The sequence below is a fragment of the Quercus lobata genome, chromosome 5 (genome assembly GCF_001633185.2).
Source record: "Quercus lobata isolate SW786 chromosome 5, ValleyOak3.0 Primary Assembly, whole genome shotgun sequence".
Lineage (NCBI taxonomy): Eukaryota > Viridiplantae > Streptophyta > Magnoliopsida > Fagales > Fagaceae > Quercus > Quercus lobata.
In genome coordinates, this window is record NC_044908.1 from 46,622,912 (window position 1) to 46,695,000 (window position 72,089).

At 38.4% G+C, this 72,089-nt stretch overlaps 3 protein-coding genes across 3 annotated transcripts; all 3 read left to right on the top strand.

Moving 5' to 3' along the window:
- Nucleotides 1-17,972: 17,972 nt before the first annotated feature.
- LOC115991551 (exocyst complex component SEC6-like) lies at nt 17,973-46,388 on the top strand. Its single transcript, XM_031115330.1, has 25 exons — nt 17,973-18,168; nt 20,341-20,379; nt 20,547-20,635; nt 20,773-20,863; nt 21,429-21,518; nt 21,626-21,705; nt 22,868-22,960; nt 24,556-24,582; nt 26,187-26,294; nt 26,493-26,631; nt 26,711-26,755; nt 27,601-27,656; nt 28,955-29,063; nt 29,695-29,835; nt 29,996-30,175; nt 35,287-35,370; nt 35,499-35,585; nt 38,927-38,971; nt 39,638-39,716; nt 43,029-43,098; nt 44,211-44,298; nt 44,408-44,497; nt 44,674-44,790; nt 45,457-45,519; nt 46,019-46,388. Exons 1-25 carry the CDS (start codon nt 18,040-18,042, stop codon nt 46,148-46,150), a joined length of 2,271 nt encoding a protein of 756 aa, XP_030971190.1. The 5' UTR covers nt 17,973-18,039; the 3' UTR covers nt 46,151-46,388.
- A 22,137-nt stretch (nt 46,389-68,525) lies between these two features.
- LOC115990572 lies at nt 68,526-69,095 on the top strand. Its single transcript, XM_031114390.1, has one exon. The coding sequence runs from the start codon at nt 68,526-68,528 to the stop codon at nt 69,093-69,095; it is 570 nt and encodes a 189-aa protein (XP_030970250.1).
- A 473-nt stretch (nt 69,096-69,568) lies between these two features.
- Nucleotides 69,569-70,018, top strand: LOC115990573. Its single transcript, XM_031114391.1, has one exon. The coding sequence runs from the start codon at nt 69,569-69,571 to the stop codon at nt 70,016-70,018; it is 450 nt and encodes a 149-aa protein (XP_030970251.1).
- The last annotated feature ends 2,071 nt before the right edge of the window (nt 70,019-72,089 follow it).

The window sequence follows — 72,089 nt, forward strand, 5'->3', positions numbered from 1 at the left end:
TGTGGGGAGAACTAGAGCATCAGTTAGCACAACGGTCAAGCATGGCAGAACTAGGTCCACACCAGGAGAATCCTCACGAGGCTGACTCCCAACAGACACAACCCGCCGAGTCCCAGAGGCAAAATAACCCCGTCAATCCAGGCCACAGGGGAAATCGCGAGGGAAGTGTGCATATTATCCGGACAAGCCAGAGTCACACTCAGATAGGTAGTCACGTGTCCCAGAAGCGAAATAGTCACCAGGCCATGCAGCGAGAGATAGATGATCTGAAAAGGAAGCTACGACGAGCACAGCGAAGGCGATCTCCTTCAGACTCAGACAAGTCCTCTAATGCGGAGGATGTGAGTTACCGACGGAGGTCAAGGACCCCCCCAAGTGAAACCTTTACCTACGAAAAGGAACCACGCCCTGTGCGGAAGTATGAGAGCGCATCTAGTAAGGGTTCGGGAAACGACGCCATGAAGAAGGCGTTGGATCAGGTTTCAAGGTCCCCCTTCACGTATAGAATTGAAGGGGCTGAGCTACCTCGACGGTTCAACCAACCAGCATTCGTCATTTATAGCGGTCGATCAGACCCGGTAGAGCATGTGAGTCAATTTAACCAAAAGATGGCGATCTACTCGCAAAATGAGGCCCTTATATGCAAAATCTTCCCGTCCAGCTTGGGATCAATGGCGATGAGGTGGTTCAACGGCCTGAAGACAAATTCCATAAGCTCTTACAAGCAGCTCACTCGAGATTTCTGCTCTCGCTTTATCACCAACACCAGAGTCCCCAGGCCCCTCGGTTCGCTATTGTCCTTGTCCATGCACGAGGGAGAGACTCTGAAAGCATACTCCGATAGATACTGGGAAGTATATAATGACCTGGATGATAACCACGATGCTGTCGCTATCAGCACATTCAAAAGCGGCCTCCCCACCGACCATGGCTTAAGGAAGTCCCTCACTGGTAAACCAGTTGCCAACGTTGATCAGTTGAGGGATAGGATAGACAAGTACAAAAGAGTGGAGGAAGATCAGCTGCAAGGGAGAGGGAAGGAGAAGGTTATCCACCCCAAAGCAAATGATTTCAGGTCGGAACGGCACAATCATGGTCAGTCGAGGAGAGATTTTGCGCGACAGGCTGGGCAGAGTAACTCGCAAACAGTGAATGCCATATTCAGAGAGCCCGTACAACAGGTACTGGAGAAAGTAAGAGATGAACTCTATTTCAGGTGGCCGGGAAAGATGGCTGGAGAACCTTCCAAACGCAACCAAAACCTATACTGCCACTATCATCAAGACCATGGGCACACTACTGAGGACTGCAGGAATCTGTGGAATCATCTGGATCAATTGGTCCGAGAGGGAAAGTTACGTCACCTGCTGCACCCGTCGAGTGGCTACACCGGCCAAGCAGCACAAGAGCCGCGAAAGGACGTAACCTTAAGACCACCCACCGGGACAATACATGTCATCTTCGCTGCACCAGGAAGAACGGGACCACCCATCCCCAGGGTGTTAGCTGTTGATCGGCTCCCCTCCGGGAGCAGGCAGAGGGAACACAAAAGGTCAAAAAAGGGAAGCTCTTTGATACTGGGGTTCTCGGATGAGGATAAGAGAGGAACTATTCAACCCCACGATGATGCCTTGGTGGTCACTCTGAGGATTGGGGGCTTTGACGTGAAAAGGGTGTTGGTGGATTCGGGAAGTGCAGTAGAGATAATGTACCCTGATCTATACAAGGGGCTGAACCTGAAGCCAGAAGATTTGGCAGTTTATGACTCCCCCCTTCTTAGCTTCGAGGGGAGAATGGTTACGCCAAAAGGGCAAATCCGACTACCCATACAGACTGGGGCGGAGGTGGTGGAAGTGAATTTTATCGTCGTCGACGTTTACTCACCCTACACCGCGATAGTCGCCAGGCCATGGATCCACGCCCTGGAAGCAGTAACCTCCATACTCCATCAGAAGGTGAAATACCCATCCAAAGGACAAGTGGAAGAGATCCGAGGAGATCAGGCCGTGTCCAGGCAGTGTATGGTGGCCGCCGTCTTACATCGGCCCCATGCCGAGTCCTCGGCCTCTGAAAGTTTATAGCAATCAGCCGCCTCGGCAGAGCAGGACGACGGACTGGCCGAGGAGATAGGGTGTGAAAGTTTAGATAAAATCGCTGTCAACGACGACCCGGAGAAGTTCTTTCTGGTCGGCTCGGAGTTGCCCTCTCAGGAAAAGGAGGAACTGGTCGGATTTCTTAGAGAAAATGTCGACGTGTTCGCATGGGAAGCCTACGACGCCCCGGGCGTCGATCCCAGCCTTATTTGTCACCACCTGAACGTCAACCCCTCTTCCACTCCGAAGAAGCAGCCACCCGACGCCCTTCAAAGGAACATGCTAGTGCCGTAAAAGACGAAGTGGCAAAGCTAAAAAGAGCGAGGGCTATCAAAGAGGTCTTTTACCCAGAGTGGCTGGCAAACACGGTGGTGGTAAAGAAGAAGACAGGGAAATGGAGGGTCTGCGTAGACTTCACGGACCTGAACAAGACATGCCCAAAGGACCCATTCCCTCTACCCCGAATTGATTGATTGGTGGATGCAACCGTGGGGCACCCTCGGATGAGCTTCCTGGACGCCTTCCAAGGCTATCATCAGATACCCCTTGCGCTAGAGGACCAAGAGAAAACGGCTTTCATGATGCCCATCGGAAACTATCATTACAAGGTGATGCCGTTTGGCCTAAAGAACGCAGGCTCAACCTACCAAAGAATGATGACTCGGATGTTTGAACCACAACTGGGCAAGATCATTGAGGTTTATATAGATGATATGGTCGTCAAGAGTAGAAAGGCGTCCGAGCACGTGAAGGACCTCGAAACAATCTTCACCGTATTAAGGGAGCACTGGTTGCGGCTGAATGCCTCCAAATGTTCATTCGGGGTAGGGTCTGGGAAATTCCTAGGGTATATGGTCACCCACAGGGGAATAGAAGTAAGTCCCGATCAAATCAAAGCCATTAACAGCCTACAGGCTCCTCGGAATCCGAAGGAAGTACAAAAACTCACTGGTATGATTGCGGCGTTGAACTGGTTCATATCGAGATCAACGGATCGATGTCGGCCTTTCTACCTCCTGATAAACAAGTGGAAAGAGTTTGCATGGTCGGAGGATTGCGTTCAGGCTTTCTAGCAACTTAAAGACTACCTGTCCCGACCACCCATCATGTCCAGCCCTGAGGCGGATGAGGTGCTGTTTGCCTACATTGCCGTAGCTCCCCACGCTGTAAGCCTGGTACTGATACGGGATGATAATGGGGTGCAGCGACCGGTGTACTATGTGAGCAAATCACTACATGAGGCCGAGGTGCGATACCTACCTTTAGAAAAGGCAATCCTGGCAATAGTGCATGCAACCCGAAAACTTCCTCATTACTTTCAGGCGCACACAGTCATCGTTCTGACTCAGCTTCCCCTCCGAGCAGTGCTTCGAAGCGCTGACTATACAGGAAGGATCGCCATGTGGAGTGCGCTCTTGGGAGCCTTTGATATAAAATATATGCCCAAATCCTCCATCAAAGGGCAGGTCCTCGCGGACTTGGTAGCGGAGTTTGCTGAGCCCTCCATAGAAACAATAACCGAGAAGAAGGACATGGATGGGAAGTCGGTTGGTGCAATCTCAACAGGAAGGAACACGCATTGGAAGGTCTACGTAGATGGCGCAGCCAACCAGAGAGGGTCAGGAGTTGGGATAGTTTTAATATCCCCGGATGGTGCTGCCATTGAAAAATCATTAAGGCTCGGATTCTCGGCTACGAACAATGAAGCCGAATACGAAGCCTTACTACAAGGGATGACGATGGTTCAAAGGTTGGGCGGAAAAATGATAGAAGCGTTCTCAGACTCCAGACTGGTAGTCGGACAGGTGATGGGTGAGCTGGAAGCCCGAGATACTAGGATGCAAGAGTATCTGGGACAAGTCAGGCGGCTGCAGACGAATTTTGAGTCCTTCAATGTGACACACATTTCCAGGAGTGGCAACACCCATGCGGACTCGCTGGCCACTCTCGCCACGTCCTCGGCACATAATCTGCCGCGAGTAATCCTGGTTGAAGATCTAGCTAAGGCAAGTCCCATCAGTAGAGGCCCTGCCAGAGTCCACAAGATCAGAAAGAGTCACAGCTGGATGGATCCCATAAAGAACTTCCTGCAAAACGACGTCTTGCCGGAAGAGAAATTGGAAGCCGAGAAAATACGAAGGAATGCTCCTCGGTTTTGGCTGTCAGAGGACCACAAACTATATCGGCGCTCCTATTCTGGACCGTACCTACTCTGCGTACACCCAGAAAAATCCGAATCTCTGCTTGAGGAGTTACACGAGGGGATTTGTGGAAGTCATACCGGAGGGAGATCGCTGGCACACAGGGCACTTACCCAGGGGTACTGGTGGCCGAACATGCAGAGAGAGGCCCAAGAATACGCCAAGAAGTGCGATCAGTGCCAAAGATTCGCCCCGAATATCCACCAACCCGGAGGAGTTCTCAACCCCCTCTCGAGTCCATGGCCGTTCGCACAATGGGGCCTTGATCTAGTTGGACCCTTCCCCAAGGCCGCAGGGAACAAGCGATACATAATAGTCGGAACGGACTACTTCACTAAATGGGTGGAGGCTGAACCATTGGCCAACATTAGGGACGTGGACGCCCAAAAATTCATCTGGAAGAACATCATCACCCGCTTCGGGACCCCACGTACACTCATTTCCGACAATGGTCTGCAGTTCGACAGTAAAAACTTTAGGGAGTATTGCCGCGAGTTTGGAATCATCAACCGATATTCCACCCCCGCCTACCCTCAGGGAAATGGACAGGTCGAAGCCGTGAACAAGGTCATAGTGCACGGACTGAAGAAGAGGTTGGACGAGGCGAAGGGGAGATGGGTAGAAGAACTCCCCCATGTCTTATGGACTTATCGGACGACGCCGCGACGATCGACCGGTGAGACCCCCTTCTCGATGACTTACGGGGCTGAGGCCGTGCTCCCGATTGAGAACAACTTTCCCACACTGAGGTCTAGATCGTTTACCCCAAGCGATAACGACGAGTTATTGGAACGGAGTCTGGACCTAGCCGAAGAAAGAAGGGAAAAAGCGATGATTCATGTGGCCTATTATCACCAGAAGCTGAGACAAGGGTATGATGCTAACGTCAAACCACGGCCTCTGGGGCCAGGTGATCTCGTAATGAGGAAGATTCTTGGCAGCGCAAAGAACCCCTCTTGGGGCAAGCTGGGACCCAATTGGGAAGGACCATACCGTGTCACATCCGTGGCCGGAATAGGCGCCTACTACCTAGAAGATTTAGATAAAAAAGCTGTACCTCGACCATGGAATGTAAATAACCTCAGAAGATATTATTATTAATGAGAATGGCTTAGCATACGTTTTCTTTCATGATTATCCGCTGCTTGCTGGGCTACTGACAACCATTCATAGTTTTAAACAGAACCTAAGTCCTGGATGGCTCCTCGGACCACAGACTTGGGGGAAATTATTACTAATATAAGTTTTAAACAGAACCTAGTCCTGCATGGCTCCACGGACCACAGACTAAGGGGAAATTAATACTTAAGGCAACTATTCATAGTTTTAAACAGAACCCAAGTCCTATATGGCTCCTCGGACCACAGACTTGGGGGAAATTATTACTAATATAAGTTTTAAACAGAACCTAGTCCTGCATGGCTCCACGGACCACAGACTAAGGGGAAATTAATACTTAAGGCAACTATTCATAGTTTTAAACAGAACCCAAGTCCTGCATGGCTCCTCGGACCACAGACTTGGGGGAAATTATTACTATATAAGTTTTAAACAGAACCTAGTCCTGCATGGCTCCACGGACCACAGACTAAGGGGAAATTAATACTTAAGGCAACTATTCATAGTTTTAAACAGAACCCAAGTCCTGCATGGCTCCTCGGACCACAGACTTGGGGAAATTATTACTCATATAAGTTTTAAACAGAACCTAGTCCTGCATGGCTCCACGGACCACAGACTAAGGGGAAATTAATACTTAAGGCAACTATTCATAGTTTTAAACAGAACCCAAGTCCTGCATGGCTCCTCGGACCACAGACTTGGGGGAAATTATTACTAATATAAGTTTTAAACAGAACCTAGTCCTGCATGGCTCCACGGACCACAGACTAAGGGGAAATTAATACTTAAGGCAACTATTCATAGTTTTAAACAGAACCCAAGTCCTGCATGGCTCCTCGGACCACAGACTTGGGGGAAATTATTACTCATATAAGTTTTAAACAGAACCTAGTCCTGCATGGCTCCACGGACCACAGACTAAGGGGAAATTAATACTTAAGGCAACTATTCATAGTTTTAAACAGAACCCAAGTCCTGCATGGCTCCTCGGACCACAGACTTGGGGGAAATTATTACTCATATAAGTTTTAAACAGAACCTAGTCCTGCATGGCTCCACGGACCACAGACTAAGGGGAAATTAATACTTAAGGCAACTATTCATAGTTTTAAACAGAACCCAAGTCCTGCATGGCTCCTCGGGCCACAGGGGGGAAATTATTACTAATATAAGTTTTAAACAGAACCTAGTCCTGCATGGCTCCACGGACCACAGACTAAGGGGAAATTAATACTTAAAGACAACTATTCATAGCTTTAAACAGAACCTAAGTCCTGCATGGCTCCTCGGGCCACAGACTTGGGGGAAATTATTGCTTATGGTAGATTGGGAGATCATTGCTTAAAGGAGACCATTTTTATACGTGCGCGCAGTCTGGCACCATCGCAACCCTCAGATGCGCAGCCCAAAAACCCCTTTTATCTTAACCGTTTATCTGTATCTACATAGTTGCAAATGTTTAAAGAAGAGCGCTACTGACGTGCGTCTATAGTAAGCAAAACGAGCATTTTATATTAATATTCCGAATACATTAGAAGGAGAGGTCCTTACAAAAAAGCGGGAGAATAGGACGACTCTCGGTCAAAAAGTAAAGAGTACAAAGATCAAAAGCCTAGAAGGCTAAGCCTCAGCAGGAGGATCTTCTTTCTGCTCGGGCTGAGGAGGCGGAACCTCGATGGTAGAGTCTACGACGGGATCATTCGCCATATCGGGCACAAGGACAGCATCAGGCGTCGCCAGATCCTGCTCAGAGGCTACTTGGACACCATCAGGATGCGCTCGGATCTCTTTAGGGTAGAAAATGCTCTCGGGCAGTCTCAGCGCCGAGTCAGCAGGAACTCCCGCCGCGTCAAGGGCACGAGACCATGAGATATCGCAATACTCCCGGCATACCTCGGGGATCTCCTCGGATAGCCTGGCCTCCGTCTCTTCGGCCCCGAGCTGGCGTGCAGCACTCTTCTCAGCCTCTGTGGCCTCTCGGATCAGTTGGGCCTCCTCTTTGACCCGTCGCAGCTCATCCTCGACCCTTTGCAGAGCGGTCTTAAGATCCTGCACCGCCTGTTTCTCGGTGGCAAGGTTAAGCTGGGTCGAGAACAGCTCCTTGCGCTGGTCCTCCGCCTGGGCCTCAGCACTCTTCAAACCAGCTTCTGCAGACTTGCGCCGGTTCTCCGACTCTTTAAACTTGTCCATGAGTTCAGCGTAATCATGCTGGAGGGACCCCAAGGTTTTCTCCACCTCCGCTCGCGCCTGGTTCTCGACCTCAGCCCGACTACTGTTACCACAGCAAAATTCCTCAACCACGAATACCTGCTGGGTAATCTACAAACGAAACAAGATTGCTGTAATCTAAGGTCAAATAAAGTAATAAAACAGTAAAAGGATTACTTACCATCGCGAGATCCCTTTTAAGGGATAGGAAGATCTCGGGTTGAGAGAACCGCCTATAAGCCTCTATATCCCGAGGAAGGAGTAGGGGCTGCTCTAAGGCCTCGGCCACGTAGCCCGCCCGGCCTCGATTGTAATCTCGGATCGAAGCATTGTAGGGAATGGCCACCCCATCTAGCTCCAATCTGGGGCCCCATACACGCGGGGTAGCACGTACATCTGCAAGAGTCTCCTCGTCTCGACTCTCCGAGGAGTTGCCCCTTCTGCTCCTTGGCGCGCGAGTGGTTTTTTGCTACTTGGTCGGTTGAGCAACCACCTCGCCCTCCTCAGGAGTGTCGGCCGACCTTTTCTTCTTTAGGTCCGGATTGACCTTAAGGCCAAGGTCTGAGGTGTCCGTAGGAGCCACAGGAGGGAGGGTCTTGCCCTGTGGTGGAGTTGGCGCCTTCGAGGACTGTCCCTTCGGCAACCGGCCTTTCCCTCGGGAGGCCATCAGCTCCTTTAGAGTTTTTCCTTTTTCTGCCATGGGCTCTATCTCCTCGTCCGAAGTATCGTCCGAGCAGAGAATGATGGAAGGAACACCAGCTGCAGAATGTCGATCCCGCTCTCCTTCGGGATCAGAGAATTCCACCAGGGGGGTCTGTTGAACTTCCTCCTCAAAATAAAACTCGTCTATTTCTGCCTCAAGGGAAAGACGAGATGATTCAGCTTCCTCTTCGACCTGAGCGGCAGCACCAGGCTCGTTTGGCGGAGGTAGCTACTCTGCCAAGTAGGGATCTCTAACACCGGGCAACACAACTGGTGGCAGATCGTGTTCAGCTAAGAACCCGTCCCTGGACACGTCAATCCGAGCCAACCTCGGACTACCAGCCCTTATGGCGTGACCGATAGCCTGGAAAGAGCTGCTCAGGGGTTGATAGCCCAGAACCAGGTGGGCAGCACGCAACTGCCCGTCCTCGGAAACGTAGATCTCCGACCTAAGAAGGTAGTTCAGCGCTGGCACGTTCACAAAGTTTAGCCGAGGGGCGACGTGAATTTTATCTGCAAACAATCAAGGAAAAGGGGATTAGTCCACGAAATCTTCCAATTATAAAGAAAGCAAAAAGTGTAACCCCTCAATGCTAAATCCTATCCCAAAAGGGACCGATCCTAGAGACGCCGCACCTGGGTTTCCTGCCCGAGTTGGACAATGAATACCGTCGAACCACTCCCCAGAAGCAATAAGGAAATCATTCTTCACTGTCTTATTGGATATTGGGAGACAAGAGATCAACCTAACGTCCTCGTTCCGGGATTTAAGATAATACCCCTCATCCCTGAGGCGATGACATTCATAGAGATAAGCCACATCGTGCCAAGTAAGGCCTAGATTCATCCGCTCGTTTAAGACATCTACACAGCCTAGTATCTTGAACATATTTGGGGCACACTGGTACGGCGTCAACCTATGGTTGAACAAGTACTCCCTTGTAATCCTACGCATGGGAAGTGTCATCCCTCCCTCTATGAAGGCAATCATGGGGATAACGACTTCTCCCGCACGCCTATCTGTCAATATTCCTTCAAGAGGACAGTACCGCAGTCCAACCCCCGGGGGAATGTGATATTTAGCCCTAAAGGCCTTCATAGCGGCGGGGGTGTTAACTAATTTCTCAAATCTACCCATCTGGACTGAACCGAGGAACAAAAGTAAAGACTCAGAGAAAGAAAGTAGAGTCCGAGGAGGAAATTGAAACAGCAAGATGAACGAAATGTACTGGTACTTTCACAAAGCGTTCAATGAGGCGCCTGGGAATCTCTCGTGGACGAAACGCTTCACAAAAACGGCTACGATGGCGTAACGGTCGCTAGTGTCCGTGTATCTCTGGGGTTCGATGGAGTTCTCTGAAAGCCTCTAAAGGTTTGTGAAATGCAGATAAAAGAAGAAACTGGCCCCCTATGACGTCTTATATAGCCAGGAGGAGAGAGAAAAGATCGCTCCTGCCTAAAAATACGGAAGAAAACGATAGCCGTTCGATCTACGCCACACCGTTGGATGAGGGAACATAACGCCTCCAGAAGTTAATGGCCGCGCCTCGTAAATTGCAGCGCATCAGAAGTAACGGTCCGCACGCGCGCCACACGCTCTCCTTATTTCCACCCTCTCCCAAAATAACAAAACCCCGTCTTTTCCTCCTCGGAGGGAGATAAAAACCGGAGTTTTGAGGGGCTAATGTGGGGCCCGGCCCAGAAATAATGGGCTATTCCAAACTCAGGCCCGTTCGAGGAGCTTCTTATCTGAAGAGAAACCACGTATGAAGCATTACTCAAACCCATAAACGCCAGGGAAACATGTCCGAGGAGTAGACGAGGAACTCTCCCCAGCCACTTCAGTTCATCCTCCCAACATATAAAATGAATAAAATCTAAAATATCCCAGGGAGAGCTACCACCACATTAATTGCGCCCCAACCACCCACTTGGCCGCATTAATGAGGGAATGACCCCTGAACAGTACTGCCTTGGCCTCTGCAACTCACATGGGGAGAGATGAAGGCGTCTGATGGGACAGCCACTCAAGTAGGTGCTTAGATAGTCAACAAGTGTAGGGTTGAGATAAGAGAAGGGAACTATATAATGTAGTGGAGTCCCTTAGAGAAGGGGACGAAAATTTCTGTATGAGAAACTAAAGAAACAAACTTATACGTGAGAGATCCATTCTGGTGTTTTTTATTTTTTTGTAACAATGCTTTCCATGTATCAGACCGAACAGACTCACTGAGACCAAGTTCTTTAACCCATCCTCTACAAATATTTATTGTGGGTTGCGCTTTGGGCCAGGGCCTGATCAAACGAATTTGGGCCAGGAAAATCGTGCAACTACACCATTTGTTTCTCAAATTATATGATTATATCACATGTGCACTCTAAGTGAAACTCTATTGCAAAGTTTCAAAATGTACTAGCCTAATCACACACGCTCCGCACATGTGATGAAGGTTTTTTTTTTTTTTTTTTTTTTTTTTTTTTTTTTCAAGTTTAATTTATGTAATTTTCAATTTGAATTTGTTTATTGTTAGTGTGGTTACATAAAAAGAGATTTTTTAAGAAGCTAAATTTAGGTGCTAATTTTTATGGAAAAATGTATCAAATGTGTGAGATATATTTAAATAGAGAATGTGTACTAATTTTTAGGAAAAAAGTTTCTCTAGTAGGTTTTTTTTTTTTTTTTAATTTTGTTGAATTATAATTTTAACCATATTTTTACTTTTTAGGAATAAAGATTATCTTATTAGATTAGTGGTATTTTTGGCAGTTTTTGAATTTATAACTAACTTTCTAAATATTCTTAATATATAAAAAATTACAATTTTAACCATATTTTTTATTTTTTAAGAATCAAAATTACCTTATTAGATTAGGGGTATTTTTGGTAGTTTATGAAATCATAACTAATTTTCGATTTTTTTTTTTTAGGAATTTGGAATCATCGATTAAGTGTGTTTGTTTTGGGTGAAAATCATTTCCGAAAATGCTTTTCCGGAAATGCGGGTGTTTGGTTGGTCTGGAAAATAGAATTTTCCGGAAATCAATTCAATTGACCGAAAATAATAGGCTTTGACCATGAAAATTAGGGGTGTGCAAAAAACCGAAGAACCGAAAATACCGATTCAAACCGACCGAACCGATGCAAAAATTTTGGTTCGGTTTCGGTTCGGTTCGGTTTCGGTTTTATTAAATAAAAAACCGACAAGTTCGGTTCGGTTTTCGGTTTCAAATTTAAATAATCCGAACCGACCGAACCGAACCGAAATATATATTATATTATAATTTATATTATATATATATATATAATAATTTATATTAAATATATACTTTGACTCTGACTAGTGACTAACCATTTGTCACTTTGTAACTTTGTAGTTTGTCATCTGAGATACGCCTAAAAAAAGGAGAGATTTGCTTGGCTGCAGCTTTTGCGTGGGGCAGTGGGCTTCCAGCCTTCCATCTTTTCATATCCATACAAATCACTGATTTCAGTCATTCAGCATTCATCTTTCCAACGTTTTCATATTAAAAAATTCAACCGTTCAGCTTTCATCTTTCCAACGTTTTCATATTAAACAATTCAGCCATTCAAGATTTCAAAATTCAAACAAATGATCCGGCCTTACCATTTTTTTTTTGGAGAAAGTGATCCGGCCTTAACTAGTTACCTTTTTTAAACATAATATTTTAAAACCTACTAGATTAATAACCTATAATTAAACTAAATAAATATCTAATTAAACTAAACCTAATCAGAGTATAAAATTAAAAGATGAAAACCCAGCCCACACTCTTCAGTTTTACTCTCACTTTCCACTCTCTCTCACATTCATCAAACTTCAGCCTCCACTCCACGGTCCTTTCACGCCGAATCACCCTCTGCCGCTGCCTCCACACGCCACCCTCCTCACACCGGCTTGATCATCGGCTTCTTGTCTTAGTGATCTCACGGTGAGTCTTTGTTTTGATGATGCTCTTTTGTTTTTTTCTTTTGATGATGCTCTTTTGTTCTTTTCTTTTGATGATGCTCTTTTCTTCTTTTCTTCTGATGCTCTTTTCTCACGTTAGCTTGATCATTGGCTTCTCATCTTAGTGATCTCACGGTGAGTCTCTGTTTTAATGCTCTTTTCTTCTTTTCTTTTGATGTTGCTCTTTTCTTCTTTTCTTTTGATGCATGATGATAAGTAAATAGGGGTTTTCAAACACGTTGAAAACATAATAAAAAGTCACTTTTTTATTTATTCCATCCAGGGTATATGCATGTGAATGATTTGAGGGTTTTTTTTTTCTTCTTTTGTTGAGCTAGTGAATGATTTGAGTTAGTGTAATTTAGTTTTATATAATGTTGATTTCGTACTCTCTTTGGCTCTCTCTGTTTTGAGTTTTAGGCTTTGAAAATAGTGAATCTTTGTTTTATAGAAACAACATAAGATTAAGATGTTTATTTTTTTCGAGTGCTAATGTTTTATATGCAAATAAAGTTAGGATTTTGAAAAAATTGATAACCATGTGCTTGGCTGCTTGTGCTAGTTGGTTTATTTATTAAAGTTAGCTCAGCTGATTGCCTTTGTCTCATGTGGTCATTGAAAATCTCGGTAACCCTCTCTCTGTTTTGTATTTTGGGTTTTGTTTAAAACTAAATCAATAAAGTTAGGGTTTTTAAAATACTGAATCAATAAAGTTAGAGTTTTTAAAATACTGAATCTTTGTTTTGTAGTAAAGTTAGCTGCCTTTGAGTTCTGATATATAAAGTTAGCTACTTTTTATTTATTTATTGTTGATATATTTTTGTTTATTGTTGTTGACATGCTGTGAATCTGTGAATGTGATGTTAAGTTGTTATTTTTTTATTGATGTTATAGATTTGAAAATCAGTAATCCCATGTGCTTAACTGTGATGTTGGTGTGTTTGTTAATAGTTAACTGTGATGTTGGGGTATTTGTTTATTATTGCCTTGATGTTGATGTATTTATTATTTATTGTTGGCTTGTTGCTGTATACTAAAGTCCTCATTTTTTTTTTCTTTCTTTCTTGTTGACTTGTTGTGTTATTGTATACTAGAGTAGAGTGAAGAATCCTTTTCATTCTTTTTATTTTTTACTTTTTATAGTTGCTGACTTATTGTGTTTTATTATATATTGTAGATGAATGAGACAAGAGAAATCCCAGAGGGTCAACACAATGAAGCGGGTCAAGGGGCAAGGGCAACCAATGTGCATGAAGACAGAGGCAAACCCCCACTCCCACCAAGTGAAGGTAATATTGGTAAAAAAAGATCTATTGTTTGGGGTCATTTTACTATTATTGAAGGGGGGGAAAAACCTAGGGCAGCTTGTAACTACTGTGGCACAACTTATGCTTGTGACACTAAATGTAATGGCACTACAAACATGAGAAATCACATACAATCACAATGTTTGAAATATCCATATAGGGAAGACAAAAAAAACCAATCAACCCTAGCTTTCAAACCTAAGGAAGAAGGAGAAAGTAGTGGTAAACTTGTGCCTTGGGTATTTAATTTTGAAGAATGTAAGAAAGCATTGGCAGAGATGATTATTCTAGATGAGCTGTCTTTTAGGTTTGTGGAGGGTTTTGGTTTTAGGAAGTTTATGTCTGTTACCCAACCTAGGTTCAATCCAATCCCATGCCGCACAACAATTGCCAAAACTTGCTTTAGGGTGTTTTTAGATGAGAAACAAAAGTTGAAAGAAGCCCTAAGAGAGCAGCGGGTCAGCCTTACCACAGATACATGGACATCTGTCCAAAATTTGAACTACATGTGTCTCACTGCCCATTTTATAGATAGTGATTGGAAAATACACAAGAGGATTCTTAGTTTTTGTTTAGTGGAAAATCACAAGGGTGAAACACTTGGGAAGGCGGTTGAGATGTGTTTACTTGATTGGGGGATAGACAAGATTCTAACCATTACAGTTGATAATGCTGCCTCTAATAGTGGGCTGATTTCTTTTATTCAAAAAAAGACTAAGAATAGGAAGGCAACAATTTTAGGGCATAAATACTTGCATGTGAGGTGTAGTGCTCATATCTTGAACTTGATTGTTCGTGAAGGGTTAGTTGAAATGGATGAGACAATAGTGAAGGTAAGGAAATCTGTGAAATATGTGAGATCATCTCCACAAAGACAAAACACATTTAAGTTATGTGCGGAGAAGGAGAAAGTTGACTTTAGAAATCAGTTGTGTTTAGATGTGCCCACTAGGTGGAACTACACCTATATTATGTTGGAGAAGGCCGAGAAGTATCAAAAGGCTTTTGAGAGATTGGAGGAAGATGATCCAAATTTTCTTATGACAATTAGAGATGAGGCAAAGGAAGAAGGAAATGATAGACATGAGGTTGCTTGGGGAATGGATGATGTTGATTGGGAAAAGATTAGGATCTTTTCAAAATTTCTTAAAATTTTCTATGATGCAACCTTGCGGTTTTCGGGTGCTAATTATGTCACTAGCAACTCTTTCTTTTTGGAGCTCATGTCAATTCATGACACAATTGAGTTGGAGCATAAAAAAGATAGTTATTTGTTGAGAAAAATGGCTGGTTACATGAAGAATAAATTTGAAAAGTATTGGGGGAATTTTGATAATATGAATCACTTGTTGTATGTAGGGTTAGTTCTTGATCCTCGATACAAGTTAAGGTATCTTGAGTATTGTTTTGGTACTTTGTATGAGAGGCAAAAGGCTGTTGATATGGCAGGAAAAGTAAAGGCTGTTTTGGAGGATTTATATAACTCTTATACTCAAAATCAAGTGGGGAGTAGTAGTACTAGTGCTGCTACACAAGCCTAAAACCCAAGTGGATCAATGGAGGGCGATGATTCTAGTGTGGTTGATGCGAAGGCAATGAGGATGATGGGATTTAAGAAGCACTTGAAGGTTATTGATTCTTCAAATACCAAATCAGAGGTTGATAAATACTTGTTAGAGAGTTGCGAAGATGTCTTTGATGATAATTTTGATATTTTGGCTTGGTGGAAGGTTAATTCCCCACGATACCGTGTGCTTTCAAGAGTTGCACGACATGTTCTTGCAATTCCGGTATCCACTGTGGCCTCAGAATCTGCCTTTAGTACTGCTGGTCGTGTCCTTGATCCCTTCCGGAGTTCATTGTCTCCACTTATGGTGGAAGCCCTCATTTGTGGTCAAAACTGGCTCCGTCCTTCATCAGCTCCAATTTGTCTTCGTGCTGCCATGGATGATGTTGAGGAGTTTGAAAAGCTTGATGGAGGTGTGACTATTATTTGTTATATTAAAAAAATGACTTTCTATTTCTTTATTTATTAAAAAAAATTCTGCATGTCTATCATTATTATTAAAAAAAACTAAATGTCTTGGATTCTTGGCATATTTATTGTTTTATTGTACATTATGCATGTCTACTTCTTTCTTTATTAAAAAAAAAAACCTAAATGTCTTGCATTCTTGGCATATTTATTGTTGTATTGTACAAGTGACTTTTATGTTTTTTTAATTTTTTGTTTTTAGAACTCGTGAGTGATGCTGCATTAACGTCGGAACTTGGCATGTCCACACCAACACCGATTGAAGTTGACGGTTGACGGGTGGTATAGATGTCGATATGTACACTTTTTGATATGTATAGTTGTACACTTTTGATATGTACATTTTTTTGCTATTAGACACTAGTAGACAGTGGCCTTCATATAGAGATGGGCTTTTATTTTGAGCTTTGACAGTGGCTAGCCTATACATAATTCATAGATAATATATGATACATTAGGCAATAGGCAATGACATATGGCCAATTTATTTTGAGTCTTTGGCCAAATATTAAATATGGACAATGTATATGTTGACATTGACATTGACATATAGCCAATCTATTTTGAGTCTTTGGCTATAATGCTATTATGTAGGTAACATATGGACAATATGTGGACATTGACATATTACTAATGAAGTAATGAAATATGCACTTGTTATTTTATTTTGATTTGTACAATTTATTTTTTAATCTTGTTTGTATTTGATGGTTGCTTGTAACAAGTCACAAAATAGTTTGAGGCATTGAGCACTAGAGCAATTTTTTGCTCTAGATTATTTCTGGATTTGTGAATCTGTTTTGATAGGCTGTGTTTGTGCAAATGTATTATGGACAGGTTATATCATGGTGACAGGTTATTTTTTGATTTATGAATATGTGATGTATATTTTAATGAGTATAATAGAAGCTCTAAAGAAGGTTATGAATTTATGATAGGTTGTGATTTATAAATCTGCTATATGTGTTGTATTTTTGGATTTATGAATTTGTAACAGGTTATTATTTTTTTTTGAAGAATCTGCTATAATGTGTATTTCTAGATTTGTGTTGAGCAAAAGAAAGTTATGAAAAATTTCAAATGAAAAGCAGGATGTGATTTTTTTCTTGTTTGTAAAATGCATGTGTAAAAAGGCCCTAAAATGGCCTAAATAGGAAAGGCCCAAATCTGGGCCAAAAGGGCCAAAACAGAAAGCTAAAAAAGGCCCAAAGATGGCCATTGTCAAAATAGAGAAGGCCCAAATCTGGCCCACAACTGGTTCCTAACAAAGGCCCAAAACAGGTCTCTAAAAAAGATTTAATTAGAGCATAAAAGGGCCATAAAAAAAGAGGCTAGAGGCCTAAATACTGCATTTTTTTTTTTAAAAAAAAGCCCAAATAGAAAATTTTTGGAAAAAAAACTGAAGGCCCAATTGACCCAAACTCCAGGCCCAAAAACCAAAACCGACCGAAAAACCGACCGAAACCGAAATAAACCGAAACCGATGGTTTTTCAACTATTTCGGTCAGTTTCGGGTGAGACTTTTAAAAACCGAAAATTTCGGTTTCGGCTGGCTAGATTAAAAAAAACCGACCGAACCGAACCGATTACAGCCCTAATGAAAATGAATTTCCGTTCCTATTTTCACTTCAAATGAATTCCGGACCGAGAGATAGAGAGAGAGAGAGAGAGAGAGAGAGAGAGCGAGAGGAAGAAGAGGCCCTCGAGCTCCAGTCCAGTCTGACGATCGCCGGCGAACCCCGAGCTCCAGTTCGCGCCGATCGCACGCACTAGTCGATCTCGCACCATGCTGCGCCGCGCCGCTCGATCGCACGCACCAGACGATCGCACCGCGCGCCGATCGCGATCTCACCTTCGCGCCGATCGCGATCTCACCTTCGCGCCGATTGCGATTGACGCTTCGCGAGATCAGCGACGATCGCGATCTCGCGAAGCATTGCGTCGTCGAACCCAGTCGAGCATCGATTGCGATCTTGCCCCTCGTCGAACTAGCCAGTCGAGCGTCGATTGTTGATGATTTTTTTTTCTGGATTTTGTCCATGTTTTTCTGGATTTGTCTCTTCCTTCTTCTTTTCCAAACACCAAAAAATATTTTTCGGAAAATTTTTTGAAATGCAACCAAACACATAAAAACATTTTCTTTTCCAGAAAATAGCATTTCCGAAAAATATCTGAAAAATGAAATATTTTCTGGAAATGCTTTTACATATACCAAACACAGCCTAAAAAAAAAAAATTACCCCACATTGAAATTCTGCTGCCAAGATTTTTTTTTTTTTTTTTTTTTTTTTTTTTTTCATTTTTACTATTTATTTTATTAAAATTGAAACTTTTAAAATTTAGGTAGATTTCCAACCTGATCGTGAACCGTGTTACAGTTACAGTGTTGGCATAGGCAGAAAAATGATGGTGGAGGACCTGGGAGTGGAAGCGAAGGAATCGGCGGTGCGCGAGGTCGCGAAGCTTCTGCCGCTGCCGGAACTTCTTCAGTCCATCGCATCCATAAAGGCCGATTACATTACTCGCCAACAGGTCCTATTTCCATTCTTTAGAAAATTTCAAAATTTTTTGCCTAATTTCTAGTTTTGATTCATCAAATTTTGGCTAATTCTAGGGTTTCCTAGTTTTTTTTTTTCTTTGAAAAGCGTTGAAAATCTGATTTGGCATGATGAACTGAATAAGTAAGAGTAAATTCTCTAGTGATTTGATGAGTTCTGTATTTGATTGATATGTAGTGTTCTTTGCGTTGGTTAGCAAATTCTCTCATAGGAGAAGAGAAATTCATTTTCATTGGGACTTCTTTTTTTATCTGTTGATGATATATATCTTTGATCAAATTATTGGTCCGGGTGCAGTTCAGTGGTTCCCCTGGATTACTGGATACAAGGTTCTGGCTAGTGTGGTCATGAATTCGGGGTTTAATCCCCTTGGGGTGGGTTCAAAGGGCCCTGCCTTAGTGTCACTGGGTCAAAATTTTCACTCAATTTTCAATTTTCTACTTGTGATGGCCCTAAGTCCCTGACTTAGTCTCAGCCAACACTACACACACAGTAGGATCACTTAGAACAGATTATATAGGGACTCACACACACAGCACACACTATGTTTACGGGGAACCCACCCCCAACCTTTATTACTCAATCTCAAGTACAAAGGAAACCCTTTTACAAGCTAGAGAAATGCACAGAATTTTCTCTAAGACAAAATACACTCTGCTGTTGACACCCCCAATAGCCTTAGGGTCATATACACATAAATAACTGCTATGGCAGTTACTGCCTAGTAACTGCCTGGGTCTTGGACATTCTGCCACTTGTGGTCTAACTTAGGACACTTTCAACTGATACTGTTTTGGTCTGCTCTCCATGTTTTCTGCCCCTACATAGCAGGTCTGATCATCAGGAAAGCTAGAAATTGCTTGGTAATTGCCCATTAACTGCTCCTGCATATCAGCACATTCACAGCCCATGTCTCAGCAGATCATGGGGCTTTTGCCCATCACACAGCAGCCCACACAGCATGTTTCCCACGTTTTGAGAGGCTTGGCCCATGCCCAAGTCTTCCCCCATCAGCAATACAGCCCACACAATATGTCCGTATGCAGCACACCAAGTAACTGAAATTAGCCTACTAGCATCTGTCCATGCATCAGCCAGCACTCACCAGCCCAATGCTTTGCACATAGTATCTAATCATCATGGCAGCCTAGGCCTGCCTTGCACTCAAGCCACCAAGTCCATACACAAGCAACCAGCAACTAAGCCACTAATGCCATGCACCACCAAGTAGGGTCAGCACCACTTGTATCTGCCCATCATTAAAACCAACCCTGCCCACCATGGCCCTCCTCTGCCATGGCTTGGGGCATCATGTGGAGCAAGGTGCTACCACATGCCGCCCCTTCATCTTGCTCGTCGATCCAACTTGAGTTTGGAGATTAGGCATGTCCCCCTCAAAGAGCCCTTAGGAGCATTACTAATCTGGCATGAGAAGCCATGAGTGCGTTGAGGAAACATGAAGCCAAGTGATTGGCCTAATGCTGCCCAAGCACTCACATTCCTCATACCATCATCAGCAACAAGTAAAGCTCCTAACACTTAGTGAGGTTCCACGACATTAAGAAAAAAAAAAAAAACTTTGATCAAGCAACAATCAAGAAGATAAAGAGTGTTAATGTGAATGAAGAAGTAGCTTCAAAATGGTTACCCGTTCCCCTCATTCGGTAGTGCTAGTTTCTAGTAAAGTAGGATTTAATGAGAATGTTTGTTACTTTTTGTGAGCATGGAGATGTGGCCCGTATGGGGAAAGTCTGAATGCTTCTTAAATTAGACTTATTCTGAAGATGGTAGTTGCTTTAGATGTTAAGGATTTTAGGCCTATTAGTTTGGTGGGTAATGTTGCTACTTGCTAGTGTGCTTTGACTCGAATGACACTTTCTTGTCCTGCAAGAATAGGTGGAAGGTAAGGTTATGGGCTCAAAACTTATTGGGTGTGTATGTAATGCTTTTTTTTTTGGCGAGTAGTGTTTGCAAATTACTTGCTGAAGTACTGGCTAATAAATTATGAAAAAGCGAGGCTTTGAAAAGTTGGTTAATTTATAATTGCTGTTAGAAAAAAGGCATTATATTAGCTTTTATTTCAATGAATTTCTTGATAAACCTTTAGATTGTCAACTCTGAATGTTGCTATTATTTTTATTGTCAGGCAAATGATGCACAACTTAGTACAATGGTTGCCGAGCAGGTTTATACACAAATTCCAATCCTTTTCATGGGGAAAACTGCTGTCATAATTATTTTTAACCATTTTTTTTTTCTCTTACCTTCTATTATGAGACATTTACTGAGTTGAGGGAGCTCAACAAGTCTCATATTTCATTGTGCTTACATGGTACTTCTTTGACCCTGTAGGTTGAACAGGCACAAGCTGGGCTGGACTCTTTGTCCTTATCTGAGAAGACGATAGACCAACTCCGTGAAAACTTTGTTTCTATTGAAAAGTACGTTGTTGATGAGATATACTGAGGGGGGTTTTTCTAACATTATAAGGGGTTTAGTTTGGTATCCTATCTGTAAAATTCGAATGCAATATTTGCGTATCTGATTTTGTGGTTAATATGACTGCCTTCTGCATCAGGCTTTGTCAAGAATGCCAAACATTAATTGAAAACCATGATCAAATAAAGCTCCTCAGCAATGCAAGGAACAACTTAAATACAACCTTGAAGGTGGGTGTGTTTGGCTGAGTTGAAAAATGCTCCTGAGTTGAATAAGTTTTTTATCATGACTAGGGTGTGTATGTGCATGTGTTATTTTATCCACGATTTGGACACCTGGAAATGGAGTTGTATTGTTCCATTTTCAATTTTCCCTCTCTATCTTGGGGCTTGAGAAAAACCAGTGGTTCCAGTAACTCTTCTTGTGCTTCTGCACTGGGGTTCGAACTCCACCAGCCTTGTCTTCCTACTTACATATAAAAAAAATGCCCTCTATCTTCTGAAAGCTGTTGCAGTGAGAATGCAGTTACACCAGAGTGTTACAACTTACATGCAACTAATCATCAATCAAGTGGGGTTGGAATTGCCTGAAAATTTTTATCTTGACTAAAAGAAAATGAGAAACCACTATCCAGTGGACCAGAAGGTCATTGGCTATTCATGTTGATTTTTTGTGAAGCATGCCTATTTTAAGTTTTAAATCTAGAGGCATGAAGCTTTAGAAAATCTAATGGTTTGTTGTTTCTTCTACTTTTCTGTGTGGTTGCTGTTAGCTCACTTCTTGATCTTTTGATAGGATGTCGAGGGCATGATGTCCATTTCTGTTGAAGCAGCTGAAGCAAGCGATTCTTTGAGTGATGATAAAGAACTTGTTAACACTTATGAGGTAATAGTTCTCTTCCCTACATACATATTATTACTTGGAACTAAATTCACATATTATAGTGTACTCATAGTCGGGTCTTTGGATTTTCGTCCTTAAATTTGTCTTAGAGGTTAACAGCTCTTGATGGGAAGCGGAGGTTTGCATTAGCAGCTGCAGGATCTCACAAGGAAGAGGTTGGCAGACTAAGGTCTGTATTGTCTTGTAAAGTTTTTTGTCACATTCTTCAGTGGTGCTAGCAGGGGCCAAGGGGAGCCATGGCATCCTGTTAGAGTAGAAGGCCCCCCGTTTTTGTCATTCATATTCACCCAACTACAAGGATACATTTCTATAAGCTCACAATCCATTCTAAGGTTTGGGGTGATTCTAATAAGAAAACAGTAACATAAAATCAAAAGTTTTAAACCTTGGTGATTTATTTTCATTTGTATTTCCTTCACATGTTAATATTGATAAATACAATTATATGGGATTATATGTCAAGCCAAAGTTGTTTTAACTTGTAGAAGAATAAGAAAGAAACTGCTCCAGCAATCATCATTCGACATCAGCAGACAAAAAGTAAATTATACTTACTAGATCAATGATATTAAATGAAAAAAAAAAAAAAGGAAATATGCTTTAGTATTAAGAATTAACTACTTTTACAAATTTTCTGACTAAAGAATACTCTCTAGCTTCTTCACTTGTTGCATTTATAGTTCTTGTAGTGAGCCCAAAGCTAGTAACAATTATACATCAAAAAAGTATAAAAGAGCTGGATGCTAGTTAGCAGATCAGGGGTTAAAAAAGAGCAAAGAAAGAAAATGTTAAGCTAATTCTAAGCTGTCAGTTCTTGCCAGTTTTTCAGCAAATCTTTTGGTGTTTTTCAATCCTAATACTATAGCCAATTTATAAGAGTTGGGAAAATTCTTGAGGCAATTGCTATGTCTCTATATCCAAGCCACAAATTTTTTATGATTTTATCAATGAGCTTGACATTAAAGAGGCAATTGAGTGGCTAGCTTAATTTGGCGTTGCTGATGATTGGTGTTTTCTAATTCTTGGTTCAAAGCAGCATTGATGATTTTATTTTAAGTTAATGCTTGAATTATCTGCCCTTGATGCATTCAACATTTAATTACTTTGAAAAGGTGAATCGAGATTTTTTTTGGCTGCAAGAAAAACATAAGTGTGGAAAGTAGAAATTGGCTTTTAAGGATGATGATGATGATGATTATGACAATGATGCCTTTTATATTAAATGTTTCACTGTAAAAATATTATTTCCATGATTTTTTTGATTAATGCTACTTTGAAGCTTAGTGACTTCTCTCTCTCTCTCTCTCTCACTCATATGGGCCATGAACCAGAGAATATTTTGAAGATGTAGATCAGACTTGGGAGACATTTGAGAAGACATTATGGGGTCATATTTCCAACTTTTATAAACTTTCTAAAGAAAGGTACATTTTTTTTGTTCTAATCTGGAAAGACTTAAGATTTGTGATTGCTCTTATTCCATATGAAATTCATTTTATCTCTTGCACCCAACTTTAATGAGGTTCTTTCTTAGAAAGATTTTGTACTTATTTAAGCTTTATAGATTGTGTATTACTTGCGATTTGATATAATATTTTGTGTTTGGTGGTTTGAACTGGCCTGAGATTTGGCTTTGATTCACTTTTTGGAAATGCTTATTGGTATTTACTTGCCTTCTAATTTATCTTACTTGCAAATGTCACAAAGTAAAAATGTGCTTAGAAATCAGTATGATAAGCATGTTAGCTGCTGAGTCATCTCTATCTTTCTCTTTCTCTTTCTCTTCCATCATTGCCCCACCTAAAGAAGAAAAAAAGTAAAAATTGCATGTGGGGCCAAAGGTGGAATATATATATATATATATATAATTTTTTACATTCTTTTACTGGATGAAGGTGGCATATATGTGATGTACAGGCAACTAATTTTTTTAGGGATACCATTGAGAATGACACTGTATTGATGCACCAAAATTAGGCCCAACGTAGTGATAGATCTGTTTGATACTGCAACTTTGTGCAGCAAGTAGCAGAATACTAAAGCTTATGTTTTAAGCTTTAAAAACGTGGAATTTAATGGTGGTGATGCAGTTTTGGGCTGATATTTGATGCAGAGACTGATTGCCTTTTTTTATGGTTATTTATCATTTTGTGATTTCATGTTTTTGTGGGCTAGAATTTCTGAGCATTAGAATATGCTTAGCTTAGATGACTTGCTTACTTGTCAAGAAGATAGAATTTAATTGAAAATTGACTAGCATTTTGTATACCTCATGTACAACTGCTGCAGTCCCTCATGATACTTTTAATCATTGTATTAACTAACTTAATTATCAAAAAAGTAATTGTATTAACTAACTTATATAGACAACCATTTAATCATAAATAAAGATCTTGCTTTCCATTTTGGGATGTCCCAAAAGGAGTGTTCACTTCCAAAAAATAATAAAAAAATTTTCAACTTAATCTGCCCATATTATACCTTATTCCAACCAAAAAAAAAAAAAAAAAAAAAATCAACGCATTTTAAAAGTCATGTTACCTTCAGGCATTTTAGTAAGGTTATTATACTCTTTCTTCGTCATCAAACATTGTGTCATTTAAAACTAAACATTTAAATTGGGATGGATTATTAAGCTCGTTAATGCTCTTTTGATCAAATGGCATCTCCTTCATAAAGAAGGGTTGATGGATATGTCACGTGTTAAATGTCCTATAGGTTTGTGAATTTTAACTGTTTCATCATCTTTGTTAGATATGTTGCACCAGTAGGACCAAAATCTTTTCTCTGAGTAGTGGTCCAAGCAAAATAGGCCTGTCTTCTAATAATTGCCTTCCCCCCCCTTCTCTCCCTCTCTTCTCTTGCTGGACTTGGAAGTGTCTCATTTTGATATGGATTTATTTTCCATTCTTTTTGGTGCACATGCTTCAAAGTCATTATTGCTTAGGTTATTTATGTAATCTGTTTTATGATTCTTCTGATGGTCATTTAATTGTTTTACATCTGTTCTTTTTTGCAGCCCACAAACTTTGGTTCGTGCTTTAAGGTATTTCTGTGATGAACATCCTTAGTCTTTGTCTTCTTATATATTATTTTTTGAATTTTGTTTTAACTTGCTTTGTGTCTTTCTTCCTCTCATTCTTCCCAAACTAGTTTCGTGGGGGTAAATTTGATATTACCAATGTTTTTTTCAAACAAATGATGTGTGTTTTTTAATTAATAGATAATAGATGATTTTATTAAAAAAATAGAAATAGTAAAACAAAGTTACATACCAATTGAAATTTTCTGTATCAATCCACTTCAGAGAATGACGTGCATTTTGTTTTGGTAGGTAATTAAAAATTTATAGAAAAATAATTCAAAGTTATTGACCAATTTAAAATTTATCAATACTTTTGAGAGGATAACGCCTAGGATGCATGTATACTCCGTTTTGGCTCATGTACTGGTATCCCATATGTATCATACTTTGATACACCTAAGATACGTAGTCCTAGTCATTTTTATTTTTATTTTTGGGAAAAAAAATGTCAATACGTTCAAGATATGCCCGTGATACAGTTTGGATATTGTTGAAACCCAGCCCCTGATAGTGAGAGATATTGTTGAAACCAATATTTTTTCTATATTGGTTTCAATGTTGAACGCTTATCTAGTTATCTTTTATTTACTCTTTTGGATCTTGGTTTGTATTCTAAACATTATTTTATGGTTTATATTCTAAACATTATTTTACGGCCATGGATTTACTCTATTATCTATTATTGCTCTTAATTTTTTCTTATAGGTAAAAATAATTTTATTGGAAACTATTGTTCTTAAATTGATATATGCTTAACAATATATGAATAATAAATGCTAAAAAATAAAAAAATTTAATAAGTAATTATTAATTATTAATTATTACACGTATTCCCGACGTATCAAACCCTAGGTTTTTCAAGAAATGTTTTATCCCCGTACTTGTACTTGTGCCCATGCATCTTAGGATAATCCCAAAACGACAAAAAAATATGAAAAAGGAAAAAAATAAAACTCCAAAAACCCTACAAATTCCCTGTATATTCTGTACCACCAAAAAAACCCCTAAGTCTAATACAGACTATATGGAGAGAGGAATAACCAAACATTCAACAATAGACTTTACTGTTATAGAGCTAAATCAAACTTATTGGGATCTGACTGGTTTTGAAGTTTGAACCATAGGCACAAGTGACAAGTTCTGTTGCATATTTTGTTGATTCCCTCTCTTCTTGGTTTTTTTCCATGATGTATAGTTCCTGTATACTCAGGTGACACCCTTCTTCTTTTTAATATATTTTTATTACTTATCAAAAAAAAAAAAAACATTTAATATGCACTTTCTTTTTTAAATAAAAGGTACAAATTTACTAAAATAACCTCATTAATTTAAATACTAGTGAAAGAAGGATATTGGTTTTTTAAATTAAATAAAATGGTAAGTTAGGAAATTTATTTGTTGATTTTTCAAAGAGGACTACATTTTGGGACATAAGAAAGTGGAATAAAGGACTAAGAACTTGGGGGACAGAGGGAGTTTTTATTTAGGAGGCCATTTTGATTCATTTTCTTGTGCTAGTCTTGTAGTGTTTAATTATATTTCTCTACTGTTTCTATCCCTTCTAGGGTTGTTGAAATGCAAGAAATCTTTGATCAACAAGTTGCTGAGGAAGCAGCTGAGGCCGAGGGAGTTGGTGCAATGGCTTCAGTTTCAAATCCTCGTAGAACTGCCAAGTAAATATTTTGAATTAATTTTCAATTTTAGTTACTTTCTTTCACCTTGAAGTTTGGTTATAATTTCAAGTCATGGTTCCTTATATTCATAATGTGTATAATCTTTCTCGGAAGCTTTCTTAAACTGTATATCACAACCTTATTTTTTAAGGTTACATAATGCACCATAGTTTTGTTACTTTTTCTTATTTCCTACAGGAAGTCGACCAATGTAACAACTTCTTCAAAAAATTTATCACATCAGAAATTGAATGTTCAGGGGAAAGGCTATAAGGATAAATGCTATGAGCAAATAAGGAAGACTGTTGAAGGACGATTTAACAAACTTCTGACAGAGGTATTCTTTTAATGGTTACTCCGTTGTATAACCATTGAGTGTTAAATATCTCTTATTATAACAGTAATTTGTGCATCAGCTTGTTTTTGAGGACCTTAAAGCAGCGTTGGAAGAAGCTCGAACAGTAAGTACAACTTAAGTTTTCAATTTTTATGTTTTTGTGCTCTACTTCTTAGTGGAGGCTGACTAATAGCATTTTTTTGTGTGTGTGTGTATATATTTTATATTGTTTTTTCCCCTTTAACAAACCAAAGTACTACTATATGTACCATTGAGTGGACACATGACACGCATTTATACATTATATGTATGTATGTAAGGTTTTAAGTTAGTAATAAAGTAAGTTAGCTTACAAAGATATCATAATCTCTTATTGATAAGAACGCAAAACTTTTCATCCTTAAAATAAATGATCGTGTCCCTTGATTTGGACTAATACAAGTTGTATGTAATAAAAATAAATCAGAAGCAAATATCCTTAAATAACCTAAAGATAAAGTAGGCTGCTATATTACCATGTGAATAGTATAGCTATATATCCTCTAACATTATTCTTTATTTTAGGTTTTCAGATTGTGTCCTACATTATTTCTCCGCATGTTGGAAGACAACTCATACTTAAGTTTGTTTTCAATATCCCGCAGTCTATTGGAATTTTGAATAATCCTTTCCGTCCTTTCTTTCTTTGCCACCTTGCCAAATATAGAGTGATCTCCTTAACATCGATAAGTTGATAAGATTTTATGCATAAAAAACATGAGCTTGTGAATTCTTCTTCAAATGAACAGTACACAATGAATAACAAATTAGCATCATTAGGTAGCATACAACACAGGACTTTGCTCATTTCATGCTAGGTGGAATAATGAATAATTATACATTATTCATTTACCATAAGGAGCTTGTAAAAAACCTGATTTAGATTTTTGTTTCATTGATAATGTTGGTTGTTTCTTTTACAACATTCAGATTGGAGAAGAGCTCGGAGATATTTATGACTATGTTGCCCCTTGTTTCCCTCCAAGGTTTGCACTGTGTCAAATCTACCTCTTTTTTTCTTCTTTCTTCTTCTTCTTCTTCTTCTTCTTACCTTTTTGTTTCTTTCTCTTTAATTTGAGGTTTGTCCTTAAGATTATATTTTTGCTATATCCTCTTTTTACCCCTTAATTATTCCCTTATGAGGTACTGTTGGATGTCTCAGTCTTTTTACCTAAATATGCTTGATTTTACATAGTATCCTTAGACTTATTGTTACTTTCTATTAAAGGTTTTGTTTGTTGGTGTGGGTAGTAGTTGGATGCCAAACAATTGGCTGTCCTGTTTGTTAACCTGGTAGTGGATGACTCAGCCCTCCAAATGTAATTCTGTTCTACTAGGAAGGCTTAAGAAAGCATTCTTGGGTTAATTTGAGTCTAAATCCCTCTTTTGCTGATCCAATATCCAAGTCTAAGCAAACTTCAATTTACAAGATTTTACCAATGGAGACCCAAGTCAGATTGTTTTCTATAATTCACCTTCAGTTAAGCACTACAGTTTGTCACCCTGAACACTTAAAAGGCAGCAGTCTGAAAATTTCTGGAGGAATGTGGGAATGAGTGGTTCTACAGCTTGTTCCATCTTATCATTTCGCTTTCATAAAAAGAAAAAGTGTCCTGACAGCCATATACCTTACAATCCAATACAACTTAGTGCAAATTCTAGTGGGTTGCAATGTAATAATTTAAGAAAAAAAAATTGATTGTCTGTGAAATAGTTTGTTACGGGAGAGCGATTAATGCACTGGTGAGAACAAGTGAGTTGATTCAAGTTGAGAGAACAAAGTCAGGTAGAGGAAGATCTAAAATTGCATTAGTAGAAATCGAAAAAAAGCGATTCTAAAAAAAATGTTGTAAAAAAGCACATGTCAATTAAGGAGATAATAGAGTATATGACTTCAAATAGAATAAAATGGTAGAAAATAATGTGGCCAAACCTGACTAGTTTGTTGTTAATCCATAGCTGACCCCAAAATTTTGGGATTAAGGCTTAGTTGCTGAAGTATTGAAACAGTTTGCTAATTTATATTTGGGCTACTTAGGCTTCTGGTAGTCATATATCTTATTTTGGTTCTGCATGTGTGTGCCAATGTTCAAAGCCCAGTCATCACTTTTGTGAGCAAGGTTCTAGTTTATTGGAAGGGTTAATGCAGCTAGCATTATCAGAGCCGCATGGATGAGTGCGTCATCACATATGCCTGTACTTGAATTAAACTCGGGAATTATGTTGAGGGTTATATTCCATGTAAATGTTTTATTTGTACTGATTCAGTCTTCCATGCTGGCAGATATGAAATATTCCAACTCATGGTAAATCTGTATACTGAGAGGTTTATTCAGATGCTTAGATTGCTCGGTGACAGGGCAAATGAATTAACAAATATAGAGATTTTGAAGGTATTTTGCTCAAATCCTTTGAATTTCAAACAGGCATCTTATTTTTCAAATAGCCTTTGCTGAAGTAAACAGGCCATGTGCTATGGCACATGGAACAACTTGGCTATTTGCAAGTTAACTGGGAGCAAGATGTGTCATTGTAGTTAGACTTGCACTTTGAATTTTGACGGAATCTAGTTTGGATAAATTTAATTTTTGTTGCCATTGTGAAGATATTATCATAGTAAAATAATTAGGCTAATAGAGGTGGATTTTGTTAGCAATTTCTTTGTTTATCAAGTGATGAATGAGCATCTAAATTCATAAAAACTGTTGGTTAGTTGATGATAAGCTCCACCCTGCTGTTGCTGATGCTGCTGACTGATGTAATTATTGGTCTCCAGAGGTCATTCATTGTGCTCTACAACTGGGTAATTACATTACTGGAGAACCGCCCTACTGCCTAATAATTACATCAGACATGGCACTTTTCTTATAAGCAACTTTAATTAAAGTACTTGGGGGTGGAAAAGTAGCTTTAAGTATTTTTCTTATTGAAGGCTTTGAAGTATATTTTATTTCTGAATTTCATATTTCCATTTGAATTTCTTTTTCCTACTTTCTGTTTCTCTTTCCTATTGCCTACAACTAGGTAACTGGTTGGGTAGTTGAATATCAAGAAAACCTGATAGGGCTTGGTGTTGATGACTCTTTGGCTCAAGTTTGTTCTGAGAGTGGTGCCATGGATCCCCTCATGAACTCATATGTGGAGAGAATGCAAGCTACAACAAGGGTAATTATTTATCTGCCTTATCAATCTATTGCAACCTATCATAAAAAAAAATAAAAAAATCAACCTGTTGCAAATCATATTTGATAGTTTATGATATTACGCAAATTACCTCTCTACTTCTCCCATGTAACTATTGCTTTTTACTGGTTTTGTTTTCTAGAAATGGTACTTGAATATCTTGGAGGCTGATAAGGTACAGGCACCAAAGAAAACTGAGGATGGAAAGCTGTACACACCAGCTGCAGTTGATTTATTTAGAATCCTAGGAGAGCAGGTGCAGATTGTTCGGGAAAATAGCACCGATGTCATGCTATACAGAATTGCCTTGGCAATTATTCAGGTGATTAAGACAATTTTTCATGAACATATTTGATATGTATTAATTTCTCAAAAATTAAATTACGACTCATAAAGTAAAAAAGAATTTTAGAATAGGTTCACATAAATTCGTAATATAAAGTGTGCATGGAAATTTTTTTTTCTTCAACTTTCTTCATGTTTATGCTTTTCACATCCAGGACCATGCAGCAGTGATAACATGTTTGGACATACGCTCACATTAATAAAGATTGTTTCCTATTAAAAAAAAGGAGGGTGAATACTTCCTCAGGAAGTAATCTTGGCTATAAAAAGTGTCAGCTCTGTATTCTTTGTTGAGGGGATGAAATGAATTGAAAGTTGAGCTCGTTGAGTTATTGCTTGGAATTTTCCTCCCTCTCCTTCCTCTACCTTCCTATCTAATCTTTTCTCTCGTTGCTACTTTCAGCATTCTTGTGTCCTATTCTTTTCTAACCTGATTTCCAACAAAATCAGATTCGTTGCCTACTACATACCGAACCTAAAACTTTCCAACAAAATCAGATTTTAACTTCAGCTGAAATTAAATGCTAAGTTACTCTTTTCAAAACTTCATTGTCCTAATGCTACTGAGTTGTGGTCTGGTTTTTGTCTTGTTTGGTATCCATTGGGTGATGCTGAGAACTGTAGTGGATCTAAATCTAATAGCTTGTTGGCAATGAAAGTTTGGGCGTCATTGTAATGGTGTTATTTGGAAGGCTGTCCCTCACTGTTTTATGTGGTGTAGTTGGCGGAAGAGGAATTGGAGTTTTGAAGATTTAGAGAGGAATTTACCGGATCTGAAATTGTTTTTCTCTAGAATGGATGTCAGCTGTAGGAAGTCACTCTTTATTTTTGGTTTGTGATTTGATAGATGTTTGAAATTTGAGTGTTTGACTGTATACTTGGGTGACTCTTTATTTAATTCAATAAAGTTTCATTAATTATCAAAAAAAGAAAAGCTGCTTTTTTCAAAACCTGCAGAATTAGAGTTGGAATATAGTTCCATCTTGTTTGAAGTGGCAAATTAGGGAAAGATTAGGAGGACTTTGAGGGGCCAGAGCCATCTATGAAAAGAGTAAAATCTCATTGTCTTGGATTTCTCTTCCTTTTTAAAGACATTGGATGGGAGCATACCTTCCAATGGCTCTCTCTTCTATTTGATGTTAGTGGATGGCAGTAGAATGATGCCAAAAAAAAAAAGAAAAAAAAGAAAAAGGAATTTCAAAGAAAGAGAAAGTGTTGGCATAAAATGAGAGAATTCTCAAATCTCAATTCTGATTCTAGAGGAAATTTTATTCAATCACAGACGGTTGAGTTTACAATGTCCAACCTTGTTATTTATGCACCAAGGAACTAGGTTGCACGGACATGCCATTTTTGGCGTCGTGTCGGTGCCAGACACGTGTCGGACACCGGAATGGGTATGACTCGCCGGATTCTAGTGTTCGACGAGTGTCTCTCTTATTTTTTTTATTTTTTTATTTTTTTTCGCTTCTCCGACATGGCGCTGACATGGCTCCGACATGCTAGTAGTGAAAAAAAAAAAAATCACAGATTTTGACAGATGGCCAATACCATTGATTTTGAGATATTCCCTAAAACAAAAATTCTTAGAGTCTGAGAAGTCTAAGTTAAAACCCACATCTCAAGTTCTCAACCCACCCTCTCTCTGACCTTTGCCTGCCGCCGCTGCCGCTGCCGCTGCCCTCTGTCCCTCGCCGGAGCTAGATTGGGCCGATCGGCGAGCTCCTCCTCTCTCCTTCTTCTTCTTCTTCTGCTTCTTTTTTGTTTTCTTTTTCTTCGCTCTCTCACCCAGATGCCTTCTGTCTTCTAGTCTAGTTCATTTTAACTTTTCTAATACTTTTTTATATTTCCTCTTTGTTTTGTGTGTCTTCTGCCAACCCCACGTGAAAGTCACTTTCAAACATTCAATTTCAAATTTTTACTATTGAGTACCATATGTCAGTGCCATGATGTCTTTGATATGCTATTGGTCCAAAAGAAAATAATTTATATTATTATTTTGACTATTAGTATTAGTATTTGAATGTAGCCTATTTAAACTTTTGATTTGTACTCTAAACATTTTATGTGTATTATTATACTACTTTGGGTGTTAGTTTACTTATTTGTAGTTCTTACATAATTTAAATTCTAGACATAAATGTATTTTATGTTTAAAAATATTAAAAAATATGCCTAAATATAAAATTTAATTAATTATTTAACCACCGTATTCTTGCCGTGTCGTGTCCTTATTTTTCAAAAATTGCCGTATCCCCGTGTCTGTGTCCGTGTCCGTTCAACATAGCCAAGGAATTGGTTATGCTGACCTCACGTGGACATCATCCCTAATAACAACCTGTTAACAGACTATAGCTAGCACATGAGCAAAAATAATTAATCACTTGTTAAAGTCATAACAAACTATAGCTAGCATGTGTTAAACAATTAATCACATGCTTAAAACTCGTAATTATAATCTGCATGTGTAGAAACAATTAGGGTTCGTTTGGTAATAGTATTTGGTGTTCTTGTTTTCAAAACAATTTGAACAAAGTTTTCAAATTTGGGTTAAAAAACTGTATTGAAGTTACCAAAATGCTCAAATGTGTGTTTGGCATGAGTTTTTCACTCAAAACTAGTCTTCATCTAATAAAAAATTATCACAACCCACAACAATTTTTTTTTTTTTTTTGATAAGTAATAAGTTTTATTGATATCAAAAAGGGTCACCTTAGCACACAGGAAGTGTACAAGGGGTCAATAAATCAAGTACAAAAATCACAAGAATCAAGGAAATCAATAAAAGAAGGGAACGATTGGTTTTGCAACGCAACCAACCAATCCAATAAAGTTTTAAAGAAAAATAACTTGAGGTCTGGAATGGATCTCTCAATATTTTCAAAACATCTACTATTTCTCTCCCTCCAAAGACACCACATTAAGCAATGAGGAGCAATTGACCATATATAACCATTTCGATGATGACCAAACCTACCTTGCCAACACGCTAGGAGCCCCAAAATAGTTTGCAGCATAACCTAGCTTACTCCAAATAAACCCAAGACCATAGACTACAAATCCATAGCAACGGAACTATGAAGAAAGAGATGGCCAACTAATTCACCATTACTCTTGCGCATGTAGCACCAATCAAATATCTAAACCTTCATTTTTCGTAAATTATCAATCGTCAAACATTTCCCTAAAGCAACAGTCCAAACAAAGAAAGCTACTCGAGAAGGAATCTTATGTTTTCAAATACTTTTCCAAGGAAAACAGTAGTTAGTAGAGCCCACTAAAATTTTGTAATAATCATTAACCATGAACCCCTTATCTTTACCCGGTTTCAAACACATCTTATCCTCCCCAAACCCCCTTATTGAAGAACCGTATATGGTTTCCATGAAACCTGACAAAGCTACTAATTCCAGAGTATGCACACCCCTAAAGAAGCTTACATCCCAAAAGAGGACGCTATTGGCAGAATTCATAAGCTTAGCCCCACTAGCCTTCTTATTCTTGCAAAATCTAAACAAGTTAGGATAGCTGACTGCAAGAGATGTCTCTCCACATCAACGGTCTTGCCAAAACTTTACCCTAGATCCATCACCAATATTATACAGAATATGGCGTGAAAAAGAAGGCCATTCCTGACTGATATTTTTCCATAAACCAACACCATATGGATCATTAACAGATTTGGTACACCAGTCCCCCCATACACATCCATATTTCACCTCTATCACTTGCCTCCAAAAGGCATCCTTCTCAATCCCAAATCTCCATAGCCACTTCCCAAGCAAAGCTTCATTAAAAAGTCTTATCTTCCTTATCCCCAAGCCACCTGAAGAAATGGGAGAACAAATAGTAGCCCATTTAACCAAATGAAATTTAGGTTCATCACCAATGCCACCCCATAAGAAATTTTGTTGAAGTTTCTCCATTCGGTTAGCCACAATAGCAGGTATAGGAAATAAAGATAGAAAATAAGGGGTAAATTAGATAGAGTGCTTTTGATTAAAGTGACTCTACCTCCCTTGGATAAGTACAAGCATTTCTATTCTGCTAATCTCCTTTCCATTTTCTCCAGAATCGGGTTCCATATAGTCTTATCCTTGAATTTAGCACCCAAAGGAAGACCCAATTTTTTCATTGGAAGAGTACCCTCCTTGTAGCCAAGGACATTCAACAGTAAGTCTATATTATGCACCACTCTAACGGGAACCAATTCTGACTTGCCCAGATTTATCTTTAAACCAGAAACCGCCTCAAACCAAATAAGAATCATACGAAGAATCAAAATCTGATCTAGGTCAACATTACAAAAAATTAGAGTGTCATCTGCAAAGAGGAGATGACACACCACCAAGGATCTTCTCTCTAAGTTACCCACACTAAACCTTAAAAACTCTATTTAAGGTTCTCATTCCAAACATAGTTTTTAATAGTGGGACCCATGGTTTTTAGGATTTGAATACTTGAAAACTGTTTTGAGTTAAGCTTACAAAATGGGACCTTAGTCATATGTTCTTAAAGAGCGTCCATTGCCATGTTCATTTCTCAGCCATGTCATCATCCCATGTGGAATAGTAGCCTGACTCATCATACCCATGTAGATTATTTGGCCATGCCATATCATCATGCCCTAGATCACATGCCTTCCAATTTGTATGATTTCATAGATTCATTGTATTCATGATCTTTGTAGAGGAACTCTTTGGTATACTGTATACAGCCAATATAGATTTCTTGTTCCCTGTTTACTTGTACAATTTTTCATCAATAAAATTTCGTATTAAAAAAAAAGTTAATTTTTTCATATACGAATGTGTCTGATGGCTTCACTTGATGGAGATATTAACAATTGATTTTTCTTTGGTTTCTCTTGATGATAATATCTTTCTTACAATCTTATGTAGTTCTTTACCATGTGTGGTGGGTTAATTGATCAGTAATATTGCTAAAAGTATAATTAAGTAACTAAGAGCTTTGATGATGTTGTTGTTGTTGTTGTTTTTTTTGTTTTGTTTTGTTTTGTTTTTTTTTTTGTTTTTTTTTTTTAAATTTTCCCTGCATGTTTGGACCTTGTGGTTTGTCTTGCTTCAGGTGATGATTGATTTTCAAGCAGCTGAGAGGCAGAGACTTGAAGAACCTGCTTCTGAAATTGGTCTGGAGCCTTTGTGTGCAATGGTTTGTGAGTTATTTGATCATTTAGCCAGGGACAATCTTTGGCGCTTGCATTGAAATAGCTTATCATATGTTTCTCTATTGACATTTTGTACATTTTAACAAAAATCTCCTGTTGTCATCGTGTACAGGTTAACAATAATCTGCGCTGCTATGATCTTGCAATGGAGCTAAGTAATAGCACCATGGAAGCTCTTCCACAAAACTATGCTGAACAGGTTATATTATTATCAATCTGAGTTCTTTTCTCATTTTTTGTTTTTTTTTTTGGGATAAATAATGTAAGAACTTTTATTAAAAATTAGCTAACCTAAGTACATTGGAAATGTACAGTGGCAAAAAATTAAGAACCTAGATTACTTATGTGCTTCCACAAGGAAACACCATGTGGCTCATTGGACACGTTAGAACTCCAACCACCCCTAGAACAACCATACTTTGTAGCTAAAACTACCATCCAAAGTGAATCTGTTTCCACACTCCATAACAACTTCCTTAATAAGGAAGTATTGAAGTGGATAAGACTTGTATTACCCAAACCACCTGACTGTATTGGATAACAAACAGTGTTCCAATTAACCAGGTGATATATATATATATATATATTTTTTTTTTTTTGATAAGTAATAAGATATATTGATATAAAGGGGACACCCTAGTGCACAAGGAGTGTACAAGGGAAAAGAAATCAAATACAAAAATTGCAAGAGTCTAGGCTATCAATAAAAGAGGGGAAAGATTTATCTTGCAAAGCAAACAACCAATCCCTTAAAGTTCTAAAAAAGAGAAGCTTGAGGTCTGGAATAGATTTCTCAATATCTTCAAAACATCTACTATTCCTCTCCCTCCAAAGACACCACAATAAGCAATGAGGAATGACGGACCAAATATAACCATTTCGATGACGACCAAAGCTGCCTTGCCAACACCATAACAGCCCCAGAACAGTGTGCGGCATAACCCAAGAGACTCCAAAAAGGCCCAAAACCATAGACCATAAATCCGAAGCAAAAGGACAATGAAGAAATAGATGGTCAACCGATTCACCATTTTTCTTACACATGTAGCACCAATCTAGAATCCACACCTTCCTTTTACGTAAATTATCAATCGTCAAGCATTTCCCTAAAACAGCATTCCAAACAAAGAAAGCTACTCTAGAGGGAATCTTCTGCTTCTAAATACTTTTCCAAGGAAACCCAAAGAAAGCGGTGCCAGCAAAAATTCTATAATAATCATTAACCAAGAAACCCTTCACTTTTGCTAGGAATCCAACACATTTTATCCTCACCTTGCCCCCTTATATGCGAACCATAAATAGTTACCATGAAGTCGGACATAGCCTCTAGATCCCGAGCATGCACACTCCTAATGAATCTCACATTCCAAAAGAGGACAACATTAGTGGACATCATAAGCTCAGCCACACTGGCATCCTTATTCCTGCAAAATCTGAACAAGTCTGGATATCTAACAGCAAGAGAAGTCTCTCCACACCACCGGTCTTGCCAAAACTTCACTCTAGACCCATCACCAATATCATACAGAATATGGCGAGAGAAAGAAGGCCATCCCTGACTGATATTTTTCCATAAACCAACACCATAAGGTCCAATCACAGCTTTGGTAAACCAGCCCCCCCACACACATCCATACTTCATCTCTATCACTTGCCTCCAAAGGGCATCTTCCTCAACCCCAAATCTCCAAAGCCACTTCCCAAGTAAAGCTTCATTGAAAAGTCTTATCTTCCTTATCCCTAAGCCACCCAAAGAAATAGGAGAACAAACAGTAGCCCATTTAACCAAATGATATTTTACTTCCCCAATAAGGCGCTTCTTGTTTAATTATTTGATTTGGTTTTCTTTGTGAGTTTAGTTAGTTGGGCTTAGTTATCAAAGCCCAATGAGTCATATATGACTGATATTTAACCCTAATATGACTTTGGCTCCTTGGGGTTTGATAATTAAGTCTAAACTAAATAACTAAACTCACAGATAAACCCCACTAAAGTAAAGAAACCCAAAATAAGACCCGATGGACCAATAGCACATCCCATGTCCAAACACAAAAAGATTTCAGAATTGCTCCTTACACTTAAATAAAATTGGCTTCTTGTTACTTACATTATAAATGACAATTATCCCGCTGTAGATCCCTCCCAATCCCACACAAATTTGGGAGTACAGTCCCATATTTGTCCCATTTAAAAAGTCTCATCCTTAACCTTAAACTTGTCCCATCCCTTTTGATTTTTTTGTAAACTATTTTTCAACCCAAGAGTACCTTCATTCTAGTCCCATAATTTAAGTTCAAATTACACAAAACCAATAGTCATTACTTCAAACCCACCCACATCCACACGCACACACACGCACACATTTATTTATATGTATGTATGTATGAGCAATGAATTATAGCTCAATTGGCACGTCCTTCTCTTATAATAATGAGATGGAGGGTGAGGTCATGGGTTGAAAATCCACTAGGTGCTTGTGCAGATTACCAATAATAATAAAAAAAAAAAATATGTACATGCTTTCTTAATATAGGTAGTGTGGAAGTTTTCCTATAAAAAAAAAAGGTAGTGTGGAAGTTTGATTAGAAAGATGAGCAGCCTAAGTGTAGATGTTCTACTAAGGGTTTTAAATAATTAGAATTGAATATCATCAAGAAAACCTACAAGAGATAGAGAAGAGACATCGCCAATTACATTCGACCACTCTCACAAATTTATATGGATTTATGCTCAGAATTAGATAATTAGTGCCATTGAAAGTACAGTTGTTTCTCTGTCCAAATTGTTCACATAAGGCAGAGTAGGGTGATGCTCTAAATTGGACCATTTCTATTTCTTATAAAAAATTAAGGAAAAAAAAAGGGTTTTGAATCTTTAGCATAATCCATGTACTCAGAATAGATCCAAAATTTAATTGCATAGATGTATCTAAGGAGAATTCACTTCACAGCAACTATTCCCTAGATACACATGTTGCGATATTTTATTTCATAATTGAATTAATTTAAAAAAGACTAAAGTTAAGGGTTTATCAATCGGTAATATTGCTCTGATACCCAACCAAAGTGCTACTGCGATACCAATATAAAAGATGGTTTTTGCTACTGGACGACGAATATGCATTCCTTGCCAACAAAAAAATTAACAATTTTTTTTAATATGTAAGAATTTTATTAAAAAAGTGCAACAAAGGGATCAATCCTAACATTGAGGCATAACAAAAGGTACACCAATAATCTGTTATCTAACATTTAAAATCCATCTACATAATCAATTTGATAAGGAATGACAACTAGTCTATTTTACAGTAGCTAGCGTTTCCTATAAAAAAAGAATGATAGCTAGTGTATTTATTTATTTATTTCTTCCTTTTATTTTTGTAGTTGACTTGAGCTCCTTTATAAAGATCTTCTACTTCCCCCCCCCCCCCCCCCCCCGGTTGACTTTCTTGTTTGGCCTTTCTTATCTTTTTGTATTGATGTAATTTTTAAATGTTATTGTAAAATAAATGCAAAGCCTTTTTCCTTTTTTCATATATAGGTTAATTTTGAAGACACCTGCAAGGGTTTCCTAGAGTTTGCAAAGGTATGATCACATTTGAAGGTTTTATTATATATTTTTTGGTGTATTTTCCTTCTAATTTCGCATGGATCATGCCCTACATGGTATATCTTTGTAATTCTATTACTGCATGATATATTTAAATGCTTTATCATTAGACTTCCATGTGAATTGTACTTCATCATAAAGCTTAAAATTTATGTTATCCCTTACAATATATCTCATCACATATGGTTGGGAATTACACCACTTTCCACTCTTTTCTCAAACAAGATGACAATGCACCTATATGTGTGTGTGTGTGTGTGTGTGTGGGAGGGCGGGGGTTTGAACCAAAGCTGCCCCCATGGGCTTGAGCTGAATAGGAATAACTGAAAAGATATTCCCGAGGTAAAGATCCATAGCTATAGGCAATTGCACATCAAACCTAATTCTGTGATAAGGTACTTAATCACATAAGCTCACATGACATATGTGCCATGGCCTTGTACTTGGCGACCAGACTAGATTTGAAATGCAACCATAATTGTTTTGTAGTTAATATTTTACAAAATTGTGTATTTTTTCATGCTCCATAAAGTTGTTATATGTGCTGTTCATGATATACTAGCATACATTGTATATCCTGATGGCTTAATGTGTTTGAAATAGATCTTCAGAACTAATATTTAAATTCTGCGTTGATGATAGGAAGCTGTTCAGCAAACAGTTAGTGTAATATTTGAAGATCCAGGAGTGCAGGAGTTACTTGTAAACCTTTATCAGAAAGGTAAATTATTTTTACCATTTGTGGTTCCTATTTTACCATATCTGAAGATCCAGAAGTGGGACTTACTATTAAGCTTTATTAGAAAGGTCAAGTAGTCTTTACCATTACTTGTCTGTTATACAATGGAGATCAGCTTTGTTTGATATTTTCCATGTGTTCATTGTCCTAATGATGATAGAGCTAGATGAGGGTTTTGGGAGCAATTGGCTGGAGTATGTTCATGGTAGACCACTCTCCAATTATTTTGGATTCTTTTTTTTTTTTTTTTTTTTTTTTGGGGGGGGGGGGGGGGGGGGTGGTGGGTGGTATGCATCAAAGGGAAAGGCCTTTTAGGTTCCAAACCATGTGACTAAATTCAGAAGGACTTTTGGATAGCATGCAACAATGGTTTGGTTTTTAGTTTCAAAAGGATTCCATTACAGTTTTAGGTGGGAAGCTCAAGGGGCTGAAGCTACATCTTAAAAGGTGGAATAAAGGGGGTCGTATATTGATTTGCTTGTTAAGAAATGTGCCCCTGTAGAGGTGATTAGACACTTGGGTATCATGTGCTAGTCAGGAAGAGACCTCAATTGGGTTAGTTTACTTACCTACTTTATGTTGGAGAATCTCAAAAATGGCCTTTTTTTTTTGTTGAACAGATAAAGGGATAAGGTGATGTATCATTCTGTGAATCGGGAGATGACTTGCTCTCAATTTTCTTCAAGAGGTTTGGGCGTTAAGGGAAAAATATGGGGAGGATTGTTGTAAGAGGTAAACTGTTGAGGTTAGGGATGCACTAAAACAAATAAAAAAAGTTAAAAAAATGAAGAAAATAAGTTAAGGGAACACATTGACTGAAATTTAAAAAAATATTAGATTGGTTTAGGGAAAGTTCCACTTTTTATCAGGTTTAATTTTAGGGATGGCAATAATTCTGTTTTTACCCAACTTATGATTTATGGTGCGGAGATCTTAGATACTCTTATTTCTGGGATTGTTAGAAATTACAATAGACAGACAATTGAGATGTAACCATAGCATGTCATATGCGTTGTTCTAATGATGATTCACATTGGAATCCAGCATATTCATGGGCATTATTGGACTGCATTCTTGAATCTGTTCAACATCTCTTTGATTTGCTTTACGTGGCTGAGTTAATTGGAGTGGGGATGAATCATATAGAATGCTACTGTCAAGTGTTAACACAATCATCTGGGGCCATGCCCCATGAAGTGGAGGTTACTAGTTCAAAAAAAAAAAAAAAGAAAAAAAAGAAGAAGAGGAAAATGAAATAGAAGAGGGGCAGGTTAATTGTCCCTAGAACTCCATTTTGAAGGCAAAAGCCTGCAAAAGGTGGCTCTTTTAGTTTGGACAGCAACACATGGTAAAATATTGACAGTCGATAATCTCTTGGTTAACTACTTTTAACAAAGCCTTACTAGGGAAGTGGTTATGGCGGTTTGGGATTAAGGAGACAAGGCTTTAGAGAAGAGTTGTAGCTCTCAAGTTTGGGGAAGAATGGGGGGGATGGACTTCCAAGCTAGGTAGAGGGGTATATGGGTGTGCCTTGTGGAGAAGCATCTGCATGGGGTGGGAGGAATTTAGCAAAGATATTCGCTTTGTGGTAGGGGTGGGAGAGAGAGTTAAGTTCTGGACAGATCAATGGTGTGGGGATTCTCCACTTCAATTGACATTTTCAAGTGTGTATGGGACTGCTTCCAATAAAGAGGCATCAGTGGCCTCTTCTCTTGAACAGCTGGGGATAGAGGAATGGAGAAGCTGAAATGTTCATTTTATTTGGAGACCAAATGATTGTGTGGATGAATTTCTCCGTACTTTGGGTTCAAATCTACCTCCCACTGAGAATGGAGATCGTATGTGATGGAAGTTGACAAAAAATGGGGATTTTGATATCCATTCGTTTTACAATAAGTTGAGAAACCCTATGCCCATTATTTTTCCTTGGAAAGGTGTTTGGAAGATTAAGGCTCCTTAACGTGTTTCCTTCTTCGTGTGAACTACTGTATGGGATAAGATCCTTATAGGTGACAATTTGAGGGGTAGAGGGATGGTTTTTGTTGATTGGTTTATCACGTGCTGTTGTAATGGGGAGATGGTGGAGCATTTGTTACTTCATTGTGGTAAGGCTTATCGGTTGTGGAGTTTGGTGTTTACATCTTTTGGGATTTCTTGGGTCTTGCCAAGATTGGTTGCGGATACTCTATTTGGTTGGTGGAATTGGCTTGGAAAGCATGTGTCTAGCATTTGGAACTTAGCTCCATTATGCTTGATGTGGTGTATTTGGAGGGAGCGAAATAGGAGGACGTTTGAGGACATGGAAAGTTCGGATGACCAGTTATGGGCCTCTTTCAGTGGCTTTCTGTTTGACTGGTCTAGGGCTTTGGGACTCACCTCTAGTGATTCCCTCCCTTTGTTTCTTAGCTCTCTCTGCAATTAGTATCCTTTCCTTTCTTTTTTCTTTTTTCTCTTTCTTTCCCATTGTACTTTTCTCTCTGCCTTGTGTTTTTCTGCATTAGGTAGTTTCTTGAATATATATCTTTATTACTTATCAAAAAAAAAAAAAAACTGTACTGAGTTTTCTTTCACCTTAAATTGAAGGAAATTTCTCCCTGATTGAAAGGACAAATGCATTGTCCAAAATGACGTGGACAGAGAACGAGAAAAAAAAAAACCATACATTGCTAAGGACCTAACAGCGGATATTGTTGTGATTGGTGTAGAATTGTGCAAAAGTGTCCACATGCATATCCCCATGTAATTAGAATAAGTTGTTATTGGGTCAAGTTCAGTTTGTCTAGGGGAAAAATAGATTAGGTAGGCAGAAGGCAGTGTCTCTAGAACATAAGCTAAGCTATCACTGAAGTAAAGATTTCATGATGGATGTCATTATGTACAAGAGACAACCAGACCATCAGTGGATGCATGTAGGGGGAAAAAAAGTGATTCAGGCTTTTCATAGTATTCATGCGGAAGATTTGGAAGCGTCCCAGTAGATTAAAAGTCTTAAGAAATTTATGTCTGTTATGTTTCAATAACTTGACAATTTTGAGGATTATCAAAAAAAAAAAAAAAACTTGACAATTTTGAGAATGTGCCCAATATATCCCATGGAACAACTTGATACATATTGCTTCAATGTTAATTAATTAGTGATTTCAAATCATGCAATCATTGATTTTCTGATGCAATTTGTGCACCTGTTAATGATGAAACTGTTTTAGTTGGAAATGACTTCATCGATTTTCTTTCTCTCTCTTTAAACGACTGTCTTAGTATCTGAGTTGGGTTTTCACCTTTTGCATGTTCCAGAGTGGTGTGAAGGACAAGTTACGGAGTACCTGGTTGCAACATTTGGTGATTATTTTACAGATGTGAAAATGTGAGTGTTCTTCTCTGACTTACAAATATTTTTCTAGGTTTCAGTACTGCAGGCTTTTGTTGGTTCAACATACATTTGCGTACTTTTATTGTTTTCAATTAAAAGTAGTGTTTGACATGGACAGGATTACAGCCTTTAGTTTGTTCCCTTCTTCTATCTTATGGCCATCAATTATCCTTGATAAGTTTTGTGTGCATTGGGATGGCATTGTAAATTAATTGTTTCTTTTAAATAGTTTTATTCTAGAGCATCACTTTATATGGAGATGGGACTGCCTACCATTTGAGGTGGTTGGGGACCAACATACAGATTAAACAACATATTTGATTGGATTTCCTACATGCCTTCTTTTGTCTTCAATAAAAAAGAAAGCTTGGAGTTAACTTAGTTGGTTTTATTTTTAAATGAAATAGAAAATTTAGTACGATAACCAATTAAAAGGGGATGAAATGTTGGATGATATAGTTCTCCTAGTTCTTGATTGAGTATAATATTTAGGTTGATTTTGTCTCCACCAAATTCTCTGATTGACAGCAGGAGTAATGAATAGCTGATCCCAAATATCACACAAAACCAGTTTAAAAGTTACTTCATGTTATTAAATATGTGTTGTACCGCATTGATCTTATGATATTCTGTAGTTTCCTATCTTCCCAAGATAGTACTGATAGTATATGCCTTCTATTTCTGAAGGTTTGCGTTACGATGAAAACCCTATTTTAGTTTGATTTAATCCAACTCTAGTCTTTCTATATTGATTGAATGTAATTGAGGCATCAAGATATTGGGGCCTAGTCTCTCCATCAGATTTTGTCCCAAGTAGAGTTTGATTTGATCCAACTCTACATGTAAAATGCTTGTGCCTGAGTCTTCCTTCTATCCGATTTGTTTTAAATTAACCCAAAAATCACTTATTAATTTGCCTTAAAATTGTTTGAGTATCACCAATTTTTGGAACTCTGGCTTATTTTTAACAAAATTTGTTGTTGCAGAATACAGATTAAGGTTTTTATACTTTGGTTTGGTATTACCGTATTATGATGATTATGGTACTGCTGTGTCTCACATAAAAATAAGACATTTATTTTTGCATGTTATATTGGATATTTAAGGTACATTGAAGAAAGATCATTTAGGAGATTCGTTGAAGCTTGCCTGGAGGAAACAGTGATTGTTTACGTTGATCATCTTTTAATACAGGTTTTTATTTCACATTGAAAAGAGTGTGCTTTTGTTTGTACTCCCCTGTAATTTATATAGTTATTTTTATTTTACAACATGATGAACCTAATGATGCTTGTGACTTTAGAGAAACTATATCAAGGAAGATACTATAGAACGGATGAGGCTGGATGAAGAAGTTCTTATGGACTTTTTTAGGGAATATTTGACTGTTTCTGTAAGTACTGAATATGTTTTGGAAGTGTTTGGGTGGTTTTTTGAAAAGTCTCCTTATCTTTTGAAGTGAATTCCTATCACAGAGAATTTTATTTATTTATTTTAATTCTTGGTTAAATTTATCTTTTAATTTCTTCCAATGCTTCTTTATTCTAATTTTCCTCACTTGGGTTGCAGAAAGTTGAAAACAGAGTCAGGATAATGAGTGATTTAAGAGAACTTGCTTCAGCAGAGAGCCTGGATACCTTCACGCTCATTTACACAAATATTCTTGAACATCAACCTGACTGCCCGGTAATCTATTTTATTAATGAAGAAATCTGAGTTTTCCATCACAATTTTGTTACTGGAAATTTCAAAATGCACCTCTTAAGTAAACCAATTAATCTTTTGAGGTTATTAGAATAATTTAGTAATCTAAATATAAATAAATTACTCCCTCCGTCCCACTTTGTTTGTCCTGTTTGAAAAGTCAACATTTTTAAGGGAACATCATTTATTATCTTGTCTACCTTTTAAAAATGTATAAGTTTTCAAAAGTACCCTTAAATAAATTTATTAAAAAATTGAATTAGTAAATTAATAGGGGTATAATAGGAATATTAGTAAATTAATAACTTTTATTTTTAGAAACAGAACAATATTTTGGGACATCCCAAAATGGAATAGAGGACAAACAAAGTGGGACGGAGGAAGTATATATTTAGTGACCATGTTGTCCACTTTCTCTCCTACTTATTATTAATAAACAATGCGGTGCTCCTAGAATTATCTTCTGGTTTACTTTATTATTATAAATCATGGTTTATCCGTCAATTGGGTCAGTGTTTCATTATTCTCTTTTAAGTTAATGCTAATTTCCTGCCATAGAAGATAAGGCATAGAAATCTTGACCTCTTCTAAAGTACCTGAAGATTACAGATTCTTCATTAATTAATTATCGATATTTTCCTCTTGCAGCCTGAGGTTGTTGAGAAACTTGTTGGACTACGGGAAGGCATACCAAGGAAGGATGCAAAGGAGGTATGCAATGTTTTAGTTCTTCTTCTCAGCTTTAAATCATAGATGTAGTGTTGGATGCTAAAATATGAGAAATGAGTTTCCTTACGGTGTATTATGATGTCTGATGGAGACCAAAATTACTTCATAGTACTTTACAGGACGATCCTGAGTAATGGTGCAAATCACTGCCTCATGAGATGTGTACTGCTTTATAAATGTTACAAGGACCAAGTTTACTAAGTTATATGGGTATAAACCACAATAGAATGTATTCCATCTATATATCTTATGTTGAACATATAACCTTGGGGCATTTTACATCCACCATTAATTTAGGAAGTACAGTTACCCAAAGTTCTATAGTAGAAATTTTGATCTACAGTGACTTGGAGCTATAATTGTCTCGTGTTGCAGAGTTTAAAATTTCTTTGCTTTTGTTTCGTTTCCCAATGTTGCTTCGGAGAAAATACTTGAGTTCTGTCCTCTGTAGGCTTGATATTTCTGTTATTTTTTCAAACAGGTAGTACAAGAGTGCAAAGAGATTTACGAGAATTCTTTTGTTGATGGAAACCCCCCTAAGGCAGGATTTGTTTTCCCAAAAGTGAAGTGCTTATCAGCTTCCAAGGGATATCTATGGCGAAAGCTGACTTAATGCAATTTTGATACCCGTAACCTGTGTTTGGATCGGGAAGACTATACTGTTGCTGTATAGACACGTAATCTCTTTTTGATGGAAAGGTCACATTTGTATTGATTGCTTCTATAAATAGTGAATAGTCTTTGGATCAGAAAGACAATGCTGTTAGTTGTATAGAGCTGTAAATCTTATTCTTTTATCGAAAGGTAATATTTGTATTATTTTTAATTTTATTAATAGTGAAGAGTCTTTTCTGTCTTGTGCATGCTGTTCCCTCTCTCTCTCTCTCCCTCGTACATGAAATTTAAGTTGTATAAAGTTTATTTAATAACTTGCATGAAAACGTTAGGAATCTCTGTGAAGGCTGATGAATATGTATATTTTATCTCTGGATTCCTGTAGCCTTCTCTGATATAGGTTCGATAAGAGGGAGAAGTATCCACTTGACAATTGGTTTTGCTAACTGGTCAGAGATAGCGACTAATCTGATATGGTATTTTATCTAGGCAGCATAGTCAGATAATCTGTCTCAGACGCCCTTTTTGGGATTTGTTGTTATTATTGGGAACTGTTCGATCTATAAATTCTTTCTGTTCATCTCCTTACAATTTTAGAAAGGTCTTTCAAGGCAGTGTTTTGTCAATGGAAAATCAAGGAAAATTAACTAATTAAAAAATCTAGGAGAATAATTATACATGTAATAAAAACTTTTCAAAACCTTGAAAACATGTTATCGGTTGGAAAATATTTTAATATAAGCATTGTCATAGCCGGGACTTTACTTCAAGCTGGGTAGTTTGGCACAATAGTTGAAATTCAATAGTTCGAAAAAACTGAATAAGTTCAGTTCTAAACCAATTTTGAAAAATGAATGGATAACTGCAAAATTGTATTTTTAGACGCAGTTTTCCGAACTCAATTTTAAGTTATTTTGGTTTATAATAAGTTTTTTTTTTCCTGGATTAAATAAATGGTAATTAATTGGTCCATATATATATATATATATGTATGTATGTATGTATTGATTATTTAAGGATTAGGTTATATATGTCCTTGCACAGTTTTTTTTTTTTTGTTAGCTAAGAACATTTATGGTCCGTCTGAATTAGGGGGAGGGAAAGAGGGTTAAGGGGAGTAGAGTAGGTTCAAGTAAAAAATTGAAAGCAAAAGATCGGAAGTCATGAAAATATGGTAGCAACAATGCGTTCAACATAGAAAGCTCTCTCTCTCCACCCCCCCCACCCCCCCCCCCCCAAAAAAAATAAAAAAATAAAAAAATAAAAAGGCTCTCTCTACTCTCTAAAGCATAAAAAATGATTTGCCCCAGTCTCAATTCTTCTTTGCTCTTCCCAGACGATAGCGTGAAGTCTCAAGTCTTCCCACGCATACAAATTATCTTAGCAAGCGTGAAATAAATGTAGGGCACACAGATTAAGAATGCTCTGCATAAGAAAAATCACGCTTCCTCAATATACTTTGATTATTTAAAAAATGCTATTTGACAAGCTCGCTCAAGGGGCCTTCTTGCTTAAAATGGTCCAGCAAATAAGTGAAATCTCTGGTTGAGAGGGCTTCTTCAAATGGAAATTCTCTATTTAGCTCCAAACTATAATTTTTTTTTTTTGGTTCACAGAATTACATCCTCAATGCAAATTACATTGTCAAGAATATTTTTCCAACCTAAATCATAACAAATTATAGAATGGTAAGCATTTCAAGCTTTTCATTGTAAACAATTGCACAATTAGCATGGGTGGACTTGGAAGGTCTTAATTAATTGGCATGCAACTCTTTCTTTAAATATTTTTTAGTATAGGCTACACATGATAGGGGTAGCCCTCCCTTCCATGGATTGAATAACACCGAATTGAACTAAAAAGAGAGAAAGATTTACCACTCAACAAGAAGGCCAGTAGTCTCTACTCTCTACTTTTCTTTTATTCTCAATACATAATATATTTTCTACTCAAATATTGGTAAGAAACAACTCTTAACAATGTTTTTCTCAAAGTTTTAATAGCAATTCTTCATAGACTCTTCCAATACATCGGTACCTTCTAAACTGCCATGCAAAATTGTCAAAGAGAATCTTAAAATAGGAATAGATCATAAATTACATCCAAAATTCAATTTTTAAGGCGCCAAAATCAAGCATTTCTTTGATTCAATTATTTGCATGGAATTTATTTTAAAAAAGAAGAAAATGATCTAATTATATATTTTCTTGCACACAATGTGTTTGTAAATGAATCTCTACATTCCAATTGGGGAGAAAAGGATCTCTACATATATATATTTTTTAAGGGCTTTGCTAGGTGCACATTTGAAATACACATATAACGCACGTATGGCCAGGCTGGTCATCGACTATTGCCAGCTCAATTAATAAAAAATGCCACGACATTTAAAACAAAGAATAAGAGTGCCACCTCAACAGAATACAATCGGCAATACTTTTTTTTTTTTTTTGGAGAAACAAGACTTTGCATTTCAATCAGTTAGGCCAATAAAGTCGGCCTCTAATACAGAGGTAATATCTGGTGGTACATCTTCCATCCAGACTTGATAATCGAAAATAGAGTTTGCTCTCTTTGCTAAAGCATGAGCTACAGTATTACAATGCCTGCGAACATGGGAATAATGTATCTCTGAGAAACAAGAGGCAAGATACTGTATGTCTTGAACTAAATGACCAAAATGGGATAAAGTGTACGAATTGTTTTGGAGGGCTGTGATGAGAACTTGCGAGTCTCCTTCAAGAATCACTCGATCAAAACCTGTCTCCAAAGCTAAAAGCAAAGCTCTCCTGGCTGCCATTGCTTCAACCTCAATGGTCGTGAAGGGAAGTGTAGCTCTTTCGGTGAGTGAGACCATAGCTTGACCCTCGGAGTTCCTAAGAATCACGCCCAATCCAGCACACTGCTTTGTTGCAAACAACGCTCCATCAAAATTCAGTTTGTAAAGTGGACGATCCGGAGGAAGCCATCTTGTTGGTTGGCGTCTCACTGGTATAGTGTGAACTGTATTGTGGAGTGCAAATTCCCGCAACCTTTCCTTTGCTTGATGCAACACCTGATCAAGGGAGATGACTGCTTTTCCAAGTCTGAGGTTATTTCTACGGTTCCATAGAGTCCAAATCACCATGGAAAAGAGAGCCGGGTCCCTGTTATCTGCAAAAACACAACCAGTTAGATCAATAAAAGTTGCTACCTGGCGAAGACTATCGTGATTCCACAGAGGAACTTTGTTCCACAAGTCCGACAGCTTTGGACAATGGAACAGAGCATGGCACACGTCTTCATTGGCTTGCTGACAGCTTTCACACGTACTGCTAGTGATGATTTTTTGTTGAACCAGGTTCGTCTTAGTAGGCAAAGAATTTTTTGTTGCTCTCCAAACTAAATTCCTCACCTTACTCGGAACCGGTAAACTCCAAATCGCTTTCCACAGAGGTTTGAGTTGATCAGTATTTGACTGACCCGGTTGCAAGTTCTGAGCTTCGTGCTGCAAAAATTTATATCCAGATTTTACTGAATATTCTCCAGTAGGATTGAAGGGCCAAAAGAGCTGGTCAGGTTGAACCGTGTGATTGAGGGGAATTTTTTTAACCATTTCAGCTTCAAAATTTAGCAGGGTGGTATCAATAACTTCCACTTTCCAGCTTCTATTTTCTTGATCAATGAATGAACTAACCTTAGCATCAGCCAGGCTTGCCACACACAGGGATACCACCTTAGGTGCAAACTTATTGGGAAGCCAACACTCCCCCCAAATAGCTGCAGATTTTCCATCTCCAATCCGCCAGATTGCCCCCTTTTTTATTACTTCTCTGCCTCGTAGAACACTCTTCCAAGCATAAGATGATGAGCTTGGGTTAGTCGCCTCCATGACTGAACTATGGGGGAAGTATTTAGCCTTAAATACTCTATAGAAGAGCGAACTCTTGTCATGCAGCAGGCGCTAAGTCTGTTTAGCTAGCAAGGCGTCGTTAAATTTGGAGAGGTCTTTAAACCCCATTCCCCCTTGTCTTTGGCTTGCACAAGTCTTCCCACTTAATCTAGTGTATTTTTCGGCTATCTCCTCTTTGGCCCCAAAAAAATTTTCTGATTAAACCTTCTATCTCATGACATAAACCAACAGGTAGTTTAAAGCATGACATTGTATAGGTCGGTAAGGCTTGGGCCACAGCTTTAATTAGAACCTCACGACCGGCTTGGGAAAGTAGTTTCCCCTCCCACCCTTGCAATTTTTTCCATACTCTTTGTTTAATGTTATCAAAACTCGCCTTCTTTCCTCGGCCTATAAAGGATGGTAGTCCTAAATATTTTTCATATTGTTGGACCACTTGCACCCCTAGAGCGCCTTTAATGGAATCTTGCATAGCTTGAGACGTGGATTTGCTAAAAAAGAGTGTGGTTTTTGAGCGATTGATTTGTTGCCCGGATGCTCGCTCATATATGGCTAGGATTTCCAAAAGCTTTTGGCATTCATTGTCATTTGCCCCACAAAAAATGAGGCTATCATCTGCAAAGAGTAAATGAGTTAACCGAGGCCCGCTTCTACAAGTGGATACTCCCCTTATATCTCCCAAGGTCTCAGCTTTCTTCAACAAGCCATGAAAGCCCTCAGTGCACAAGAGGAATAAGTATGGTGAAAGGGGGTTGCCTTGACGAAGCCCCCTAGTAGGTGTGATATCTCCATGGGGTTCTCCATTGATTAAAACCGAGTATGTGGCTGTGGTAATACATTCCATCATTAGTTTAACCTAGGGCTCTGCAAATCCCATTTTCTCCATCACTTTTCTCATATATAACCATTCGACCCTATCATAGGCCTTGCTCATATCCAGTTTCAGAGCCATATAACCTGTGGTACCTGCAGAGTGATTTCTCATATAGTGCAAAGTTTCAAAAGCCACCATAATATTATCTGAAATTAAGCGTTCTATCATGAAAGCGCTTTGATGTTCAGAAATAATATGTGGTAAAATTTTTTTCAACTTGTTTGCTAAAACCTTAGAAAAAACTCTGTATAAAACATTGCTTAGGCTAATAGGCCGATATTGTGAGACATACTCCGGATTTTTAACTTTGGGGATAAGGGTGATAAAGGAATGGCCAAGAGCACTAGGAAGACTACCAGTATTTAGATAGTGTAAGATAGCTTCAATAACATCATTACCTACTAAAGACCAATAGTTTTGATAAAAGAGTGGAGGCATACCATCCAGGCCGGGTGATTTGAGGGGTGCCATCTGTTTTATTGCATCTTCCACTTCCTGTGCTGTAAACGTTCCTGTCAACTCCTTATTCATGTCTTCGGTCACTGTGATGGGTATTTGTTCAAGGATGTCATCAAAGCCATTTGGACTGCTTGATGTAAAAAGGTGTTGATAAAAGCCCACAATTGTATCAACCACACGGCCTGGGTGATTTGTCCACTGCCCATCTGCATCATATAAACCTTTCACATAATTTCTTCGACGTCTTTGAGTGGCTTTACTGTGGAAAAACCGAGTGTTTTTATCACCGTCTTTCAACCATTGAATTTTAGACCGTTGAGCCCACATTTGAGCCTCACGATCCAAGAGTTTATTAATCTCGACCTCAAGCTGCTTCATACGTCCATCACTTCCTCCTTGCATGGCTCTTTTTTCGGCTTGCACAAGTTGTTTCCTTTTCTTCTCTAACTCCCTACATACGCTCCCAAAACTCTGTTTACTCCATTTTGTTAATTCCAGCCCACACCGATCCACTTTCTTCAGAATTTTTTGCCCACCATTTGCATCATATGTATCCTTCCACACTGCTTCTATCGTCTCCCCACAGCCTTTGTCGGTCATCCATATTTGTTCAAACCGAAAAGGCCGGTTTTGTCTATAGTCCATACTGTCAAGTACTATCCATAGTGGCTTATGATTTGACGATGTAACATCAAGATGGTAGACTTTAGTATCTGGGAAAGTTTCCAACCAATCCGCCGTAGCTACTGCCCTGTCAAGGCGTTCCCAAACTGTGTAGTGCGCGAAGTGTTTATGCCATGTAAAATTTGAGCCAATGAAACCAAGGTCCAGGAAACCACAGTCATCCAATACGTCTCGGAAATCCTGCATCTGTGCATGAGGCCGAATCCTCCCACCCAATTTTTCTGATTGCTGAGTTACTTCATTGAAGTCTCTTGCGCAAATCCAAGGTGCCGACCCTCTGGATTTTAAAGTTTTTAGGCGAGCCCATGCTTCATGTCTATTTTGTGTATCAGGTTCCCCGTAGAAACCTGTGAACCTCCATTCTTCTACCTTGCCCTTATTTATTAAAGTGTCAATGTGATTCTGCGAGAAAATCTCAATGTTCAAGTCAAAATCTTGCTTCCAAAAAATCACCAAACCCCCTGTCTTATTTCTTCGAGGGGCTATGAATTTATTTTTAAATTGTAACCGATCTTGAATCTGAATTAGCCTAGCTTCATCCGTCCATGTTTCGGCTAAAAACACAACGGAGGGATCTTTTGCCCACACCATGTCTGCGAGCTGATTTTCTGTACGTTGGTTCCCAAGCCCCCGACAGTTCCAACATAAAAGACTCATTGGTTCTGGCGGGGTTGGGAACCAGCCGCTGCCAATATCATTTGCTGTGCTTTGTCCACCTGAGAAACCAGTCTTCTCACTCTCAGTAACTTCGGTTGACTTTCACCATCTCTATTAATTCTCTTATCCCCCACTGCCTCTTCCATGATTGTGTCCGACCCCCTTTCAGCTCTAGCAATCCGTTTCCACCTACCCTTTTGTGGCACATTATAAGTGGACATGTCAGATAGAGGTGATAGAGTTTGTTGACTTGATGATTTGGCCAGAGCAGTACATGTGTAGACTTTTGCTTGGTGAGGTCTCTCATCACTTGTACCCGATTCTAGGATGCTTTCCTTATTGGTAGTATGATCAGATTGCACTACCGTTTCCCTTATCAACTCAAATTTACACAAGTCACGGTCTATCTCCTGGATTTTTGCTTCAAATAACTCGTTTGCCACCTGTTGTTCCTCATATATCGGGTTAGAAAAAATTGAATTTTGAGGAGTTGGCTGGTTCGAAATACCTGAATTGGAATGTCCCGCAATATCCTCCTGAATATTCGGGATTATGAATGTAGGCTGCCCTGGTTCCTCCCTTTCCGTTTCAGGCCTAATTATCTCTGGTATAGGGCCCTCCGTACGAACCACCACCACCGGCGGTTTCATAGTGGTCTTTGAGTGTGTCTTAGAAGCTCCATTTTTCTTTGAATAGAAACCGGGGACGACCACCATGTTTTTCCTTGTTGCTGTGAACGGAGCTGCCTTCAACCATGGGCCAAATTGTTTTGAATCACTTGTCATTGTTCCTTCACTATCTATCCACAGTTCACAATCCCTGTTTGCATGCGTAAGACATCCACACCAGTAGCACAGATTTGGTAGGCGCTCGTATTTGAAAGAGACCCACTGTTCTTTGCTGGTTGCCATTGATATCACACGTCCCCTACACAAAGGTTGGGAGATATCCACAGTAACGCGAACCCTTATAAAACCATCCCCTTCCACTTCTGTGCCTTCTGGTACTTCACACACGGTACCAATGGCTGAGCAAATCTTTTCAGCCACCTTGCTGGTTCTGAATCTCCTAGGTATGTCATGGACCTGAACCCAAAAAGTAACCTAGTTAAAATTCATGTCACATAAATCAGCATCCTTATCATAACGTTGTAGAGCCATTATGTATTTATCGAAACTCCACGGTTCCGTAGATAGGATTTTTTCCATCTCTTCTTTGTTATCAAAAGTAAATAGCACAATGTGATCTGCCTCTTTTTTGACTGTAAAGCCGTTTTTCGATCTCCATATCGGATTAAAAGTTTGCGCAATTGCGTCAATGTTGAGTGCACGTTTGGTATAGAATTTTGCAGCAATGGTGAACTGTGGTGTTGCTTCTTCCTCTTCCAAACGAAGGTCAGAACCCTCCCTATCCGATAGGGTTAGACAACTCCAAGCCTTGGTGAGATTGTCCATGTTTGTATCTTCAACAGGGGTCGTAGAGGATTAATAATCTGTTTCCCAAAACCCCAGAAAAAAATAACCCACAAAGCCTATGGTAAACGTTTGTTTATGAGAATACAAACTTTCTTGGAATAAACTACTTATTAGACAAAACTTCACACCAAATTGATGGGCTCTGCCACTGCCTAAACTAATAGGACTTCAAAAGTACAAAATATTCAACTAAGAAAAATAAGGGAACAAGCAATGTAATCACAATATATAGATATCTTAATTCAGAATTCAAGTTCATACAAATAAGAAAAATTCAAGTCACACAAACACCTAAGTTAAATTACAAAACTATACTTTGATAATTCATGTGAGGCAAACGCACTTACAAACATGAAGTTATCCTTCCATTGACTGGGTATGTGAATCAAGTTTATCAGATTTTTTGTTATGTCCTCTGTGATAATACTTTTAATCTTTATTTATAGTAGACAAAACAGTTACTGCACTTCTCCTCATTTTTTGGTAACTTCTATTGCTCTCTGACTTAGTGGATAACTGACTGATATTCTCTTGTTATAACAGGTCATTGCTTTTTGGGCCAGGCTTACACTGATCAAAATTTGGGCCACTGATCCAGATTTGGGCCACGTGAACAATATTTATTTATTTATTTTATTTTTAGCCTAACACATGCCCCCTGTGCGTGATGGGCCTAAATTTAGGCCAATTGCGCATAAGTCTTTTCTTCTTTTTTTTTTTTTTTGGGTGAACATCAATTGCGCATAAGTTAAAATGAAAAGCTGAAAGGAAAATAAAGTGGGGGCTTTTAAGTCAAATCAGTTTGTAGAACTAGGTTATCCTTCCTAACCCCATTCATTCATCTTAGTGCGCCTCCACACTTACACTCATCCGAACATCTCTTTTCCCTTTTTTTTTTTTTTTTTTTTTTTTTTTTTTTCCTGCAAATTCAATTTCTAGTTCTCCACTCAATCATCTTAGTGCGCCTCCACCACTTACACTCATCCGAACATCTCTTTTCCTTTTTTTTTTTTTTTTTTTTTTTTTTTGCAATTTTCAATTTCTAGTTCTCTACTCAATCTATTTTATCAAGATCGATTTACAAACCCCTGATCTAAAAAGTCCTTCAAAACTTAGGTGGATGCCGGCGAAGGTTGTCCATGATTCTGGAATTATTCATCTCGATCGAAGCTTGAACAACGTCATGACTGTAATTCCGCATAATGTCGGAAGCTGGTGCGTATAAAATGAAGACATCTTCAAGTTCATCGTTGATGCTAAGAAGACCAATTGGCTGGTTGAGAAATGAAGCTAGGAAACTCCATCTTGAACAGGGAGCTTTGGGTTTCCTTCAAGTAGTTTGAGTAGCCACTGAAAAGAGTTCTTGTTTAGCTGGTACTAACCCTTGAGAAGTAGTAGCTAAATCTTTCAAAACATGCACACCAAGATCACTGCCATGCTCCAGAGCATTTAGTTTCGGAACAACTTCGAACCAGGTACACTTGCCCGAACACCAATGTAGTAGACTAATTTCAATTCTGAAATCATATCTGCACTTTCGTCACATGCAAACCTTCCTTATTTTGAATTTTCTTCTATATATATTTATTGCATTGTGATCTATTATTTTAATCACTAATGCCCACTTTAGCCATTCATTTGGCCCTTGGAAACGTGCATACATGCATATCTCAAAAAAATTTATGTGAGTAAGCCAATTCGTTCATACTTGGCTTATATAATTTTAGAAACTTGCCGTTAATGGATCTTGCATGTTCATTGCCACTAATATCCATTAACTTGTAAGCGTTTCCATTAAAGACCTCGCTGATTAAGAAAGGTCCATCCCAATTAGGAGACCGTTTCCCCAAATATGGATCTTTAACTCCTACAGGCAAAATAACTTTCCAAACTAAATCCCCAATGGCAAATGACTTTGCCTTAATTCTCTTGTTATATATCTCAGATATTTTTTGTTTTTGTACAACAATAGAATTTAAAGCTGCCATACGAGCCTCATCTATCTCATCAAGTTCTACAAACATCGCATCTTGATAATCCAAATGAGTCAATTCATTTTGCCTTGTAATCCTTATTGATCTCACTGTAATCTCCATGGGTAAAACTGCATCATGGCCAAAAACTAAAGAATATGGGGTAGTATTTATGCTCATTCTTTTTGAAGTTCTATATGCCCACAATACTTTAGACAACAAATCGTCCCAACTTGTAGGATTTCTAGCCACTATTTTCCTCAAATTATTCTTGATAATCTTATTAGTGGCCTCTGCCTGACCATTTGCCTGTGCATAATATGGTGTGGAATTCAAAATTCGAATACCATATTCTTGTGTGAAGGCCTTTACCCTGGTTCCATTAAAGATGGTTCCATTGTCCACTGTTATAGATTGAGGAATTCCAAACCTGTGGACTATCATTTCTTTTATAAATTGAATAACATCAAACTCACTCACTTCCTTATAAGGTTTTGCTTCAGCCCACTTTGTAAAGTAGTCTGTTGCAACGATTATGAAGCAGTTTTTCTTTCTTGAGATTGGTCTGACTTTTCCAATTAAATCCATTGCCCATCCTCTAACAGGCCATGGTTTTATTATCGCATGAAAATCTGAAGCAGGAATCCTAGGAATTGGACCATGTTTTTGGCATTCTACACAACCTTGTGCATATTTAATGCAATCTTTCAATACAGTTGGCCAATAGTAACCATATCTGTGTATCAACCATTTCATTTTTATGCCTGATTGGTGTGGACCACATATGCCTTCATGGACTTCTGCTAAGACTTGCTTTGATTCATCATCACTAATGCATTTCAATAGGATGCCATCAACACCTCTTTTGAATAAAACTTCATCTTGGTCTCCCATTAAAACAAATTTTCTAGCTTTAAGTTTTAAAGCATTATTTGTACAACCACTTGGGTTTTTTAAGTAATCAATGATTGGGTTTCTCCAATCATTAACTTGGGTATCAAGATGAAAAACCTGGGTCCCTAATTCCCTATCAATAACTGATGGGAGTATCCTTTTACTTAAACATGGGGGACTTTGTGCAACTTGATTGGTCTCTTTATGTCCAGAAGCACTCTGTGCCATGCGATTGGCTTCCTCATTCTTACTTCTAGGGACATGGTTTAACTTAGCATTGCTAAACTGTTCTAGTAGCTGTCTTGCAGCCACAAAGTATGGTGCAATGGATGGGCTGCAACATTTATAATCACCAGTGAGTTGTCTAATTACTAACTGTGAATCCCCATAAACCTCTACACTTTTTATTCCCATTTCCAATAGTATCTCTAACCCAATGATCAAAGCCTCATACTCAATTTGATTGTTAGAATAATTTCCTTCTAACTTAAAGGCCATTTGGGTTTTAATCCCCATTGGAGATTCTAAAATCACACCAACACCTGCCCCATATGTGGTACGTGAACCATCAAAATTTAATTTCCAAGGGGCTAAAGCTACAAACATGGTTTCATTTATATCTGTAACTTCATCGCATGGATGATCTGCCAAAAAATCAGCTAAGGCTTGACCTTTTATTGCTTTTTGTGGTACATAAACTAAATGAAATTCCATTAAAGCTAAACTCCATTTACCCATTCTACCACGCAAAATAGGCCTAGATAGCATATATTTCACTACATCAGTTTGTGCGATAATATAAGTTACATGAGAAAGCATATAATGTCTTAGCTTAGTAGCAGTAAAATACAAAACCAAACATAGTTTTTCTATCATTGAATAATTTAATTCTGCTTTATTTAATAATCTACTTAAATAAAAAACAGCCTGTTCAAGGCCCTTATCATTGTCTTGAGCCAGCAAACTTCCAATAGAATCTTGGGTTGCAGATATATATAACTTTAAAGGTTTCCCACTTCTTGGAGTAATCAACACTGGTGGTGTGGACAAATATCTCTTAATTGTATCAAAGGCCAATTGATGCTCTTCATTCCAAGTAAAATCTTCATGGTCTTTCAACCTTAATAAAGGGGAAAACACTTTGGTTTTACCTGCAACATTAGAAATAAACCTTCTTAAAAAATTAACTTGGCCCAAGAACCTTTGTAATTCTTTTTTATTAGAAGGAGGTTTAGCCTGCATGATTGCCTTGGCCTTGTTTTGGTCTATCTCAATTCCTCTATTATGCACTAGAAAACCTAGATAATTTCCTGCTTGTACCCCAAAGGCACATTTAAGAGGATTCATTTTTAATTGATGTTTCCTCATCCTCAAGAAGGCTTTCTCTAGGTTTTTTAGATGGGTATTAAAGTCTTGAGATTTAACCACCACATCATCTATATAAACTTCCATAAACTTTCCAATCATATCATGGAAAATTAAATTCATGGCTCACTGATAAGTCGCACCAGCGTTTTTTAAGCCAAATGGCATTACTACCCATTCAAATGTTCCAATAGAACCTGGACATCTGAAGGCAGTTTTGTGGACATCCTCTTCTGCAATGAAGATTTGGTTGTAACCTGAATGCCCATCCATAAAAGACAACAGTTTGTGTCCTGCCACTCCATCTACCAATACATCTGCAATTGGCATAGGATACTCATCTTTGGGTGATGCTGTATTTAAGTTCCTAAAATCTATGCATACACGTAATTTGCCATTTTTCTTAAGAACTAGAACTATATTTGAAAGCCATTCTACATATCTGGCTCGCCTTATGAATCCTGCTTGCAATAGTCTTTCGATTTCTTCTTTCACTTTCAAAACAACCTCATTCGCCATCCTGCGAGGTGGTTGTTGGTGTGAAATGTGCTCCTTCTTGATTGGAAGTCTATGCTCTACTAGTGTTCTGTCCAAACCTGGCAATTCAGTGTAATCCCATGCAAAACAATCCTTAAACCTCTTCAACACAACCGGCACTTCATTGAATTGTTCCTGTGTAAGGTGACTACTAATATATGTCACTCTCCTTTCTTCTTCAGTTCCAAGATTCACTTCTATCAAAGGATCTTGAACTTCTGCTTTCAAGTCATCCATTTGGATAGGAGCTTTACTTAGAGAATTTAAACCAATTTTAACTTGGTTTCCAATGTCTTTTTTTTCTTCCAATACACGTTCTGCCAAGAACATACTTTGTTCTATTTTATTTTCAAGAATGTAACTTATTACTTTGTCTTCAGCTAGTTTAATGGCCCTTAATTTCCTTGGAGTAAGTGAACTACTCATCACTAACATGTTCCTCAATTATATTTGGCATTTGTGGCTCTACGATGTTGTCGTCAAACCATTCCTTGCCAATTTCTTGGTTAGTAACATCTTCTCCAGCAGAATATGGTTGTTCTCCAGCCATTTCTACCATTGTTGGCTTGCCATTGTAACCAAATCCTGTCAGTTTCAAAATTCCAACATTTTTGTTATATAATTGAGCATCAATTGTATTATTACATGCTTTAAATGGCCTATTATCAGCCTTCACCAATTCAACAGAATTATCATCATTCCAAAACATTAGAGATTGATGTAGGGAGGAAGGTATCACCCAATTTGAATGTATCCATTCCCTTCCTAGCAAAGCATTATAAGCTGCCTTAGTATGAACAACAAAAAAGGCAACATTTATAATCTTATTCCCTATCTTTAATTCTACAGGTATAATACCTCTAGTTTTAGTAGATTCACCAGCAAAACCACGGACTAAAACATCTGACCGAATTAAATCAGCCTCTATTTTATTGATTTTTTTCAACATTCCCCAAGGCAAAATATTAACTGCAACACCATTATCTACTAAAACTCTATTAATAGGTATTCCATCCATGTGAACTTTAATGAATAAAGGCTTTAAATGCTGTGACATTATTTTAGATGGTTTCTCAAAGATAATTTTACCTGGTGGAAATTCTAGCTCCGCCTCTGCTTTAGGTTCTAAATTCTCCATCTCTTCATCTGTTAAAAGGATATGACATGCCCCCTGAGCATTTGAGCCTTTAGAACTATGCTCTTCATCTTCAATAATGTTCTGATTTGCCATAAACTCTATTGGCAATGTGATCACATTACATTCCATATTACTGGAATTTTCTTTTTTTAGTTCCATTTCGAGTTCCTCTCCAAACTCATTGAATGCTTCCAAATCATCCCAGCCTTCAATATCTTCAAGGCCTTCCATCATATCTGCATCTCCAAGTTCTTTCACAAACTCGTTTCCTTCAAACTCCTTAAATGGAATGATCGAATTGATTGTACCTTTGGCTTTTTCTTCAGTTTCTGATTCAGCCAATCTCTCTTCTTGCATCTCTTTTTCTTTCGATATTTCTTTTCCTTTTATTTCGTTTTTTGGCCTTCTTGCAATGTATACAGTGGCTGTGTTATCATCCATTTGATTAGAGCCCAAATCACTTGTATATCTCTCTAATTTTTTGTGATCTTGTCACACTAGTTCTTGGTTCTCTTCTTTAGGTAAATCTTGAACCATTTCACTTTGTGCGAGTTGCTTTGATTCAAACATTCTTTGCTGCATATTATTGTCATTTTTGGCTTTTTGCATACTCGTTTCATTGCCTATCAACCGAATAGCACTTGGTGACGTCTTCACATATTTAGAAGTTAATGTGCCTCCTTTTTGCGGTATTTCAACTTTAATTGCTTTCGCCTTGTTAAGTGGTGAATCATTAGAATTTTCAGGAGTTTGTCTTGGCTCTTGAGACTTATACATTTGCTGTCTAAGCCAGCATCTCCTTTGTGTTCTTGTCATTTGTGGGAAATATGGGTTATATCCATATTTAAAATGACGCTTTTGTGGTGGTTTAACACTGACAGATTCCATGGAGTACCATTTATTTGGCTCCCCTATTGGAGGTTTGAAGGTGCGAAGTTGTTTTGGCTTTTCTACTCTTGAAAACACTGATTCAGCTTTTTTAGGTTCAACAATTGGCCCAAAACTAGTATCACTTTGAGGAGATTTTATCCCAACAGCCACTTTTCCAAAAACTCGCGCCATTATGCGACTACACCGCTCACATAAGCAATCATCTTCATCAGAATCAAAAACCTGATCATCTGAAAAAGAATTATGCTTTTGTAATGCTTCTTTATAAGTTGTAGGCCTTGGTTGTTCTACCATTTTAGCCTTTCCCTTATTTGTTTGGGCATTCTTGCCCTGAAAAAAGTTTTCTTTACCATGCGAGCCATATTTATTTACTCGCATAGAAGATCCTTCATTGATTTTCAGTCTCTTCATCCCTTGGGTGAGGTGCAATGATTGTTTACCCTGCACATTAACACATTGATATACATTACATTTTGAGTTCTCATTATTTTTGAAGCTACTAATCAAAGATTCAAAATCAGCTGAAATCATATTTAAATCATGCAAAGGTGGAAAGGGATCAATATCTGTTTTCATTTGCTCTTTAGGCTTTTCAGGGAATTTTAAGATTCCTCTTTCAATTTTGTCTTGAATAACATTCCTAAACGTTACACAATCTTTTGTTTGATGTGTAAATGCATTATTCCATTTACAATAATCCCTACCATGTGTTTCTGCCTTTGCTGGTATTTTGTGTCTACCTACCAACTTTATCAACTTGGCTTCTAACAACCAATCAAAGATTTCACCAGATTTCTCTATGTCAAATGAGTAGTCTCTTATAGGTGCTGAAAGTTTATATGCTGATTTAGCTTTAATGTTTTTCTTATCTAGTACATTACATACTTGGGGATTATGACCTGTAAATTCTGCAATATCTACTTCATAGTTAGGGTCATGAAAATAAGTCCCATATGTAGAATTATTCCTGTTTCTTTCTTCTTTAATGAGACTCTCATACCTAGAAGCCCTATCAGACAATTCGTACAAATCAAAGAATGTCACCCCTTCGAATTTTTTCTAAATTCAAAATCTAAACCATCTACAGCAAACTTGACATATTCTCTCTCTGGGAGAACAATTTGACAACGCATGCGAGCTCTTTTAAACCGCATAATGAACTGCTCTACAGTTTCATCTGGCCTTTGTCTTAGTCTTGCCAAATCAGCAATTGACACTCAAACATGTGCGAGAGAAATGTGTTTGGAATTTGTCCTCTAATTCAGCCCATGAATTTAGAGAATTAGGAGGTAGAGATGAATACCAAGCAAATGCTTGTCCAGTCAAAGAGCTTGGGAATAATTTCATCTTACAATTTTCATTGTTTGAGACCTCTCCACACTGTATTGTGAATCTGGACATATGTTCCAATACAGTCTTGTCATCTTCTCCAGAAAATGTAGAAAATTCTGGGATTCTAAATCCTCTTGGATATGATTCTCTATCAATCCACTCTGGATATGGCTTCCTATAAATTGGCCTATGTCTTCGAAATGTTGGACCATGTGTGTGTTCCAAGATTTCTAAGATTTGGTCCATTCTATTGTGGACTTCATCATTATGACCATTATAATTATGTGCCTCTACTTGATTTCGTTCTAAATTATTTTGTTCGATTTCAAATCGACCATTATGATGATTATTTCTTTCCAAGGCCATTCTATTATTTTCCGCCCTCTGCCTTCGCTGTGCAAATCTAGGATTTGCTCTATTTCTATTAGCATTATCCCTTCTTGGATATTGTTGAAATTGAGCCATTTCATGCCCAAATTCATTCTCTTGACCATTGTCAAACCCATTATCCATAAATAATTCTGGGTTTCCATCATTCCTAGGGAAATCAATGTCATCTAAAGGGATTTCTACTCCTGAGTTATTATTATTCCTTTGAGGAACTCCATTGTGATGATTGTTTCTCATGTGATGGTTATTTCCTCGAGGAACATTTTCTGTTCTTATTGGAACATTCATAGTCACATGATCATTATTCTCATTTCTGTGAGAATTTTCAATATGAGGAACATTTTCTGTTCTTGGTGGGTTAATCAAATGAAGGATGTTTTCCATTCTTGGGGAATTCTCAGTAAAAGGGACGTTTACTAATCCTAAAGGAACTTCCATATTTTGGAAATTCTCAAATAAAGGATTACTATTCACTCCTGAACCCACTCCACCAACAAAGTCATTATTTGCTCCTACGTTTGGCTGATTTAAGTGTCTATCTTTGCCATTTGCAGCAATGACTTGATGAACCAAATTTTGGTTTTCTTTAAGTTGTTTCATCTCATCACTCATGTAGTCAAAACGTGTAACTACATCATCTTTCATTTGATTAAATTGTTTCAGGATTACCTCTAAAAAATTTGGATTTAAATCTGAGTGTAGTCCATTATGTCCAGATTCACCATGCTCTGTAATAGGCCGTGAAACTGGATTTGGTTCTGCAGAATTAGAAGAACCAGAATTATTCTCATTGCTATTGCTATTATTCCTCATTTTTCTTGTAAGGACTGGCATGTACTCCCACTGTGGTCGCCAATTTGTTTGTGAGAATACAAACTTTCTTGGAATAAACTACTTATTAGACAAAACTTCGCACCAAATTGATGGGTTCTGCCACTGCCTAAACTAATAGGACTTCAAAAGTACAAAATATTCAACTAAGAAAAATAAGGGAACAAGCAATGTAATCACAATATATAGATATCTTAATTCAGAATTCAAGTTCATACAAATAAGAAAAATTCAAGTCACACAAACACCTAAGTTAAATTACAAAACTATACTTTGATAATTCATGTGAGGCAAACGCACTTACAAACATGAAGTTATCCTTCCATTGACTGGGTATGTGAATCAAGTTTATCAGATTTTTTGTTGTGTCCTCTGTGATAATACTTTTAATCTTTATTTATAGTAGACAAAACAGTTACTGCACTTCTCCTTATTTTTTGGTAACTTCTATTGCTCTCTGACTTAGTGGATAACTGACTGATATTCTCTTGTTATAACAGGTCATTGCTTTTTGGGCCAGGCTTACACTGATCAAAATTTGGGCCACTGATCCAGATTTGGGCCACGTGAACAATATTTATTTTTTTATTTTATTTTTAGCCTAACAACGTTGTTACCAAAGGTACAGAAAACACCTACAAAAAGGGATGGCGACTTCTACGACCTAGGAGAAAAAAGGAGAGCCTTTTTTTCACTAGCGAAGAGAAAAATAACTGAATTAAAATTGGCAATACTTGAATGAACAAAACATATATCTTTGTCAAGAGAGGCCAACCACATTACCATGCATATGTAAAAACATTTAAAAAGAAAAAGAAAAAAAAGAGACGAAGTGCTTGAATTGAATTAGTTTAATCTGCATCTTCTTCTTCTTCTTCTTCATTTTTTATTTTATTTATTTTTGGTTGTAAAAAGATTTGAGACACGTTTTGGGTTTTCATCGGTGACTATTTCTTATTCTATTAGCAATAGTAATGTGTTGTGATTTTAAATAGGAGTAGAAATTTCGTGTTTTAGAGACCTTTGGCACTTTTTTTTTTTGGTGAGAATACTATATATTTTAACACACACACACACACACACACAAGGGATAAAGTTTTAAAGAAACTGACAATGATGTATATCCAAAATGGTCTAACTTTAGCACTTGAATGAGATAAGAGAGAGAGAAATATTAGGTGTTTTTGTTTTATGGGAAGATGGACAACCTTTGTAGATAAGCATGAGGAAGGTAAAAAAAAAAAAATCCCTTTAGAGATCAACAGGTATGAGAGAGAGAGAATTTGGAGGTCACTAGGGATTGTGGAGCAAAGTTATGGATAATCTCTTCATATATAGAACCCAATAACTCACTTTACCCACAAAAAAGGAAAAAAAGAAAAAAAGAAAAAGAAAAAAAAAGAGAGAGAAGAAGATGAACACATGGGGAAAAATTGAGAATTTTTAAATTCTTTCTTTTAACTTTGACGATATATACATATGTGTGTGTGTGTGTGTGTTTCGACATTTGATTGATGCACATACTCATCACACTAAGGTGGCCATTAAAAATTTCGAGATGCTACACTTATTGATATTTATATTTATTTATGTTTATATAAAAGTGGAAGCATACCGTTTAACGTTGCTATGCTCCTTTTGATCTATATCATCAACCACGTCACAATTCTTATTTTTTTCCATCCTTTTTTTTACAATATTAATATATTCAATAATGCAGCATGATTTTACACATTCTCTAAACTTTTCTTTTGATTGTAACCTATCAATCATAATAACTCCATCACTTTTCATGTTCTCTAATATGATTGTAACTTTTCAATCATAATAATTGCTATTATCACTATTATTGAAAGCACATTCATAAAAATTTAAAAAAAAAAAAAAAACTAGAAAATGCATCCCTCAAGGTACTATAGAAAAAGAGAAACCGATTAGAATAACCATTAAAAAAAAAAAAAAACCAGTTTTGGTGGAGACACCAATTACTAATTTTTTCAACAAAATATACTATTTACTTAAACACTAAAAATTGTTATTTGAGTACTTCTACCAAACAGACCCTAATGCATTTGTTTAAATTCAAAATGAAATTCTCACCGAACCAATTAAAGTTGGTCTGCTACCCACATTTCCTACTAACAGTTCGATCAGAGATTTTTATTCAAGAAAAAGCCCTCATCACAATTTGGTAACTTTTTTTTGTTCTTCCCTCTATTGCGATTAACTTTTTAGAGTTTTTATCTATATAATAATAAATAAAAATGTAAAGCCACATCAGCTACTTCATCTACTATAATTTACATATATGTTTATAACCAAAAACATAAGTACACTTTTTTTTTTTTTTTTGAGTAGACACTATTTCGTTAATATGGCAAAGTAGTGTCCTATTTATTTTTCCCACTAATTATTTTTTACAATATGAATTATCTAAAAGAGCCATTCAGTTACTTTACCACATTAACCACAATATACTTTAATATAAACTAATTGTAAACGTAGTACATCTTGCTTTTGACATTTAGATTGCTACTAATTAATTGAAATGAGTTTTGCAATCACTAGAGGTGAGTCATCTTTTAGGTTATTCACCTATATATATACACTATCTTGGTTCTTAGATTTTTTTGGGTGTAAACTATACTGTCTTGGATTAGACAGGACAGATGTGTAAGAGGTGAATTTCCTGACTCATGTTTCTTACTCAACAGAATCAATGGAATCAGAAGCTAATGTGAAAATTGTAGTTTTTGCTGATAACATTCAGTTAATTTTTACCTATAGAGTTTGTGAATCTCCCACAAAACCAAAACCAGTCATTTCACTTTGTTAGCTTTTAATTTCACAGGAACTAAGTAGCGCAAACTTGGATGAAGTAGTGGCTCTTGCCATGGAGCTAAACGGTCTTGTTAATAACGGTAATGTAAATCACTCCATATATAAGCAAAACATATATATAGCCTTTATTTATATTTTTATTTTTAAAAATCGTAATCCATGCAGATTCTATTTTTATTTTATTTAATCAATTTAAGTACATGTACACATGTACTCATTGACCAACTAAAAAACTAAACAGTTTAAGCTTATTAACTGTGGCATTAAACCATGTGATAATTTTTAATTCTGTACCCTAAAAAAGCAAACCAGGCAAACCCAACCCTCAATTACCTGTGTTTTGCTACCAAGTAGAAGCAAGTTAAGATGGAAGATTAATTTTTTTTTTATTTTATTATTATTATAAGTAAGATAGAAGATTAACTCTTATGATGCATTCATTCATGTAAAATTTTTTGTTCTTTTCATCCCTATCAATTCCCGATATTCTCTTTTCATCACTTTAGTTTAAGCAATTTATTTAACTCTCTTAAAAAACTATGTAAGATTGTTAAATCTATTATTAATTTGAAACCAATTGATAATTTTTTCATATTAAAAAACTATTCAAACAAATTTTCGTACAGCTTTTAATAGTAGAAAATTTCTCATAATAACTATCCAACATCCTGTTAACAGGGATAGTAAAAAAAATTCGACGATTCATAAAGCTATTGTAGGCACAATTTTTAGGTGATTGTAATGATTGTCATATATGATTATAAGAGACCCCAGCGTTGCTTAAAATGTTGTATAAACGAAATATTGTTTTGTCATTAATTTATCAATAAAATTTATAATTGATTTATCCCAGCGCGCGCACACACGCATATATATATATATATATGTGTGTGTGTGTGTGTGTGTGGGGGGGGGTGTTATGGCCAAAAGTGACAAATTGGGCCTTGGGCCTGTCCGAGGACACTAGCGAGTCCGAGGAGACAACGTGACTTAAATGATCTACATTACAAGCCTTATCATGGGAGACAAAGAAAGAAGGTCCGAGGAGGGACCTCTCCTCGGACACTGAAAATCCGGAGCAAATGTATGTTCAAACCGCTGAAGCACACCCTCTAAACACATAAAAATGAAGAAAACTCAAAATATCTAAGCGAAAGCTGCCATCACCACCACATTAAATGCACTGCAGTTATTTTTCTGGCCGCATTAATGTGGAGAAGACCTCTGAACAATATTACCTTGGCTGCCGCAACTCACAAAGGACTGAAAAGGGTGTCTGATGGGATGGATACTCAAGTAGGGGTTCAGATGATCGACAAGTGTAAAGCCCGGATGATTAGGAAAAGCCTATATAATGTAGAGAAGCCCTCATGAAGGGGGGACGAGAAAAAGAGGGGAGAATACTGTAGCATGCAAAAGAATCCTAATGTAGTGATTTGTATTCATATGTAAAAGTCTAAGTCTCCTCGGACAGGAGGTCATTTCATCATAATAGCTTTTGTTCTTGTCTGTGTGTTCCTTAATCCCATGCAAGCCACTGCTTAACTCATCTAAACCTAGTTCTTTGACCCATACTTTACAAAATTCTTTGTATTGGGCTTTTTGGACTAGGATTCCATATAGTGTGGGCTTGGGCTCCAAATTTTGTCCTTACAATTGGCGCCGTCTGTGGGAAGAACTTGAGTGTTAGTGAGTACGACGATTAAGCATGGCAGGATCAAGTCCACACCAGGAAAATCCCTACCAGGCCGATCCTCAGTAGACAGAACCTATTGGGCCTCAGCGGCAAAATAATCCTCTTGACCCTGAGCCAAACCTGGGCAATGGAAGGAACCGAGAGGGAAGCGCACATATTACTCAGACGAGCCAAATCCACTCCCAAGTAGGCAGTCACATATCTCAAAGGCGAAACAACTATCAGGCCATGCAACGAGAGATAGATGACCTGAAAAAGAGGTTGTGCCGTGCACAACAAAGGCGGTCCCCTTCCAGCTCAGACATATCCTCTAATGAGGAAGAGGATGTCAGTTACAGGCGGAGATCAAGAACTCCTCCAAGTGAAACCTTTTCCTATGAAAGGGAGTAGTGTCATGAACGGAGACATAAGAGCCCATCTAGTAAGGGTCTAGGTAATGATGCCATGAACAAAGCCCTGGATCAGATCTCTAGGTCACCTTTCACGCACAGGATAGAAGGGGTTAAACTACCACGGCGTTTCCATCAACTTACGTTTACCATTTACAACGGCCGAACAGACCCTGTGGAGCATGTGAGCCAGTTTAACCAAAGAATGGCTATCCATTCTCGAAATGAGGCTCTGATGTGCAAAGTTTTTCCGTCCAGCCTGGGACCCGTAGCGATGAGATGGTTCAATAGCTTGAAAACGAACTCCATAGATTCCAATAAGCAGCTTACTCAAGTTTTTTGCTCTCGTTTTGTTACGAACAGCAGGGTTCCTCAACCCCTGAGTTTGTTATTATCATTATCCATGCACGAAGGGGAAACCTTAAAGGCGTATTCGGATAGGTATTGGGAGATGTACAACGAGATGGATGAAAACCACAATGACGTCACCATCAGTACGTTCAAAAGTGGTCTCCCTACTGAGCATGGTTTAAGGAAGTCTCTAACTAGTAAACCTGTTACCAGCGTTTGCCAACTGATGGATAGGATTGACAAATACAAAAGGGTGGAAGAGGACCAGCTATAAGGGAAAGGAAAGGAGAAGATCATCCTTCACAAGGGGAATGATTACAAGTCGGAATGATACAACAGTAACCAGTCGAGAAGAGATTTTGCGAGACAGGCTGGACAAAACAACATGCAAGCGGTTAATGCCGTATTCAGAGAGCCAGTGCAACAGGTTCTGGAGAAAGTAAAAAACAAGCCTTTCTTCAAATGGCCGAGTAAAATGGCTGGAGACTCCTCAAAGCGCAACCAGAATCTGTATTGTCAATACCACCAAGACCACGGACATATCACCGAGGATTGCAGGAATCTATGGAACCACGTGGATCAGTTGGTCTGAGAAGGAAAATTGTGGCACCTCTTACACCCCTTTAGCGGTCATCCGGGCCAGCCAGTCCAAGAACCCTGGAAAGACGTATCTTTGAGACCTCCCATGAGTACGATACATGTCATCCTCGCCGCTCTGGGGAGGATCGGCTCTTTTCCCTTCAGGTAATGTCTGTGGCTCGGCTCTCCACCAAAGACAGTGAAAGGGAGTCTAAAAGGTCTAAAAAGGGGAACTCATTTGTGCTGGGATTCTTGGACGAGGATAAGATTGGAACCATTCAACCTCATGACGATGCTTTGGTAGTTACGCTAAGGATTGGAGGGTTCGATGTGAAGAGCGTACTGGTAGACCCGGGCAGTGCTGTAGAGGTGATGTACCCTGATCTGTACAAGGGGCTGAACCTAAAGCTCGAGGACCTAATGGCTTATGACTCCCCTCTTGGAAGTTTCGAAGGGAAGACTGTCACACCAAAAGGGCAAATCAGACTACGCATACAGACCAAATCAGAGGTGGTGGAGGTGGATTTTATCGTGGTCGACGCCTACTCACCATACACGGCCATAGTAGCCAGACCTTGGCTCCACGCCCTAGGAGCTATTTTTTCTACACTTCACTAGAAGGTAAAATACCCATCAGGGGGCCAAGTGGAAGATATTGGGGGAGATCAAGCCATGGCTTGGCAATGCATGGTGGCCGCCATCTCACACCAGTCTAGTATAGAACCCTCGGCGTTTGTGAAAGAGGACTTATAGCAATCAGCCACCTCGGTAGTACCTCTCGGTGAACTAGCCGAGGAGATAAAATTTGAAAGTCTAGAAAGTGTTACTGTTGACAATGATCCAGAAAGATTCTTCCAAGTCGGCTTGGAACTACCTCTCCAAGAAAGAGGGGAACTGATTGGGTTTCTGAGAAGAAATGTTGACGTATTTGCATGAGACGCCTATGATGCCCTGGGGGTTGACCCAAATCTCATTTGTCACTACCTAAACGTTAACCCATCTTCTATTCCAAAGAAGTAGCCACCCCGACGCCCGTTGAAAGAGCATGCTGACGCTGTTAGGGATGAAGTGATGAAGCTGAAAAAGGTAGGGGCTATCAAAGAAGTCTTTTACCCCAAGTGGTTGGTAAATACAGTAGTGGTAAAAAAGAAAACGGGGAAGTGGCGAGTCTGCGTAGACTTCACAGACTTGAACAAGGCATGCCCGAAAGACTCGTTCCCGTTACCTTGGATAGACCGGTTGGTAGATGCAATTGTAGGCCACCCCCGAATGAGCTTCCTAGATGCCTTCCAGGGTTATCATCAAATACCACTGGCCCTAGAAGATCAAGAGAAAACGACATTCATGACACCCGTCGGAAACTACCAATATAAGGTGATGCCTTTCGATTTAAAGAATGCAGGGTCTACCTACCAAAGGATGATGACCAGAATGTTCGAACCATAACTAGGCAAGGTTATTGAAGTCTACATAGACGATATGGTAGTAAAAAGTAAAGTGGTATCCGAGCACGTGAGAGATCTTGAAGTCATTTTTGGCATCTTAAGAGAGCACAAGTTGCGCCTCAATGCTTCTAAGTGCTCATTTGGTGTCGGGTCCGGTAAATTTCTGGGCTATATGGTAACTCACAGGGGAATAGAGGTGAGCCCAGACCAAATCAAAGCGATTCATAACCTACAAGCTCCTCGAAACCTAAAAGAAGTCTAGAAACTCACTGGAATGATCGCAGAATTAAATTGGTTTATTTCCCGATCTGCAGACCGATGCCGACCTTTCTACCTCTTGATGAACAAGTGGAAATGATTTGAATGGTCCGAGGACTGTGCCCCAACCTTCCAACAACTTAAAGAATACTTGTCGCGGCCACCCATCATGTCTAGCCCTGAGGTCGACGAAGTTCTGTTCACCTACATAGCGGTGGCCCTTCACACTGTGAGCTTAGTATTAATACGGGTTGATAACGGCATACAACGGCCAGTGTACTATGTAAGTAAATCGTTACATGAGGCTGAGGTGCGTTACTTACCACTGGAGAAGGCAATCCTTGCAGTAGTGCATGCCACACGGAAACTCCCCCACTACTTTCAGGCACACACGATCATTGTCCTGACTCAACTTTCCCTCAGGTCGGTGCTCCGGAGAGCCGATTACACAGGAAGAATCGCCATGTGGAGTACACTCCTAGGGGCTTTCGATATTAAGTACATGCCTCGGACCTCTGTCAAGGGCCAAGTCGTCGTTGATCTAATTGCCGAATTTGCTAAACCCTCTGTAGAAGCAATAGCAGAAGAGGAAAACATGGATGGAAAATCGGTTGGCATAATCTCTGCACAAGGAGCCTCGTGATGGAAAGTCTACGTTGATGGCGCGGCAAACTAAAGGGGATCTGGGGTAGGGCTGGTTCTAATATCGCCCGAGAGGATTACCATTGAAAAATCATTAAGACTTAGGTTCTCGGCTACAAACAATGAAGACAAGTATAAGGCTTTGCTGCAAGGAATGGTTATGGTGCAAAAAATGGGCGGAAAAGCGATAGAAGCATTCTCGGACTCCAGACTGGTCGTAGGCCAAGTGAGAGGCGAGTTGGAGGCTAGAGATGTGAGAATGCAGGAATACCTTGGTCAAGTCAAACGCTTGCAATCAGACTTTGAATTTTTCAACTTGACGCATGTCTCTAGAAGTGGGAACA

Coding starts and splice junctions, on each gene's coding strand:
- LOC115990573 (XM_031114391.1), top strand. CDS start 69,569: ATGTCTGTGGCTCGGCTCTCCACCAAAGACAGTGAAAGGGAGTCTAAA.
- LOC115991551 (XM_031115330.1), top strand. CDS start 18,040: ATGATGGTGGAGGACCTGGGAGTGGAAGCGAAGGAATCGGCGGTGCGC. Junction 24,583..26,186: donor ACTTTGGTTCGTGCTTTAAG/GTATTTCTGTGA, acceptor TATCCCTTCTAG/GGTTGTTGAAATGCAAGAAA. Junction 35,371..35,498: donor TGGAGCCTTTGTGTGCAATG/GTTTGTGAGTTA, acceptor CATCGTGTACAG/GTTAACAATAATCTGCGCTG.
- LOC115990572 (XM_031114390.1), top strand. CDS start 68,526: ATGAACAAAGCCCTGGATCAGATCTCTAGGTCACCTTTCACGCACAGG.